This window comes from Saccopteryx bilineata, chromosome 8 (assembly GCF_036850765.1).
Source record: "Saccopteryx bilineata isolate mSacBil1 chromosome 8, mSacBil1_pri_phased_curated, whole genome shotgun sequence".
NCBI lineage: Eukaryota > Metazoa > Chordata > Mammalia > Chiroptera > Emballonuridae > Saccopteryx > Saccopteryx bilineata.
The window spans coordinates 57,787,543-57,858,790 of NC_089497.1; the positions used below are offsets into that span (position 1 = coordinate 57,787,543).

Consider the following 71,248-nt stretch of genomic DNA (forward strand, 5'->3'; position numbering starts at 1 on the left):
CTAGTAGGTGCCTCCTGCGCATTCTCTCCTAGACAGCGGCACCCAGAGCCCACGAGGGAGGGAAGCAGGAGCTGCTCATGCGGCAGCACCCTGTGGTTGTTACTGTGCACCTGCTCACAGGCTTTTCCACTGTTACACAACTGAGGTGATTTCCCCCTTCTTATTTAGATCTTGGTGCCATCTGCCCTGATTTTCACGCATCACCAGCTTGGGCTGGAGGTCAGATCTGGCTTGGCTGTCCAGCTCTGTCCCTCATTTGGTGAGAGACTTGGAGTAGTGTTTCCTTAGGTATAAAATGAGACATTGACACTACCTTGCCTGCTTCCCAGGGCTGCTGTGAGAATCAGGGGAGAGGAAGGCGTGAACTGGCTGTGTAATGTGCCTGAACTATACAGATGTCCCTGGTGGCTACCCAGCAGCTGAGCCTGGTGCTACCTGAGCCGGCAGCCTCTGCTTGCTCACAGCTGCACCTGCACTGGGTCTGCACGGCTCCACAGAGCCAGGCCCTGTTTGAAGACAGGAATTGAACAGGCCTCACACTGGGGAGTCTTAGGCAGGCCCCCTGCTGTGGGCAGCAGAGGCATAGCCCAAGCAGCTTGTGGCAGCCGCACGTCTTGGCCCTGGGGTGGAATGTTAAGCGCAGCGTGTGCTCTGTATCAAGGCCTTGTCAGGAGCCTCAGAGGTACGACTGGACAAGTCGTGCAAGCTGAGCTTCACCTGATACCCCTCCCACAGTTCTAGGCTTGTCTACGTGTTTCCCTCCTCTTGCCTGAGGCTCCTACTGAGGCCCTGCACTGAGAGCCACTTGCTGAAGTTCACACAAGGGCTGCAGAGCAGGACCAGCAGGGGCTGCTGGACTCTCTCCCCACCTCACAGGCCCTGGGGAAATTCAAATGAGTTTATGAATGCTTGGTTCCCAGCCCAGGGACCTGCTGACTGGGAGATGGGAGTCTATGTCAAGGGGCCCAGGCCAGTGCTGCAGGCCTGCGACAGCGGGAGAAGCCTTCTCAAGCCTCCCTGACCCAGAGAATCCATACAAGGGGTGGGTGCTGGGCGCAATGCTCTACCCAAGGCAGTGCCTATGGATGCCATCTGCTCCCAGCCGGACCGGACCGTGAGAGCTGGGTGGCAGCCTGTGGAAGGCCTTCTCCCTCCCCTCAATCCCACAAGGAGGGGCTGCTCTCTGCTGACGATCAGTGGAGATGTAGGTGCCTGCCAACCCTGACCCGCCTAGTTCCCAGGGCTGTGGGGGCCACAGGGTAAGTGATGGTGAACAGTAGCACTCAGGGACTTTCATGCTGGCACTGGGTCCACTGTGGTGCTAGTTGAGTCACCTCCCCTCTTGAGAACAAGCGCCTCTGCTCTGCCCACCTCACCCGGCTCTTGTGAGGATCAACACTCGACTCTGCACCTCAGTAGCACTACACTAAACTGCCAGAAAGAAAACGGGAAACGTGCGGTTTCAATTAGCATTGAGGCTATCTGGAGGGGAGGCTCTCTGGGCTTTCCAACCTCGGGAAGAAATGAAGATCCGGCAGCCCGCAGGCCAGGGAGGCGGTTCTCTTCTCCGGGAGAGCCAGCGGCGGTGCAGCCTCTCCAGGGGTGTTTACTGCGGGTCCAGCTCAGAGCACGTGACCGTCTCCACTTCCTGTTAGTTCCCAGCTGTCCTATAACAAGTGTTGCATTCATTTTCCTTTCATGAAATTAAACATAAAACAAAAGATGTAAAAATGTCGTTCTGAAAGGCCAGCTCTGTTAGACAAAAGGATCCTATTGTTATGTGAAGACATTGTCCATCAAATGTCCCTCTCTGGATCCTGGAGAACTCCAGACCTGCCTGACCTCTGTCGTCCTTGCAGGCCCTCCAGGTCTCACTTTGTAGAGGGAGCTGGGACAGGGCATCTCTGATTGAAGACAGTGGACAAGGGCCCAAAAAGCAGGGAGAGTTTGCTTCTCAGGGGATCTGCTTCTCCTCAGCCCTGCCTGAGCCCCGCGCTCAGTCCCAGCTGCCCGGGTTCTTTTGCCTTCTCCTGGCACTAGGCTCCAGTTTAAGCCAAGCAGCTACTAGAGCAGTGGGAACACTGCTTCTGAAGGGCCTGCGTCCTCGTGTCGGTGGGGATCACGAACCCTTGGAGACCTCAGGCTTCAGTGGAAGCTCCCAGCCCAGAGCAGAGGGGGCTCCGGCTGCGGAGGCAGCGAGCCCTCTAGCGGCAGGCCTGGCCCTTCCCGGGGAGGCGGAAGTGCTAATTAGATTTGCGGGGCTGGCACTCAGGACCCTGTCCTAGGCCTGCAGCCACCTGGAGGAAGGTAGTGCTGAGTACTGGTCCAAACATCCCGGCCCTGGGAAATTTTAACGATGGCAGTCCTCAAACCCAACTTTAAGAAGTGATGACACAGACTGCCTATCAGTGACCTGGCTTCTTTATTAAAAATAAGTACACAGCAAGAAGGTAAGCCATCAGTGAAACCCACCCTGAGCTCTACAGAACAGATGTGTGTGAGGGAGAGACGGGAGGGGGGGAAGGGGAGGGGAGAGCACCACGTGACAGGCAGAAACTCCGGATCTGCCCCTGGGGAGGGTGCCACAGTGCTTGGCCTTTACACATAGTTCCTGCCAAGGTACACCATTTAACAGGGATTCCATTGCAGGCAAAACTAAGCAGACCTAAGCCAGACACCACCCTCTTAGCCAAAGAGCACCTCCACAGTCTGTGTTAAGTCTTAAGAGAGGTGGAGAAATCAAAAGGGAATCTCTAGTGTCCCCACCCCCTCCACACAGTCAGTTCTGAGCTGCTGGCTGTGAGCACACACACCAGCTCTGGTGCGCATGTGGAGAGGGGCACAGTCTGTAAGGCTCAGGAAGGTCACAGGGCTCTCTGAGGAGACAGCTGGAGCCAGAGTGCCCTGGAACACAAAATGTGAGGCACTTCTACAGCAGTGACAGGAACACATGACTTGGACCATTTATAAGCGATAAAAGGATTGTTCACGTATCCACTTATGGGCTGCAGATTCTTTGTGTACAAAAGAATATCTGTTCCAATACTCATGAGGCTGGCTTAAGGATGAATTGAGATAAAAGTTTTAAATGGGGGTTTTGGCTTAAAAATGTAAAGGATTTGGATTCTATTTTATAGTAAATCTGTTTTTAATAAAAAGATGTTTTCTGCAAAACCTTTGAATGAAATTAACTCCAGAAAGACAGATGATCCGTGCTTGCCCTGGAGTTTAGGGGCCCTGCCCACCACTCTGTACCTCGATTGCGGAGGCCTGAGCCACTCACTGTGCACACAATGCGAGCTGGGCTACCTGCTCCAGTTGACGCTAAGACTGGTAGTTGTCCTCCTGGGACAGTGGATAATCCACAAGTGGGTAATAGAGAGGTGACTATACAAGCTCCTCCCTTCTTCCCTCCCTCCTTCCCTCCCTCCTTCCCTCCCATTCCTTTCCACCAGGGTTCCAGGCAGAGGCCAACTCAAAACTCTTCAGTGTATATAGATCCTGTCGGAGATCGCTCCAGGGAAGTGGGTCATGATCTGCATTCGCAGCCACCAGTAATAGTCCATGGGATGGTAGCGGGTGTAGGGGTTGGCGGCGGTCAAGGCGTGGGTGACTGCGTCGATGACCGGGGTCGTGTCGGTGGAGCCACTGTTGCAGTAGCTCTCCATGGTGGCGATCTTCTCGTCAAAGTACTTCCTGCCATAATCCTTGCGCACCACGTCAGGCAGCTCGTCCCACATCTTATTGGCAATGGCCTGGATGCGCTCGGGGCTGTAGAGGCTCGTGGCCGCGATGAAGTTGCCGGGTTCCACCACACAGACCTTCACACCCAGGGAGTGCATCTCGTAGCGCAGGCAGTCGGAGAAAGCCTCCACCCCGAACTTGGTGATGCAGTACGGGGAACGAGCCGGGTTGGCCATGCGGCCCAGCATGCTGCTGATGTTGACGACGCGGCCTAGAGGAAGACAGCAAGCAGTTGCTCAGGAGTCGTGGCCTGGTGGGGCAGAGGGCCTGGGGCCTAGCACGTTTGCAGAGACCTGGCTGGAACCTGGACTCCTGGCTCCTGATACTTATTTTGCTGCCACAGGCTGGGGCCCGGTTGTGTGGCCCCCCCAAGGTCTGAGGGCCCTCATTCACAGTCAGGGCCAGCCCAGGTCCACATATCAGCATCAACATCCCTGCTATTTGCAGGGTAGCCAGCTGTGCCAGGCAGCACAGGAGAGGAGAACTGAGTGAGAAGCAGGCCTGCATCCCAGGAGGGCACACAGCACTCGAGTAAGCTGTGTCTCACCTCCCACATTCTCCCATTGACTTTCCCCACATTCACCTGGGAGGGCTCTGTTGCCCAGCAGGGAGGGGCAAGGGCAAGGGTAGGGTTTTAGCCTGACGTCAGGGCCAGGACAAGGGGACAGAGTCTTGAATATTGAGAGAATAATGATGACCTCAAAAGTGATGACCCGCCTGACCAGGCGGTGGCGCAGTAGATAGAGCGTCGGACTGGGATGCGGAAGGACCCAGGTTCGAGACCCCGAGGTTGCCAGCTTGAGCACGGGCTCATCTGGCTTGAACAACAACAACAAAAAAAGCTCACCAGCTTGGACCCAAGGTCACTGGCTCGAGCAAGGGGTTACTCAGTCTGTTGAAGGCCCGTGGTCAAGGCACATGTGAGAAGGCAGTCAATGAACAACTAAGGTGTTACAATGAAAGGCTGATGATTGATGCTTCTCATTTCTCTGTTCCTGTCTGTCCCTATCTATCCCTCTCTCCGACTCTCTCTCTCTGTCCTTGTAAAAATAAATAAATAAAATAAAAATTTTAAAAAAAAGTGATGACCCAAAGGCCCAGCGTGGGGGGTGCTAGGAACCAACCATAGCTTCTCCCAGCCCTGGGGGTGGAGACGGAGGTTGAGACCATCCAGACAGACAGCCCAGGCAGACCTGGGTCCTGCTCACCCTGGCTGTGCACCCAGGAAATAAAGGCACAGCCCTATTCTGGGCACTGTGGGAGGCTCCTTTCAGAAACCTCCAAGTTAGAAGTCACTGAAGGGTTGCAGTTTTCTTCTAAAATCCTACAGCACCATCTGGGTTCATTATGTCATTGCTGGGACCTTGAGATAGATCAGATGGCTTTTCCCTTTATACCAAAATTATTTGCTGTTCTAGGGAGCACATCTGAGTCAGTGACTCCTTAGATTGTTTGTTTACATTGGGCTCATTAACACAGTGCTGACATTTTGTCTCTTTATCAAATTTCTAATCTTATTATTACTTTTTTATGTACTAGCACAATTGTCTCATTTCTTAGGTACAGCACAATAAAACATGGAATGGATATACCAATATTTACTTAATCACACCCCTACGGATACCATGATATACAGAATGCTCTGTACAGAAGGGTAGTTATTTCTCTAGACTACGTTCCCAGAGTGGGATTACCACTGTAATCTTTTAGCCTTTGCTGTATAGACCCGGACCTCACACCTGCTCTACTTTCTGAAAACTGCTCATCCTTTTCCACTTCCCTGGCCACAGCACCACCACTCACCACCACCCACAGGCCCCCTTGCTCCTGGGAGCCATGTGCTCAGCCTTGCTGGGCCGTGGATGTTGGATCTGCTGAAACCTATTGCCATGCTGAGCCAAGATGAAAAGGTGGGGCAGGTCCAGGGGACAGGAGAATAATCTCTCTCCAACTCACCTTTGGCCCTGCGGATGAGGGGGAGAAAGGATTTTGTCATCCGCACTGTGCCCCAGAGGTTCACCTCCGCCACCTCCTTGTAGGTCTCCATGCTGGTGAACTCCACCTCCCCGAACGTTGAGATACCTGCATTGTTAACCAGGCCCCACAGGCCTGGAGGGGAAGGAACAGAACCGAGGTCACCACATGGGCTAGGTCACTCATCAGCCTACAGCCCACTCCCCTCCCCACTTTGATCCTCTTTCCCCTTTCCTCACCATCTTTGTGCCCAAGGCTCTCGGGACACCATTTAGAGTCACAAAAGAAAACAGGAGATAGTGCTGGCTATAACCCTCCCTTAAGTCTAGACCATTCAAACCTTATATTTCTTCTTCCTCAATTGACTCTCTGGACCATCATGACCCAGACTCGCCAGTGCCCCCAGCCTGGGGTCCCAGCTCACCCACACACCTCCACTCTATTCCAGCCAGTCTTCCCCCAGCCTGGGGTCCCAGCTCACCCCACACACTTCCACTCTATTCCAGCCAGTCTGCCCCCAGCCTGGGGTCCCAGCTCACCCCACACACCTCCACTCTATTCCAGCCAGTCTGCTCCCAGCCTGGGGTCCCAGCTCACCCCACACACCTCCACTCTATTCCAGCCAGTCTGCTCCCAGCCTGGGGTCCCAGCTCACCCACACACCTCCACTCTATTCCAGCCAGTCTGCCCCCAGCCTGGAGTACCAGCTCACCCACACACTTCCACTCTATTCCAGCCAGTCTGCCCCCAGCCTGGGGTCCCAGCTCACCCACACACCTCCACTCTATTCCAGCCAGTCTGCTCCCAGCCTGGGGTCCCAGCTCACCCACACACCTCCACTCTATTCCAGCCAGTCTGCTCACAGCCTGGGGTCCCAGCTCACCCACACACTTCCACTCTATTCCAGCCAGTCTGCTCCCAGCCTGGGGTCCCAGCTCACCCCACACACCTCCACTCTATTCCAGCCAGTCTGCCCCCAGCCTGGGGTCCCAGCTCACCCACACACCTCCACTCTATTCCAGCCAGTCTGCCCCCAGCCTGGGGTCCCAGCTCACCCATACACTTCCACTCTATTCCAGCCAGTCTGCTCCCAGCCTGGGGTCCCAGCTCACCCACACACTTCCACTCTATTCCAGCCAGTCTGCTCCCAGCCTGGGGTCCCAGCTCACCCACACACTTCCACTCTATTCCAGCCAGTCTGCCCCCAGCCTGGGGTCCCAGCTCACCCACACACCTCCACTCTATTCCAGCCAGTCTGCTCCCAGCCTGGGGTCCCAGCTCACCCACACACTTCCACTCTATTCCAGCCAGTCTGCCCCCAGCCTGGGGTCCCAGCTCACCCACACACCTCCACTCTATTCCAGCCAGTCTGCTCCCAGCCTGGAGTCCCAGCTCACCACACACACCTCCACTCTATTCCAGCCAGTCTGCTCCCAGCCTGGGGTCCCAGCTCACCCACACACCTCCATTCTATTCCAGCCAGTCTGCTCCCAGCCTGGGGTCCCAGCTCACCCCACACACTTCCACTCTATTCCAGCCAGTCTGCTCCCAGCCTGGGGTCCCAGCTCACCCCACACACTTCCACTCTATTCCAGCCAGTCTGCCCCCAGCCTGGGGTCCCAGCTCACCCACACACTTCCACTCTATTCCAGCCAGTCTGCTCCCAGCCTGGGGTCCCAGCTCACCCACACACCTCCACTCTATTCCAGCCAGTCTGCCCCCAGCCTGGGGTCCCAGCTCACCCACACACCTCCACTCTATTCCAGCCAGTCTGCTCCCAGCCTGGGGTCCCAGCTCACCCACACACCTCCACTCTATTCCAGCCAGTCTGCTCCCAGCCTGGGGTCCCAGCTCACCCACACACCTCCACTCTATTCCAGCCAGTCTGCTCCCAGCCTGGGGTCCCAGCTCACCCCACACACTTCCACTCTATTCCAGCCAGTCTGCCCCCAGCCTGGGGTCCCAGCTCACCCACACACCTCCACTCTATTCCAGCCAGTCTGCCCCCAGCCTGGGGTCCCAGCTCACCCACACACCTCCACTCTATTCCAGCCAGTCTGCTCCCAGCCTGGGGTCCCAGCTCACCCACACACCTCCACTCTATTCCAGCCAGTCTGCCCCCAGCCTGGGGTCCCAGCTCACCCACACACCTCCACTCTATTCCAGCCAGTCTGCCCCCAGCCTGGGGTCCCAGCTCACCCACACACCTCCACTCTATTCCAGCCAGTCTGCTCCCAGCCTGGGGTCCCAGCTCACCCACACACCTCCACTCTATTCCAGCCAGTCTGCTCCCAGCCTGGGGTCCCAGCTCACCCACACACCTCCACTCTATTCCAGCCAGTCTGCTCCCATGCGCTGCACCCGGACACCTGTGCAGTCACCTGTCTCTGAACTTCACTTGCATTCTCCCTCTTGCCAGAAGCCTGGGGAACCTCAGGAGTCTTCCAGGTCAAGCCTCTCTGTAAGACCAGAGAGGGAAGACCAAGGGTCCAAAGTCACACAGCAAGTTGGAGGTCTGCTAAACCTTGATCTCAGATCAGGCTCTCCATCCGGCTTAACAATGACTCCATGCTCTGACCTCCTGTCCTTGAACCACGCACTGCTGCCACTTATCATGTAGTAAACCACATGATCTGGTAACCTGTTCATCAATACCGCACGTGTATACACCTGGTCTTTGCAGGTAGCGAACATCCCTCAGCCTTGTGTGGTGCCGCGGGGTTTAGTACAGGGTCGGAGCAATGTACACTCTGAGTATATTTGGGTTGACTGTCTCCAGTAAGACCAGCAAACAGACACCTGACTATTTTTATTTTTAAAATTATTTTTTTCATTATTTTTGAGAGAGAGAGAGAGAGAGAGACCAAAAGGGAGAGAGATGAGAAGCATCAACTAGTAATTCTGTCACTTAGCTGTTCACTGGTTGCTTCTCATATGTGCCTTGATGGGGGGGTGTGATCCAGCTGAGGCAGTGAGCCATTGCTCAAGCCATGACCTTGGGATCGTATTGATGATCACATGTTCAAGCTAGTGAGACTACATTTAAGCTGAATGAGCTGATGGGCCTCCCATCAACCGGGCAACCTCGGGGTTTTGAACATAGGACCTCAGCGTCCTAGGTCAATGCTCAGTGCCTCCACCAGTCAGGCAGACAGCTGGCTTTTATAGACACCGAACACTGGGCCAGGAGACTCCTTGTAGGTCACTTAGTCTGATAACTAACCTCACAGCCAGGGGTACAGAGGCCCTGAGGGGAAAGGCCTGGCATCAGTGTGCCCAGTAAATTAGAGGCGGAGCCTAACTGGGGGAAGTGCTGGGAGGAGGCAGCAGGGAACTCTTGGAGCTCATTTTTTGGGTGCAAGGAGTGAATGGGCTAGAGCCTCAGGACAGAAAAGGGCCTGCCTCTCTGCTGGGGACCCCCAAAGTTCTGTCTCCTGTGGCCATGAAGATGTCTTTCGCATGCAGCCTCGGGGCAGGCCGCCCTGGGGACTGTCCCCTGCCTGTGGGAACTCTGACGCTGCTCTCTGAGTTAATGTGGAGTTTGTGTAAATGACAGAGTAATTGGTCTCTAGCTGCTTCCCTTCCGTGTTACTCACATTAAAGCTTCATCAACTGACCTCTGGTGCCTTCCCCTTCAATTGTGGAAAATTAAGGACATTAATTAGGGAAAGGAAATTGCTGGTTAACAAAGTGCTTGTGAAGTTCTCATTCCAATCCCCAGCCAGAGCTAAAGCGTCCTCTCCCTCAAGTCTCACTGGTGACCCTGCACTGACTCAGCCACTGCCACCCCCAGAGCGCCGGCCTCCCTTCCCCAGTCCTGCAGAGCCCCTCCTCTTCCCAGGAGGCCTTGCCCCTTGCCAAGGCTGACACTCACCTTCCACCTTCCTAACGGTAAGCCATCAATCCTCTCTCATTATAGCAACTTCACCTCACCTGCTGACCCTGTCTCCTTCCCTTCCATGTTGTACACAGTAGGTGCTTAATAAACGTCTGTCAGATGAATATAAACACTACGTCTCCTTATCCTAAAGAGCCTTCTCTCACCCATGCTATCCCCCATGCTACTGTGCGCTCCCCCGCCCTCCACAGCCGGGCTCTGAGAACACAAGCCAGACTCTCCAGTTTCCCATTCCCCTGCCATTATGGGTCCCAGCCCTGCGCCTGCTCCAGGGTATCCAGGGTGCCACATGCTAATGACGCCACCCCATCTTCATTCTCAACATCTCCACAGTGTGCTCACTGCTCATGGTTCCTGACACTCGCTCTTCCCCGAGAGTAATAATAGCCAAGTGCCTCCTCCGTCCTCCCTGCCACCTCTCTTCCGCCTACCCCACTCAGATACAGGTGTTCCCCAATGGCCTTCCTGGCCTGGCCACCTTCTCCCAAACTGCACTCAGTGCCAAGGCAGCTTCTTTTTCTTTGAGCTCATGGACTCTTACAGCTGCTTTGTCTTCTATTCATATGGGAAGTAGCACACAGCCTAAAATAAATAACCTTTTTTCCATTTAACATGAATTACATCTGACACTAATATCCAGAAAAGTTCAACTGAACTTGACCTGTGAAAGCAGCGTCCTGGAAGACAGCTCTGCTGACCTGCTAAGCAGTAACAGTGTGCAGACCTGGGGCTCTCTGGAGTCCTCAGCCAACCTTCTGAGTCAACTCCTAGCATCCCTGCTGCTCTTGGTGACGGCTGTGTTCCCGCAGCAGCCCGGTGCCACCTCCACGCGGCGGGTCCCATGGACCCTCAGCAGCCATGGCTCTCTTCCAACCCCAGTCTCCTCCTCCTGACAGTCACCTTCACCCGATGTCCCACAGGTCCCCAGCCCATCCGAACCACATGGGCACAGCAAGTTCCCTGCTGCCCCTCCTCCTTGTTAATAGTTTCACTTCAGTTTTTACTCCCCCAGCTCCTCATTTCTCCACCCTACTAATGAGGTCTGTTAGCATGCCTGATAAGATCAAAAGGACAGCTGCCACACTCTGAACTAAACATTCTGTCTCTATTAATTCACCTGCTCCTAATAAGCAACCTATAAAGTAGATATTAAATTGTCCCATATCTGAATGAGACATCTGCGGTCAGAGAGTGAAGCGCCTTGCTCAGTGTCATCCAGATACCTAGTGGGCAGGATGGAGTTTGGACCCAGCACTGTGTGAGGACACAGCCCTCATGCTTAACCCTGTGTGGCTGCTGACTCCTTCCCAGTGTCACAAGAATCAGTGTCTTCCTTCCTGTTTCCATGGCATGGAGGGTCCTGTTACCCCCTCCTGTATTACTGAAGAAGCCCCTCCCTGTTTTAGTCTCTCCCTCCACCTCCTTCCCGATGCAACCCCTTCTAACCGAGTCTCCGCTGTCAGTCACTTCCTGCTCTGGGGCCTCCCTTCCACAGTGGGTTCGTGAAGTCTCTCCCAGGCTTCGTCTCCCACGCCCTTTCAAGTACTCTGCCTTCTGCAAGTCCTCTGACATCACGGCCCCTCCTGCCTCTGCTGCTTCCTGGCTCTGCTCAGCCCCTCCAACCTAAGAGCAGCTTTTGTTGAAATTCTACCCACGCCCTGCAGCAGTCAGACCTGGGTATGAGCACCGGACTTTCGCAAAGCACTTTTCCCACTTCACAGATGGGCAAGCTGAGGCCCACATAGGTGACCACAAGGTCACATTTCTAGTAAGAGGTGAAGCTCAGAGTAAAACCATTCTTCTCGCTCCTAGACCAAGGGTGTCCAGACTGTAGGGTCTTCCCTGCCTATGACATGATGTCCCCAGTGCTACACCCATTCCTCACAGGTCCTACATGAAATCACCAGCTTCCACGCGGCTGGTGACCCACCACAAAGTCCTCCTGCCAGGTGGGACCTCTTCTGGTGCTCAGTACATGGCAACTCTACAGCAAGTACTCAATGAGTGTTTACTGACTGTGAGGAAAGTGGTCCTCAGACCGTGCCCGCAGCCTGCCCGCTGGCCCGCTCACCCAGTCTTTCCCTAGTGTGAGTGTCACAGGCTCCAGATGTCCAGTCCCTCAGAGTCTTGCTGGGGAGCAAAGAGGCCAGTGGCAGGTGGCTCGCAGCTCTCATCAGACAGTCCCCATCATCTCATCCCCCAAGGCTGGCTCCCCAGTCTTTGGTAGCAATTGTTCCATAGAGCAGGGTGAAGGGCACCAAAGTCGCAGTAAAAATGTGCCCTCCACTTGTCTCCTGGGAGCTTCCTGCCTGGGCAGAGGGTAAGTCAGAAGCCATCACTCTTTAGGAACCTCTAGCTGGTCTTTCTCTCTGGGGAGGGCGCCACCTGGAGTTCAGAGACAGCATTGCCGGAGAAGGGGAGAATTGGAGCCGCTTTGTCTACCAGGATACAGCCCCCTGAGCAGCAGGGGACCACATGGTGGGGGTGGGAGGGAGGCGGGCCAGTGGAGAGGAAGGGGGAGGAGGAGACCTGCCCAACTGTATATCTAACAGATTTCTTTCCTTCTCAGACCTAACCATCTTCAAATATTTTTCTAATAAATGCAGTTTCAGTTAAGTAAGGTCTGTTTTATGCTCTGGTCTACAATGATGATTCCTTTACACAGGCATTTTATTTTATTTATTTTTAAGATTTTACGGAGAAAGGAGGAGTGAGAGAATGAGAAGCAGCCACTCATTTTACTTGCTCATTGGTTGCTTGTCTTACGTGCCTTAACTGGGGAAGCCCAAGGTTTTGAACCTGCAACCTCAGCATTCCAGCCGCTGCTCATCCACCGTGCCACCACAGGCCAGGCTACACAGGCATTTAAAATCCCTACAAACCCACAGGCCATAATGAAGGCTTTATGTGCTGACTGCAGATGTTTTCCTGCCTAGTAGCTCATGAACGCAGCCTCCCAGCTGCCAGGGAAGGCGGGAGGAGGGGGTGAAGCAGGCTGCACCTTCTGAACTGTAATCATCTCAAGGGGACCCATCGGCCTTTGCTTAATGAAACGTAAGTCCTGGTCTGCCTGTTGATTACTAAACAGATGTTCTAGAACTCACAGGCCTCTCCTCAGAGAGCAGAGGGGTCTGGGAATGGCCTGCTGTGTGAGTGGGGCTGGCACTGGGCTGACAAGGTGACACATCAGTGACAGACTGGCAGCCGGAGCAATAGCTTCTCTGATAGCTACACAGCACAGGAGTTTCTGAGGTGCCGCTGGGGGTGACCGCATGTCTGCCTGACTGAGAACACTCAGCAAGGCCCCACAAAGGCCTTGGTCACCCCAACCCCTTCCCTTATCCCTACAGGCAACTGAAGTTCCTGCTCAGGAGAGCGGTCCCCACCCGATTCTGAGGAAGCCAGAGAGCTGAATGAGGCACAGCCTTTCTGCCCGGGCTGTCGGGAAGCTCAAAGGTAAGAGTCGTAGGCGAAGTCAGGACACCAAATTGGCTTCACCATCACCACTGTGTTCTACATGCACGGTGTCGCCTCCCCTCTGGTGTACAAGAGCCCCCCCACACCAAGGTCCTCCTTGGGCTGACACAGGAGGAGAGGACACCTGAGTCCTTATGTTACAAAAATGTTCTGTAGCATCCCTGTGGCTACTGATCCCAAAACTTCTGTCCCTTTAGCTACTGGGGCTAAACCTCGCTGACAGCTGTCTCTTCCCCTCCTCTGGTGCCTAACTGCTCACGACAGCCCCCCCAGACCCTCCTTGCATCTCCTCTGCTCCCAGTCTCACCTGCAACCCTCGACACCTGATCTCCAGCCCAGACACTCTCCCAGGGTGTCCCTTAGGCACTTCAGCACATGCCCAACCTGCTCCTTCATGAGGGAACCAGGTGTCCAGGATAGAGACCTCTTGTCTCTCCCCATCCCCACGTGCCTGAGTCACCAAGTCCAGCCAGCTATGTCCTCTCAATACTTGAACCTGATTCTTCACTTCCCTGATAGGTCCTGGAGGACTGTGCCTGGCCATCTATGTGTTCCCAACACTGAGGCCCACCACCTGGCTCTGAGCGGGCCTTCAGGGGGCGTTGGCTGAACTGACCTGAGCCAGAGCACATTCTTCACCATTCCTGTAGGTTCTGAAATCACCTCTGGCTTTATTTCGCATTGCCTGATTGCATGGCTGGGTTTAATTCAGCTCACTTCCTCCCACTGTATCGGAGGAAGAGCTGACCAACAAAGGACTCTGGGCAAGTGGAGGGTGGTGTTTAGGAAGGGCACCCTGTGCCCCATGGTACCCCCTACCTTTCTCGGGGTCCTCCAGGCTTGAGCGGACGACCTCCACAACTTTCTCAACCTCCTCGCTTTTGCAGACGTTGAGCTGAACAGTTCTCAGTCGATCACTCTTCAAGCTGTCCAGTTCCTTGACTCCAACATCCCCTTTGTCCTGGGGAGGAGACAAGAGCTGCTTCACTCCCTGCCTCTAGGATGAGGACCAGGGCCAAGGAGAGGAGCTGGCCCCAAGTCCCTGCCTAAGCCTGAGGCTAGTACCAACTGCAGACAGTGGTCTCTGCAGGCCCCCCCGGGCCTGCTCCACCACAGAGGCTGCACTGAATCCCTGAGCACTAATGACATACCAAACACCAAACTAAGTGCCACAGACACAGCCATGAGCCCCTAAGTCCTCACTGGCAGAATCATCTCTCTACGTAGAGGTTGCAAACTCAATACCTACTTGGGCCAGGCATGTGCGTGGCGCAGGATGAAAAGGGGAACACGCAAGGGTGGAGCACAGCCTCGCCTCTCCGCCCCTGGCCGCTGTTGTCCACGTGTGCATGGAAGCCCGGGGCTGTCATATGCTTAGATTTTTAAGCTGGTAATTGGGATTTCTGAATGAAATCTCCTAATTCTTTGTGTTGGCGACTAATATGGGTTTTATAAACAATGTGTGGTCCAAAGCACATCCAGAAGTCGCCTGCGACCAGCAGGCTGTCAGTTTGCCCACCCTGTTCTAAGCCAGTGGCCTGCCGCCGCACAGCGGTGAGCGACCAGGCCCGGCTCTGCTGCCGCGCCGGCCACCAGCCAGGCAGGCTCTGTGCGCTCCAGCGCACCCCTTCATGGGCGCCCAGTTCTCCTGCTACAGATAGTCACAAGCACATCCCCGCCTGCCCTGGCCTGCTCAGATTAATGGAGTGAGGAAATCGTTTTTTTAAAGAGTCTGTTAATCAATAAAGCACTATGCCAACTCAGGTATTATTACACATAAGAAAAGTATCACGCGGCAAACATGTCAGGGCCTCTGTCCCATTCCAGCACTAGGTACCATCATCTGCTCAGTACTGGAGACACAAATATAAATAACCCGGCCCCTGTCCTCAAAGAGCCACATTTCAGGAAAGGAGGCAGACGAGCAAGCAAACAGTGCGGCGAGTTCGCTGCAGGAACCCTTGTGGGAGGTGAGGGCTGCAGGGCGGGTGGGCAGGGAAGGCTTTCCAAAGGGCGTGACAGCTGAGGACATGGACCGGGGTGTCCGTGCGGTGGGGCACCTCAGGCAGACGGAAGAGGGAGCTGCCAGCAGCCACTGCAGGCAGGCTGTGGCCCCCGAGGCAGCGAGGCAGCTGAGGTGGGCAGGGCCCTGTGTGGGGGCAGTGCTGAGCTGCTGGAGGATTTGAATAAAGTAGACGTCATTTATTGTTTACTGTGCTTCCCATTGTGCTAAGCACTTGACACGCATTATTATCTCATGAGTCCTCACATCATGAGGCAGGTTGTATTATCATATTGCATCTATTCTGTGACACATATTTTCGCAACAGGAAAGAGCTACACACAATGTGAAAATTAAACAGTGTCCGTCATGATTTAATCGGCAGTGACTTTCTCAGTGGTGCACCTTACAGGAGGACAGCAGCAGCTACCAGAGGTGAAGGGACAGAGGGGTGCCTACTGTCAGCCCACGGCTTGCCCGGGGCACATACAACTGGGGCCGAAGCCAGGGCTGGAGTAGAAAGCACAAGGCTGGTCAGCACCGGGGAGAAAGCTCTCTGCGGGCTAGGCTGAGCCTGGAGGACCTGCATCCCAGGATGGGGCTCAGGGCTAGAAGGATGCAGTGTCAGAGGCTGTCAGGAGAGAACAGTGCAGGGATCGTGTCAAATGGGCCCGGAGGTGATGGAGATAATCACTCTGAGAGAAGAAGGGACTCAGGGAGAACATGATGGCAAGCAGTCGACTTGTCCTTGCAGCCCAGAGAACTGGACGAGAGCCAGGAAGTCAAATTCGGCTCAGAATGAAAACTGATTTTCACAATCCAGAGATGGCATGGACTGCCTACGAGGAGTTTAAACTACTGGGTGGAGATGGTGGTTGGGGCTAGGTGGGGAACATGGTGCAGAAAAAACCCAGGCATCATGCAAGAGGTCAGCCTGATTGCCCTCCTCTAAGATCCCTTCTTCCTCCAAATTACATCCTCTCCCAGGAGCCCCCCACCCAGTGTTCCCACTGGAGAAGCACCATGTGTGGCCCCTTGAGTCTCTGCCCAGCCTGGCACAGGACTCACCTCTGCCAGAATCACCTCTGCACAGAGCAGCCGGTGGGGGGCGCGCGTCCTGCACGGCTCGCTCCGAAAACCCCTGGATGTGCCAACCCTCCCGAACGACGGTGCCGGTGTTCCCTCTACAGTGGAGCAGAAGGCCTGGAGTGTCTGCGCTGTCCACTGTCCCCTGTCCCCGTAGACGCTGCACCAGAAAGGAATTCCCCAGATGCCACCTTCACATCAGGCTGGAGGGGCTGGAGCCACAGACACCTCTCCTCCCCCACACACAGCACACAGGCACCAGGAAAACACATCTCACTTTAGTGCAGCCTTATTATCTCCTCCTCAGACGCCCCTAGGAGCCAAGCCCCAGTAATGTGAGTCTCCGCGGGGGAGCTGGTGTTGACTTCTGATAGCACAGATTCCAGCTGAGGTGCACGGGAGGGACCTGGGTGTCCTTTCCTGGCCCTGCCTTTGTTAATCCTGCTGCCGTCATTCAGCAACCCTGGACCTCACCCAGACCTCTCCTTGTGCTTCTAGCCACCACCGAGCCAATGCTCCTGCCGTCCCCAGGGTGAAACGTCACCTCGGTTCAGGGTGTCCACAGGGACTGTCTGGCAGCTTAGAAGCTAAGAGCTTCCTCTCAGAGGAAACTGGGCTTCCTCTCACTGCCACAGCTTCAGGCTCAGCATTCCGGCCCCAGGAGAGAAACCCCCACGCTCCCACCCTCGCTGGACAGACCTCCCGGGGCCCTTGTCCACCTCTGAGCAGCCTCCACACCCTGCTCCTGGGAGCCACCTCCACAGGGAAAGGGACTGTCGTTTTGCCTCAGCTGTTCTGAGGAAACCTTCCCAGCTGCTCTCAGCCTGCGGGCTCCAGACTGAGAGGGCCGCTGCCTGCCAGACCCACCAGTCCTCGGCCGAGGTCACAGTGCCTGGGCTACGCCTCCCTGGCCCCAGGGTTTCTGTGTCTGCCCACACCTGTCTTGCTGCTCAGAGATGAGCTTTCAGTCCTGCTGCATTGGTGCCTGTGTAACTAGTTTATTAGTAAACCCACTTCTCTCACTGTCCTCTTTAACTTCATCTGTGAGCTACTTTTTCCACCCCTGCATGAAGTTGCAGGCAAGTCCTATAGATTTTCCACTCACTCTCAAATACTAGAGAGCCTTTTTGTTTTGGCATAAAGGATCCAAGTTCAGTCTACCAATCAAAGAACTCCAGCCAAGCCTGGTTTGAAAACTCAAACTCTCAACATCTACCCGGTTTAGAGCCTACCCTGACCCAGGCCAGACAGAATGTGGGAAGCCAGTGTGGGACGCCAGGTCGTAGGTGGGGGGTTGCCTTTCTCACTATTTTCTAGCTCCTTCTCCTCTCTTACTCCTTAAGCTCAGACCCTTCCAGGGCTGGATCCAGGGGCTGACACACGAGAGGGTAGGACTGTAGCTTTCCGAGGGTGGTGCTGTTCCTGCTGTCAGTGCCCTGGGGCAGCTGCTGCACGAGGGCTGACCCTGCCTCTCCGGGGCCCCAGCCCTGGAGACTCCTGTGCCCTTCCCTCCGGGGTCCCAGCCCTGGAGACTCCTGTGCCCTTCCCTCCTGCAGCTGGAGTCCTCTCCCTCGGCCCGGGTTCTGTGACACAGCCCTCTGGCTGGGCCACATAGGCCCTCCCAGGGGTCTCACTGGGCAGGCGCCCTGAACATGGCTCCGGGAGCTCTCCCCAGGATCCAGTCAGGGCAGGCAGGGGCGTCCTGCCCAGGCAGGAGGAGAGCCTTTCGCCTGTGTGGCTCTCTCTGCTCCTCTCCGCAAGGGCCAGAACTTTCCACTGAATTGTTATATGTTCCACTTTCATAGAACTTTGTCAGCTCATAATAGGTACTAAATAAATATTTGTTGAATAAATGAATAAACAGAGTGGTAGGGGCAAAACTCCAACCCAGGTGGATTGGAAAAGAAATTGAAAGTAAAAAAAATGGACCCTGGCTGGTTGGCTCAGTGGACAGAGTGTCAGCCTGGCATATGACGTCCCATGTTCAATCCCTGGTCAGGGCACATAAGATAAGCTGCCATCTGCCTCTCTCCTCCTCCCTCTCCCCTTCTCTCCCTCTTCCCGTCCCGCAGCCAGTGGCTCGGTTGGTCTGAGCATTGGCCTCAGGACCTGAGGATAGCTTGGTTGATTCTAGCATTGGCCCCAAATGGGTATTGCCGGGTGGATCCCGGTCTGGGCACATGCAGAAGTCTGTCTCACTATCTCCCCTCCTCTCACTTAAAAAAAAGAAAGTGAAAAAATGAAAACTTGTACTACAAACAGGCTTCCAGGGGAGCTTTTGTACAAAGAGAAGCAGAAAAATGCGATAGTAGTGCACACAGGTGTGTGTGGGGGGGGAGTGCAGTGTGCACACGCAGAGAGAATGATCCAGTAAAGGTTGAGGAGGAGGTAGTGATGTTAGAGGGGAGACATCTGCTGGAGCCAAGTCACTGAGTTGGCCCGAGGCCTTGAGGTCTGAAGCCCGGGGAGGGGTAACTCCACATAAGGGCTGGCAGAGAGTCTGGGTACAGATGTAGCTGGAATCCCCACGTAGCTTAACATTTCAGAACCACGCTGTAGATACTCCCCCCTTTCCAATTACCATGGCACCTCACACAGTCTCTGGTGGCGCTTACTACTTTGTGGTTTGTGTAACTAATACGAGATCCCAGGCAGAAACAGAGACATTTTTTACATCCCTAGTGACTTCTGCACCTTTCAGCTTTGCCCAGAAAGACAGACCATGACAGGAAAATAGTCAAGGAGCCACCAAAGACATAACGTGACAACGATCTTATCTGGTATTTTCTTCAAAACCCCAGTCCCTATATCACAGAATCACTGTTGGAGGAGTGGAAGAACCCAAGTTCACCTACTCCAACCCTCTTATCACAAGAGAGAGCAGACTGGGGCTCAGGGAAGCAACGGTGGCTGATCTGGGACTAGGACTCAAGGCCCTCACCCTGTCTTGAAGGCTCTGCAGCCCTGAGCAGCCTCGGCCCTGCGCTGGGGAATCCCAGGTGCAGCCCCCTGTATCACTGCACAAGCCTGCACGATGGTACAGCTGCTGAATATGGGGACAAGGGACTTAAAAAGCACAAAACATTTTGTGGCATCACAGCTCCTGCAAGGCCTGCTGGCAGGTCCACTTTACTCAGAGAACACAGCCCCAAGCATGCCACACCCACTGCCCCCCAAATCCCTGCCGAAACAAGTTTCCTCATGCACTGTCAGGCGGAGCAGGCATGGCCCAGCCTGCTGAGGAGCACCTGGGTCACTGCATTCCGAAGCTGGGCCAACCTAATCCTCTCTCCTCCCGGTCTGTGTTCAGAGCCCTGCTCTGCAATCTCAAGGATTTCCTGCCTTCACCTGCCCCCTTCCCCTCTAGCCCTTACCCGCATTTTCCAAATCAGCCTCTTGCACATCTAATCCTATTTTGGCATCTACTTCTTTGAAGATCGGATCTGAGACAACTACGTAGCAGGTTTGTTGTTTGTGATGGTATGAATGTAGCAATTCTGAAGCTATTGCACATATATCCTAGGGCTGTCCAAGTGAGCAAATATATTGATATACAGTGTGTCCATAAAGTCATGGTGCACTTTTGACCAGTCACGGGAAAGCAACAAAAGACGATAGAAATGTGAAATCTGCACCAAATAAAAGGAAAACCCTCCCAGTTTCTGTAGGATGATGTGGCAGCATGTGCGCATGCGCAGATGACACAACACCATGTACACAGCGGAGCAGCCCACGGCCATGCCAGTCGAGATGTAGACGGTACAGAAGAAAGTTCAGTGTGTTCTGTGGCTCACTAAATTCGAATTCGTGACCAAAGTGCAACGTGAATATTGGCATGTTTATAACAAAGCGCCACCACATAGGAATAACATTACTCGGTGGGATAAGCAGTTGAAGGAAACCGGCAGTTTGGTGGAGAAACCCTGTTCTGGTAGGCCATCAGTCAGTGATGAGTCTGTAGAGGCTATACGGGATAGCTACCTAAGGAGCCCTAAAAAATCTGTGCATGAGCCCACGTCGAACTGCACTGAATAGGTATGAAACTGGGAGAGTTTTCCTTTTATTTGGTGCAGATTTCACATTTCTATCGTCTTTTGTTGCTTTCTTGTGACGGGTCAAAAGTGCACCATGACTTTACACACTGTAGTTGAGAATCTCTGCAGTTGGGGTCCAAACTGCAGAAGAAGAAAGAAAACAAATATGGAATGAGGGAAGCAAGAAAGACTGCTGTTGCATTGAACTGGAGTAGGAGGTCAGTATTACCTCAGAAATTATGTGTGTGTGATATTTATAGGCAATGTACATAGGAGATAGATAAATAAATATAATTAGATACAGGGTGTGCATATGTATATATGTGTATGCGATTATTCATATACCTTTAAGCTCTGTCCACTGAGACAAAGAGCAGCAGTGCCCCATTAGCAATGAGCATACTTAATGTCCAGATGTTGGTTTCTAAAAGAACCAGCTGGAACCATGTTTACACAGAAAAATGTATGTGAATCTTCATAGCATATCATTTATAATGGCCAAAAATCCAAGCATTTTCATCCAAATATTGATTAGAAAATAAATGAATTTTTTAAATGTAGTATATCTATACAACAAAATACTGTCAGCCAGCAATAAAATGAATCAACTATCAATACGTTGTACCACATGGGTGAATGGGTAAAAGAAGCCAGGCACAAAATCTTGTGCCTTGTATGACTCCATTCATGTGAGCAGTCCAGAACAGACAAATCTAAAGAAACAGAAAGAAGTGGCTCTCTGGGACAAGAGGTAGGTGTGGCAGATATGCAAATAGTCAAGAGGGTAACTTTTGAGAAATGGAAATGTTCTAAAAGTGAACTGGTTGTACAACCCTCCACATTGGGGAAACTGTCCCCTAATTACATTTGCAGCCTCATGGCCCAATGCTTCCCTTCATGCACCCTAAATTTCAATGGATGAGTCCCAAAGGAGCCCAGAAATGAATCTTTGCATATGAGCCAAATGATTTCTGACAAGTGTGTGAGGACCACTTAAAGAGGGAAAGGACAGTCGTTTCAGAAAATGATACTGAGAAAACTAGATTTCCTCATGCAAAGAATGAAGCTGGACCCTTACCTAACACCACATACGAAAACTCAAATTGGATCAAGGACCTAAATGTAAGACCAAAAACATAAAACACTTAGGAGAAAACACAGGACAAAAGCTTCAAAACATTGTATTTGGCAATGATTTCTTGGATATAACACGAAAAGTATAAGTAACAACCACAACAAAACCCAACCCGACTTAAAAATGGGCAAATGGCTTAAATAGACATTTCTCCAAAGGAGAAATTCAGATATGAATGACCAGTGAGCACATGAAAAGATGCTAAACATAACTAATCATTAGGGAAGTGAAAATCAAAACCACAGTGAGATACCACCTCATACCCAGTAGGATGGCGACTTCTATAAACCAGAAAACAACAAGCATTGGCATGGATGTGGGTAAATTGGAACCTTGTGCACTGTTGGTGGAAAGGTAAAATGGTGTAGACACTCTGGAAATCAGTTGGATGATGCCTCAAAAAATTAAAAATAGAATTAACATATAAGTCCAGCAATTTTATTTCTGGGTATATACCCAAAGAATGGAAAGCAGGGTCTTGAAGAGATACGTGTACATCCGTGTTCACAGTAGCATTATTCATAATAGCTAAAACATGGAAGCAACCCGTGTCCATCAACAGATGAACAGATAAGCAAAATGTAATATATATAAGGCCTACCGAAAAGTTCTGTCCGTTTTTGGAATAAAACAAAAGACAAATTTTTCTTACTGTCAATAAACTTTATTAAATAATATAATTGCCATTATTATTAATGATTTCTTGCCAGTGTGAGGGCAATTTGTATGTCCCATTTTTGAAAAATGTTTTATCTTTTGATGCGAAAAATTGAACCAGTGCTTGATATCTTCTTCATTTTTGAATGAAAAAATTTTGTAAGGACAAAAACAAGTGATAGTCCGAGGGTGCTAAGTCCGGGGAATATGGTGGATGCGACAGACATGCTTCTGTAGCATTTCTTCTTTGTTGAAATTCGTAAAAATTACAGTGGCGTAAATGAACTTTATCAGTAGCCATAGGTACACTATCGCTTCACACATAAAACTAATGTGAATCAACTTTGTTTTAGTTAATTTGCTACGTCAGTATGTATACATTAAGTGATAAAAATAGAGAGGCACACATGCGACAAATAAACATGTGCTTACGTGTTGAAACTTGTTGTGATAGAAACGGACAGAACTTTCCGGTAGACCTTATACATCCGATGAAATATTATTCAGCCTTAAAAAAGAAATTCTGTAGTATGCTACAACATGGACAAACCGTGAAGACATTATGCTAAGGGAAATAAGCAAGTTACAAGAAGACAAATAGTGTACGATTCTACTCCTATGAGGTACTTAGACAATGTGACTATGTGTGACAATGACTATGTGTGTAGGACAATGGTGACAAAGATGACCCATCTCTTACCTTCATCAAGCAGCCAGCAAACACAAGGAAGCCTTTTGAATGCAGATGCTTGGCCAAGGAGAACCCAAATCCAGAGTCACAGCCTGTGACCAGGACAGCTTTGCTGCCCACCTGTTTTAGAAGGTTAGACACCACGTTAGGAACCAGGATCCTGAGGGCAGAGTGACCAGTCCTCCCCTGGGCAGTACCAATGAGTGCTTCCTGATGGGCCAGGCTCGGCCCTCCCTGCCTGGCTCTTTCTGCCCGGAGAAGCACCACAGTCTAGTGGGAAAAGCTTGGACTTCGATCAAGAGACCAGGTTCTCACCCAGACTCTGCAACAGCTAATGTTGCTTGGGAAGTTACTTCCACTTTCTGGACCTGTCTTCTCATCGGCAAACACATTATCAACATCACCATCATCACTGTCATCTTCCTCATTACCTACCATGGGCAAGGCACTGTGCATACATTATTCTTATTTAACTCTCACAATAACTCCATACAGTAACTATGATAATTATACCATGCTACAAATGAGAAACAGATATTTTTAAAATGCCCAATATACTAAGTGATAGAACTAGGAATTGACACCAGGCCTGAGAGTTTCTAGAGTCTAAATTCTTAACCCCCAAAATTCATATGATGGGAGGTTTGGGGGGGGGTGACAGGGGTTAAGAATGTGAGAGAGCGGCTCTGAGTGTCCTGGAAGCTCTAAAGTCCTGCTCTGAAGGTGGGTCCGGGTCTGGGGGCCAGAGGGAAGGGCTCTGACCACCCGGCTTGTTTCCAGTAGCTGGACTGCCTACTCACTGGGTTCACTGCATCCGAGTAAGTGCGACGACCCACAGGGACGAAGGAGGCGGAGAGGAACAGCAGTGTGCGCCTGCGAGAGAAAAGGAAGCCATGAACACAGGGTCTGGTCACCTTACTCACTGGGTTCACTGCATCCGCGTAAGTGTGACGACCCACAGGGACGAAGGAGGCGGAGAGGAACAGCAGTGTGCGCCTGCGAGAGAAAAGGAAGCCATGAACACAGGGTCTGGTCACACCTAGACCAGGTCCTGGGGCAGAGGCGACTCGGAGTGCCTCAGCCCCCAGGGAGCAGCACTGACAGTCTCCCCACCACGAGCCCCCAGGGACATCCTGAGGAAGAGGTCCTCTTTTGTCCAGTGTCACTAGGCTAGTAAAAAGGGGACATCACTTGCAGTGAACATTTTTACCACTGTGCAGGAAGAACTTTCTGGTGATAATAGTTTTGTTAACAAAGGCTTCTGCAAATTCCATGCTTTATCCTTTGGGTTTTATTCTGCTTCCTGATAGTTTTTTTAATACAACTTTTTATTTTGAAATAATTGTAGATTCACATGCAGTTAAGAAATAGTACAGAGGCCTGACTGTGGTGGCGCAGTGGATAAAGCATTGACCTGGAAATGCTGAGGTCGCCGGTTCGAAACCCTGGGCTTGCCTGGTCAAGGCACATATGGGAGTTGATGCTTCCAGCTCCTCCCCCTTCTCTTTCTCTGTCTCTCTCTCCTCTCTCTCCCTCTCTGTCTCTCTCTCTTTCCCTCTTTCCTCTCTAAAAATTAATAAATAAAATAAATTAATATAATATTTAAAAAAATAGTACAGAGATCCCCCTGTCCTTTTTACTCAAGTTCCCCTAATGTTAACATCTTGCAAAACTACAGCACAATATGACAATGAGGATATTGACATGGATGCAGTGAAAGTACAGAACATTCCCATCTCCACAAGGATCCCTCAAGTTACCCTTTATAGCCACACCCACTCCCCTCCCACTCCACATCCTCTTTAACCACTAACCTCTTCTCCATCTCTATAATTTTGTCATTTCAAGAATGTTATATAAATGGAATTTATAATATGTAACTTTTTGGGATTGCTTTTTTCACTCAACATTAATCCTGGAGATTCACTGAGATTGTCCCATTTATCAGTGATTTGTTTCTTCTTATTGCTAAGTTGTATCCAAAGGCTGAGGGCTGTGCAGAGCAAGTAAGAAGAGCAGGTTGTCAGGTGTCAGGGCAGGGAGCACATCCAGGCACTCCTGGGGAAGTTTTCACCTGGACAGATGGTGTGTACGGGACTGCTGCTCTGAAGCAGGCACACATGGAGGGGGTCTATTCAGGGCATCACAGCTCAATAATGAGCTCAGGCCAAACGGACACCATTCAGGTGGGAGACCTTAATGCTGGGTGGGGAAACCATGGGAGATGAGCAATGCAAAACCAAGTAGATGGAATGAGGTGATGGGGAGGGGCGGTATTGGGGTGGCAGTGGTGTCTCTGGGGATAAAATATCTATGAACTTGTTCTGTATGACTAGAGAGGGCAGACCCAGGAGCAAGGGGTGGCATTTCTGCTTGATAGGACAAAAGATTTTTTTTTCTTTTTTTTTTTTTTTTGCATTTTTCTGAAGCTGGAAACAGGGAGAGACAGTCAGACAGACTCCCGCATGCGCCCGACCGGGATCCACCTGGCACGCCCACGATGGGGCAACGCTCTGCCCACCAGGGGGCGATGCTCTGCCCATCCTGGGCGTCGCCATGTTGCGACCAGAGCCACTCTAGCACCTGAGGCAGAGGCCACAGAGCCATCCCCAGCGCCCGGGCCATCTTTGCTCCAATGGAGCCTTGGCTGCGGGAGGGGAAGAGAGGGACAGAGAGGAAGGCGCGGCGGAGGAGTGGAGAAGCAAATGGGCGCTTCCCTCATGTGCCCTGGCCGGGAATCGAACCCCGGTCCTCCGCACGCTAAGCCGACGCTCTACCGCTGAGCCAACCGGCCAGGGCCGGACTAAAGATTTTAGGAGGGAGAGTACTGGCCAAAGATTGGAGGCCTGCTGAGACAGGTACTGACCACTCCATGGCTGGACACACAAGGCTGTAAGGCCAATTGGTAAGGATGCTATCATATTCCACCCACACATGGGGACAGCATTATGAGGCCCTTGCCAACTGAGATTGAAGCAAAATGATCAGGCCAAAGGTTTCCCACCCAAAGACCTCCGGTCTGATCCAGGCACAGTGACTCCTTCCATCCTCCTCACACCCCTGGGTCTCCCCCATAGACGTCGGCTGGCGCTGTTGCGCTGAGGACAGCTAATGCCCTCGGACTGAGCGCTGGCCCTGACGGCCCTGCCCTCAGCCCCCTCAGCCTAACTGGTTATTTTTACGGTCCTTCCAGAAGATTCAGAATCTCCCCATGACAGCCTTCGTCTCCCTCAAATGAGCCAGAAGCCTGACTTCCCTTTAATTTGAGGATAAAACCTTTGTAAAAGTATTTAACTTCCTTTGGCATTTTTTTCTCCTCTATAAAAAATAATCTCCAGAAATCTCAGACTGAAATGGCAGACTGATTTTTGCCATTTTAGTGAACTGGCTTCTCGTGTAAGGTTTGAAAAAAGCAGTCCTGGGTGATCAAAGGAATAAGACCTCTCGCCACCCTGTGCCTCCAGACACGATACACTGAGAAGATACCACTGCCTTCTACTCGGTTGGCACCCTTCAGACATGAATACTTGATTCCAAACACAAGGATTCACATAAACCCAAACCGAGAGAGAAATTCTCCCTAAGTGTCTGCATCAAGAATGACAGAGACGCGTCGGCCTGGCCTGCGGGAGACCCGGGTTCGATTCCCGGCCAGGGCACATAGGAGAAGCGCCCATTTGCTTCTCTCCCCCCCCCTTCCTCTCTGTCTCTCTCTTCCCCTCCCGCAGCCAAGGTTCCATTGGAGCAAAGATGGCCCAGGTGCTAGGGATGGCTCCTTGGCCTCTGCCCCAGGCGCTAGAGTGGCTCTGGTCGCAGCAGAGCGACGCCCCGGAGGGGGCAGAGCATCGCCCCCTGGTGGGCAGAGCATCGCCCCTGGTGGGCATGCCGGGTGGATCCCGGTCGGGTGCATGCGGGAGTCTGTCTGACTGTCTCTCCCTGTTTCCAGCTTCAGAAAAAAAAAAAAAAAAGAATGACAGAGACTCAGGAACTGCCCCTGACAGGAAGAGCAGAAGAGGCCTGACACTAAATGCACTGTGGGACTCTGGTTTGTATCTGGACCGGGAAAGGTCCATTAGGGGCCATCTGACAAAATCTGAACCAAGTGTATAGGTTTGTTACTCGTGGATTGGTGGTAAGTTTCTGGTTTTCATGATTACACTACGGTTTTGTAAAACGGTAGCATTGGGGAAGTTAGGTAAAGAGGATATGGAAACCCTTTGTACTATTTTGGCAACTTTTACGTTAGTGTTGTTATTTCAAAATGAAAAGTTGAAGGATCCCTGCCCACACAGTTCAGATAGTTAGAGCATCATCCTAAAATGCCAGGTTGCAGGTTCGATCCCCAGTCAGGACACATACAAGAAGCAACCAATGATTGCATAAATAAGCAGAACAACAAATCAATATTTCTCTCTCTCAAATCATTAAATAAAACTATATATATATATATATATATAGTTGTTGTTGTTGTTTTTGTGGTAGAGACAGAAAGAATCAGAGAGAGGGACAGATAGGGACAGACAGACAGGAACAGAGAGATGAGAAGCATCAATTCTTCATTGTGGCTCCTTAGTTGTTCATTGATTGCTTTCTCATATGTGCCTTGACCAGGGGGCTACAGCAGACCGAGTGACCCCTTGCTCAAGCTAACGACCTTGGGCTCAAGCTGGTGAGCCTTGCTCAAACCAGATGAGCCCTCGATCAAGCTGGCGACCTCGAGGTCTCGAACTTGGGTCCTCCGCATCCCAGTTTGACGCTCTATCCACTGTGCCACCGCCTGCAGGTGGTGGCACAGTGGATAGAGCATCAGACTGGAATGTGGAAGATCCAGGTTCAAAACCCCGAGGTCGCCAGCTTAAGTATGGGCTCATTTGATTTGAGCACAGCTCACCAGATTGAGCCCAAGGTCGCTGGCTTGAGCAAGGGGTCACTCGGTCTGCTTTAGCTCCCCATCAAAGCACATCATATGAGAAAGCAATCAAGAACAACTAAGATGTCACAATGAAGAACTGGTGTTTCTCATCTCTCTTTCTTCCTGTCTGTCTGTCTCTATCTGTCCCTCTCTCTGTCTCTCTCTCTCTCTCTCTGTCACACACACACACACACACACACACACACTCAAAAACAAATCTGATGAAAGATGTTCTTCTGTGGCCTGTGTGCCCTGGGAAGGGTTCTGTCTTCAGCGGTCACCTTTGTATTTCCTTTGCTGGATGACAGCAGGTACCCAGGGACACCACTGAGAGTCAGGCCTCATGGCTGCCTCCATCATCCATGTGTAAAGAGCTCTGTCTGGCCCAGTGTGACCCACAAGGCCACCTCCACCCTGGTTTCTTACCTTGTTACATTTTCTCTATTAGAGAAACTCAGGGGTTTCCCCAGGGTCTTTGACAGGGGTCTGGAGAGGCGGGCTGTCAGCATTGTGGTCACAAGAGGTAGAATAATTGGTCTCCTCCTAGCAGGTTCTGAAACACAAAATACATTGCCGTGTTGCCTTCAGAGGTTTGTGCAGAAGGTGTCCATTGTTCTTCCAGGTTGTGGAAGTCAAACTGATCCCAGTCTGTAAGACCCACGTAGGATTAGGCAGACCACTGCTGCACCTTCATCTTAAGCTGCAGCCTCATGTGATGCAAAGAGTCAGGAGAATGGAACGTCTAGAACCTGGGTTCTGGTTCTGGCTGTGCCACCAACTCATTTGGCAACCCTGGTCATCACCCACTTGTAGCATGAGGAGGGTGGACCAGACCAGTGATCCTCAAACCAGGCTGTGCAGCAAGCACTGGGGGACTCAAGGACCTACCACCGTCTCAGGACCTACCCTCCACTCCATGAGCCTCATTCTCTGTGTTCCCCATTCCAGCAAAGCATCAATCTGTGTGACCCGGGACATCAACACTCACTCTCGATTTGCCCACATGGCTCCTCAGGCAGATTTTCCAGCCCTGCACCATGTATCATCTGACTCAGCTGCTCACCTCTCTCTCCAACCCCCCGAAAACAGAGCCTGGCTCTGAGGCTGACTTCACCAGTACTCATTATAGCACGGGACTCGAGTTACTTAATGAGACAGGCTTTAATCAACCAACATGAAGATACACACATAGTCTCTCCCCCCACCCTACTACCCCCTCTCAAGCTTAAATCAATCTTATTGCAACAAGGCCCGATAGACTTACTATCTCCTTAGGGCTACTCAGCACAGCGACTACTTGTGTATTATTAACTGTTGATTGAGGTGTGGATTGGTTGCCTTCCAGTTCCGGTCAGTTGTTAAGATGATTTCTTGTGGACTCGGGGAAGAAAGGGGAGGCTGGGAGGGAGTTGGGCAAGCCAATCACAGCTGGGAGAGATGTTATTCTTTTCCTGGTGAACCTTCCCAGACTCTCCTTTGCATGTCTGCCTGTGGTTAGTTATATACTGTTCTTATTGCACAAGGTTCTGCCTGGGAGGCAGCTCCTGCCTGCCCTTTTGCTGTCACCCAAACCTAACTGGGCCAGCAGGTCTGTAATAAGTGCATTAGCGAGCCAACCACTGCGAGTTCTCTGCAGGAGGCAAGAACAAACAGGGGTCTCCAGGCTTATCTGATCTTTCCTGGACCACTGGACCACCAGTAGGCTCCTGGTCCCCTCCTGCTCCTGCTCCTGCTCCTGCTCACTACACTCCATTGCCAGCACTGCATCAACTTAGGTGACTGCCATGCCTAACAGCCTCCTCCCTGTGCCTGCTGGACCAGCCTCTGCCTCCCTTCCGAACCTTGTCTGGTCCCGCCCTCCCCTGTGCTCATTGCCCTGGAGTCACCCTGACCTTCTGGAAGTTTCTCACATATGCCAAATCCTTCCCGCCTCAGGGCCCCGGCCCTTGCTCTTCTTCATTCCAGATGGCAGAGTCCTTGTGACCCTTCAGACTTCACAGAGGCTGTCCCCAACCCCCCATGCAATACACAGAGGTTGCTCTCTATACGATCACTCTTTAATCCAAACTTATCTTGTTTCATTTCATTATCTTTCCCTACTAGATCATTAGCTTGGTTATTTCAGGTGCTTTGTCCATCTTGTTCCCCATTGAATCTGCCATGCTTTGAAGACAGACACCTGACACGGAGGAGCCACTCAGTGAGTCTCTGCTGAGTGGGGATGAGTGGTGTGACAGAGACCACTCTCCCACACACACACGCAGATGCGCTCTTCATGGAAGTCCCGTGCCCATGATGCCCGTGCCAGATTCAGATTCTTTAACTGGGTTAAAGAATCATCCCACCCCTCATCCCACCCAAGCACTGACCAGCTGCTGAGCACACACATCTCCACCTCCCCCATCAGGACTGGAGTCTGAGGTCACCACCACTGGGTGATTTCAAACCCAGTTGTCTATAATTAAAGCCCTTTCCCTTCTTTATTGCAATACATGTCAATATTCTCTCCAAATAGAGGGCTGCTTTCAAGTTTATTTTCCTTAAGAGTCAACATGACCTAAAAGTACTAGAGTCAAAATAGTTTAAAGTGCACAAAAGCTCAGCCCCTTGAATAATGCACTATTCATAATGTTGTCTCATTTGCAGAATGGTAGTCTTGTAAATCTCTTCTTCTTTTTTTAAGATTCTTAAATATGTTTACTGTTTTCTCTCCAAACACAACATTATAGGCAGTGGGATTCCCACTACTCTTCAGGGTTCTTTGCCCTCTTAATGCCTTGTGCTGGCCTTCATTCTCTGTAAACATTAAGTTGTCAAACTTGAAATGCCATTCACTTGCCTTTTGGTTTGGAATCAGAAATGGTTGTAGGAGGGAGATGCTGAAGAATGGTAGAGCAACGGTGGGGGATGGGAGACATTCTCCTCAGCCTTGAACTCAATCAGCTGCCCCAGGGAGACTTGGGGGGGGGGCTTCACTCTCAGCAACTGCACTTACAAGATACAGTTGCAAAAATGCTCATATATCATTCTGTAATCTAAACTTTTCTAACACTAAGAACACTTGCTCTCAGGGCACCCTCTTTCCATTTGCAGTGCATAAACCATGGGTAACCTGTGGAAAGCACCCCCTCTCCAAAAGAACAGTGTGCATTCTTGCCCTGATGCTGGGCTCCCTTGTTGCATCCGGACAGGACTATCTTACTGAGGAACTTGAGACCAGCAAGTTGCATGAAACTCCCAGGTCTGGCAACTGGCAGCTTCTGCTCTATTTGGCTGTTTCGTTTGGCCAGTCTTGTGTTTTAAAAGGCAATGTAACTAAGTTATCCTTGAATTCAATATAAACAGTTTTCACTTACCATCTTAAGCCTATCCAGATCACTTTTGTTAACTGCCTGGACTATGGGCCTTTGAGTTTGAGATCCCTCAACAAAGAGATATTTCTTATCCTTAGGCTAGTTCCCTTCTGATTGCTTATTATATAGTCCAGCCTCAAAGTCCCAGCTCAATTCAGCTATGCATGCTAACGGCTCAAAGGGGGCTTCCTTGAAGCCACGCAAAAAGGCAACCTGACATGTTTTAAAACCCCCAAACAAGATGCCTGTTATTCCTTAGAAAAATAGCTATTCTGAATCAAAAATCTAAAAGCATTGTGTAGGAACATCAAATGATATAGTAGATAATGTCCTCACAACCATGCTGTCATAAACACCACAGTAACTCCTGCGTATCTGTGTTTAATCGAGATCCTAATTAGGCAAACCTAATGCAGACACTTGTATTGGTCTGAGAGACACTCTAGTCACCAGATGAGACCTAGGTGATGGCCAACTCTCCCCAGAGAACACTTCACAAACACTCTCTGCAGTGGTTATCTTTTGGGTGTCTGTCCTGTTCACCTGACCCGTTTTCTCAGACCTGCCCTTGACCCACACGATTTGGCCTCTGCAACCGTAGCAGGACAGTGAGACCTCTCCCTGGCCTTGAAGTACTGGGTTGAGACACCCAATCCAAGATGAACCTATCACTCTGTCCTCTGACACTGAGGAAGAATGCAAATCATCTTCTGTGAGGCCAGGACATGTGATCTAGCTGCTGGAGTAGAGAATGAGGGCCTGACACCACAGAGCGATGGAGAAAGCCAATCTGCAGAGAAAGAGAAAGAGAAAGAGCCAGGCACACGTGCAGAAAGGAGTGGAGATGGAAGTGGAGCAAGAAGAAAACAAAGCTTCCTTCGGCATGTAGACCCTGAGAAAAAAAAATACTAAGAAGGGCTCCCGGTGGTTTACTGGCTTCAAATTTAAAAAACAGAGCCTAGCAGCCCTGGCTGGGTAGCTCAGCTGGCTAGAGCATTGTTCTGACCTGCTGAGGTTGCAGGTTTGATTCCCCAGTCAGGGCACATACAAGAATCAACCAGTAATGACATAAATGAGCGGAAAAACAAAGTTAATGTATCTCTCTCTCCCGCACGTGCGTGTGTGCTCTCTCTCAAAAATAAAAAGAAAGAAAAGAAGAAAGAAAGAAAATGTAAAGCCAGTGGCCGGGGCCACCATCACAGCAGCCCGGCCCATGCAGGTTCGCATTGGATTCGGACAGTCGGTAAAGAAACAATGGAGCCAAAACCTGATGAGCCGTCATCTTTAATCCTAGCTTGCACCCAGCAGGCAAGCAGAAACATACACTGGGCTCCAAAACCCACTCACATTCAGTGCTCACAAAGCTACTGACTTATCCGAGTTTTCTAGAATCAAAGGTTTCTAGCTCACCAGACTTATTCACTTCTGTTCCCCATCTCCTTCCTTCTCCCTGCACAAACTCTGTACTAACTGGCTTCTCACTCAACACTCTGCCATCTTGGCTGCTTCTCCTGGCCTCCTTCACGTGGCCTTTCTCTGCTCTCTGCTCTGCTCTCTCCTCTAATGCTAATAATCCCAGGAACTGAGAGCAAGCTCCCATTCTGCCCCTATTTTATAGTGTAGAAATCAAAACCCTTCATCCAATATACAAAATAGGGAAGTCTCTAATACAAAGTCACTTATCAGAGACATGATGGGATTGTATCACCCCACATCAAAAAGTGTGGGAAAGGCTTAATCCCAAAACCAAGCCCCAGGCTACAACGATCCTGCCTGCCCACAGCCCACCCCCAACACACATTAATATCACCTGGGCAAGGGCCTCCACGTGGGCAGCGCCATCTTTAACAAAGTGAGCATAATACATTTTATCTGCCCAACAGAAAGAGAGAGAGAGAGAGAGAGAGAGAGAGAGAGAGAGAGAGAGAGAAACTGGAAAGAAAGAGAAAACACCAAGGGAGCTAGAGCATGGGGGGGGGGGGGGAGTGAGCCTAGCAGCCATTCCTACAGAGTGGGATTACAAACAAACTGTACTTCACTGTACTTCAGGGGAAGCCTGCACTGAACTACCTGCCTCTGTACTGAACTGCCTGCTGCACTATGCTCTTGCCATCTGAGCCAGCCCTTATAAAGGAGTTCCTGGAATCCTATTTCAACCAATCAGACTAATGCTCTCTCCATACAATTACAGCTGTAGCTATTTTCCCATTAGCATCTTAATCAACCATTCAGAGTGACCCCATTCTGACCAATCAGGACAGTGCTTTTTGGACCAAACTGTGAGGATTTGGAGTTCTCATTTGCTTGAGAACAGACCTATCAGGGACTAGAGGTGAGGACCTCTGTCTATGTAAGTCAACTCCCTTCAGGCTCTGGAAGCATAATTTCTTTTTCCACTGAAGAGACTGTGTCTCCTTAACTGGAGCTGAAACACTGAAGATGTCTAGCCAGAGCAGACCAGACCAGATTGACACAGACCAGAGCAGAGCTGTCTAGTCAAAGAAGAGCTGGCTGGCCACAGGGCTACCTGCCCTAGGGCCTCTTAACAATTGCACTGCTTCCCAATGAGCTGTTCCACAGCCATGCTGTCTCACAGTTGAGCTGCTTGCACTGAACAGTTTCTTCACCCCACCCCAAACTGGGGGTTCCTGTTGGTGTTGAATTGATGCTAACCATCGGCTGACAGGCGGATCTGCTTATGAGGCCCTGCTGCCCTCCTGTCCTGCTGCTCTGTACAGCATGCATTGGCTATTCTCTAGGCTGATTTGAGCAGCTTCAAGGTTCTGTTACTTGCAGCATAAACAATATTGGCTGAGACACACTGAAAGCAGTTTCCTTCTCAGATCATTAATTCTTAAATTTGCTCCATATTCTGAGAATGCCACACTGTAGATCTTGTAATGACAACAGCAACACAGGCCTCCCCCTCTCTTCTTGATTTGTTACCAAACTGAAGCAGGTCCAATTACTCAACAGCTGTCAGCCAAAAGACAACTCCGAATGATTCTGATTTTATGAGAAGGAACAAATTTGATTGCAAACTGGCAAGCAAAAACACACCAGGGGTTCACTTCCCAGAGCAGCATGTTCCTGAACAAGGGATCAGATTCCTCTTTATTCAGGGAAATCATGTGTACACATCCAGGTGAACATCATGACCCCAAGTATAGGGGGAACATCCCTGTGCAAACACAGTTGGAAACATGCCTATACATATATAGCATACTCAACACTGGTGGGAAATCTCACCCCTGGGAGGAGACTGTAGTGTTATAATAAAAGTATAATGAATAGAATTCAGAAGAGGTCAGGGAAGAGTCCCCCAGGCCCCTCTGGCAGGCCTCAGACAGTTTGAGCCAGATCAGCCCCTGGTCCTGCAAATCATCCTGGGTCTGTTCTGGAAAAACAGCGCTGGCGATCTTCAAGGTCAGGGTTGGTGTAGGTATCGAAGAAAGTTTAAGTAAGTCTTGGCTTTTCTGTGAAACTCATAGCAAATTACAGGATATGATTATACAAACCTTACAACATCTAAGGTAGGATGATCTAAGTGGGTTTGCAGGTTCATCTAAGCAAAGTTATACTTTCCAACTAAGAGTTAGTCTGTGCTAGGCTACCTGAAAGGCTGTATATACATATATAGTTTAGGTCACAAATTGTCCTTCCCTGAGAGAAAGTGTTACCAGAGCTCCCAAACTTACCATAATTACATATGCCAGATGAAGCAGGCACTCCACCCCCAGGAGAGCGGGGCTTGTCTACCACACCCATGTCCGAACACTAAATGATGAACTCTCAAGGCTCCATTCCTGGCCTCTCTCACCACCATGCCAAGCTCTCATAGCACGAAATAGAATTAACATGCTGCCAACTCCCAAAGGTTTATCTCCAACCAGCCTTATCCTCTGAGCTCGACTTACATATCCAAATGCCCATCCAACATCTCCACTTAAATGTTGAATAGGTGTCTCAAATGTAACCTGTCCAAGCTGAGCTTGTGCTATGGCCCTGAGTACCTGCTCCTCTAGCCCTCTTCATCCTTGACTCCTGTCTTTCTCGCACACTCCACAGCTAAGCTGTCAGCAAATCCTGACTCGATGTTCAATATATACCTAGGATCCTCTGCTATTCTTTTATTTTCTTAAATAATTAGTGCTTTACCATTTACAAATCTTTCAACACACTCTATTCGACCCTCACAACAACCCTTGGAGATAGGTAGTGCAGATATTATTCTTCTCATTTAACAGATGAGAAAAATGAATTCCAGAGCAGTTAACTGATATGCCAAACGTTCTACAGTTAGTAAATAATTTGTGTTAGTATCAGTCTTCGGCTTAGATATTCAGCATCCAGCCTCCCATCACATGTTCCCTACCTAGTTCACAGGGATAATGAAGATAAAATGAATTCAAGCCTAAAAAAATACTTTGGGGGCAGAGGGAGCACTATATAATCATACCCACAAACTATAATTTCCCACAATAATTATGGCACATTCTCCCTTCTTATTCCAGCTTGCGCATGAACCCAGAATTTTATATTGCCTCTGCTCTGTGCCCAACCAAGAAACTAAATAAGCCAGAGTAAAGTGTGATCCTGTTTAGTTATATAAATGACAATCAGGGTAACTGCTACTGCTGCAAATAGAAAATCAACACAGAAATACCAATGTGCAAGTAGGGCCCATTGAAGCACAGAGCAAGCAAGGCAAGGTTATCAAAGAGGGCATGATTGCACAGAAGGAAAACGTGGTGTTAGAGTTCAGACTGTCACACAACAGTTATTTAATACAAAGAAGAGTTATTTGTTCCACGTTACATAAACAAGCAATGAGAACCCATGCAAAATATCTCATGACACACAAATCTCTCCAGCTGCCAATGTACTGAATTCAAGGGGTTCAGCACTTGGGCTGTTCTATTTAAGATCGAGACATTGTTGTTATTAGGTAGTTTTATTTATTTACAGCAAGTAGAGGAGACATGGAATTCATATCCAAAACTGTCTCCCAAAGGAATGATTAGCCATTGCTAATATACACATTTTGGTCGTTACACCTTGATTTCTTCTTTGTAGTTGGCTACATTTAGCCTGCTGGGTTCTTGTCAAGCTCATCCTTCTTACAGTTGGTCTGCAAAACACTGTGCTACATTTTAACATTTAGCAAGAATAGCATTTAGTAAGAATGGCCCACACCTTAAGACCCTAATACAAACAACAGTATCTTCATATTAAAGAAGTGCAAACTATTCAAGTCATATAAAACCATTTTTCAGGATCTTTCCAACTGAGAGTACTACTCAGCATGCTTCTCCTCCTGAAGTGACTCATAAAGAGCAAGCCTTTTCAGTTTTTTATTTTCTTCTACAATAGCTTATTTCTTTTGCATTTCTGCCTATTATAAGTGATGCACCTTTATTTCTATACTTTCTGGAGTAGCATCTAAGTGATGTTTTAAAGAATCCAAAGCACTCTTTGTTTACTCTGGTTCTCATATAAGGCTACCAATACCTTGGTCAGAGTGCCCAGCACCCTTGACTTCTCAAGTACCTCTGGATCTGCTCACCTTCGAGTCAGTGGCTTTATAATGAGCACTACTGACAGCACAGCTGTATCTGGTGTCGGAGACAGTGGCAGGCTCTGAGCAGCATGACCTTCTGCTATCATCTCTGTCTAAGCCTTCATCCTTTCTTGCCCAGATAATTGTAGCAGCCTCCCAACTAGGCTCCCTGCTTCCATCCTGTCCCACTTCAGACACTGCTCAACACTGCCTACATGATCCTGTGAAACACAAATCAGACCAAGTCAGGGCGGATGGGGGAATGGATGAAAAAGGTGCACAGGTTAAGAAAAATAAATTGGTAGTTACAAAATAGTCACGGGGGTGTAAAGCACAGTAAGGGAATATATTCAATAATATTGGGAAAAGTATGTATGATGCCAGGAGGGTATGAAGACAATGGAGAGCACTTTGTAAAGTATATGACTGTCTAACCACTATGCTGCATACCCGAAGCCAATATAAAAATAATATTGAAAGTAAACTGTAATTGAGAAATAAAAAATTTTAATGCCAAAAAAGGGTAAAATGTCAAAAAAAATAAATGTAAGGAGGGTGGAGGGAGGGAGGGGAGGGGAGGGGAGGGGAGGGGAGGGAGGGAAGGGAAGGGAAGGGAAGGGAAGGGAAGGGAAGAGAATAAATCAGACCATGTCACTCCTGCACCACATTCTTGCTTATAATAAAAGCCAAAATCAGCCCTGGCCGGTTGGCTCAGTGGTAGAGCGTCAGCCTGGCGTGCAGAAGTCCCGGGTTCGATTCCCGGCCAGGGCACACAGGAGAGGCGCCTATCTGCTTCTCCACCCCACCCCCTCTCCTTCCTCTCTGTCTCTCTCTTCCCCTCCCACAGCCGAGGCTCCGTTGGAGCAAGGATGGCCCAGGCGCTGGGGATGGCTCCTCAGCCTCTGCCCCAGGCGCTGGAGTGGCTCTAGTCGCAACAGAGCGATGCCCCGGAGGGGCAGAGCATCGCCCCCTGGTGGGAAGAGCGTCGCCCCTGGTGGGCGTGCCGGGTGGATCCCGGTCGGGCGCATGCGGGAGTCTGTTTGACTCTTTCCCCGTTTCCAGCTTCAGAAAAATACAGAAATAAATAAATAAATAAATAAATAAATAAATAAATAAATAAATAAGCCAAAATCACTATGACTATCTACAAGGCCCTCCTTGATCTAGGTCTCCATGACCTTTTCTGACCTCATCACTTCTGTTCACAGCACCTTGGTTACAGTGGCCTTCTTGCTATCCTTGAAACATGACAGGCAAGCTCCTGCTTCAGGCATTTTTCCCTCTACCTGGGACATTCTTCCCCTCCCGGTTCACAGGGCTCATCCTCTCATTTAGTCTTTTACTCAAATGTTTAACGATTCCTCCAAGATGCCTTTCCTGATCCCCTAAATTAGAAACTCAATCTCTCCCCAAATTTGCAATTCACTCCTTCTTTCTATGCCTCTGTAACAGCATGTCCCAGGGAGGGTAGCATTAGAGGAATTTCTGTTTACAGCCATTCACAGCCCCCATCTAACCACCAATCCCCACCTGGGCTGAGTGCTCCATAGATAGGACCCACGTGCTGTGTCATTGATTTCTGGCTCTAGCAAATATCTCCTCTGATGCCTGACAGGAAGAAGACGCTCTATAAAAGTGTATCCAGAGAGATTCTGAAAGCTACACACATTTCAAAGGTTAGCTACCTCTCCCGCCAGGGGTATATGCCCTGTGCCGGGAGGAGAATCTAACGCTGGGGTAGAAACTAAATTTGCTGCGTCATGAAGGATCACGGTAACAGGACGCTTGCAAGAGGCTCTCCACGATGAAACATGTGCCTCTGCACACCCCCCCCCCACCCCCCGCAGGGTTAGACGGTGACTCTGCATCACCTGACCATGTTCATTCAATTTTTGGCTGAAACGCTGGAAAATATCGCGCAGAGCTCCAGCACGCGCGCAGCGATAACCACGCCCCTGCAGCAACGCCAGCCAAGACGCGCACATCGCGTACCCCCAGCAATCTCAGGGCTCTCCATCCTGCACTGGGCAGAGCTGGCGACACCAGATATGCGCAAGCGCGGTCCCCGCACGCCGTGCAGCAGCCAATCTCCGGGCCGCCTTCCCTTCCCGCGGGCCGGAGGCGGGGCCGCGGGGGCTCGGCTAGTGCCGCGCTCCCATTGGCTGAAGCGGCACCGCCCCGACAAAGCTCCACTGTACTCGCGCACTTACGCCCCCTTGGCCTGCCACTAGGACCACCCTATCACCTCCATCTTTCCCCTGCAGTGCCTCCACCGTGCTCGGTCCTCCCGCCGGTCCTGCGGCCCTTCCCGCACTTCATTCAGCAACTGCTGGCTTGGCTGGTGCCCAAGGCAGCTGGACCGGCGGCCAGACCTCTGGCTAGCATCCTTCCGAGGGCGCAGCAGGAGGACTCCCTATGTCGGCGGGAACAGAGACTCCCGGAGGACACGGGAGGATGAGGAGGGATGCCGGGCAGAACAAAAGAAACACGGTGGAGAAGGGAGCCGTGCCCAGAGCTCAGAGTTGGGAGGCAGTGCTACAATGTGACCTTCCCAAGGCCGGTTCTTGCCCTTCTCGGGGCCTGAATCCCCTTCTGTATAATGCGGCAGGAAGGAAGACTGAGCCCCGAGGGTTTTACCTGGGAGTCTCGGGGCCTCTCGTTCAACCCGGGCCTCCCGCAGAGCACCTTATCCCGAATAATGCCAGGCGAGGCCTCCACAAGGCGGACAGAAGGCCTGGGCAGGGGGGAGCGGCTACGGAGGACCCTGTGAGGCTGCAAAGGGTCGGGTCGGGACTGGTCCGTCTTCCTACCTCACTCTGCCGCGGCCCTAGGGCCCGCCCTACAGGTATCGGTGCCCCTTTCCTGACCCGCAAACCCGCGACCCGGCTAAGGAGCCGCGCCAGGCCAAACCAAACCAAGCAGAGGGCGCCGGCGCAGCTCCCGCCGCCCCACGGCAGAGAGACAGACCCTTCCTCTTACCCCAAACAAAATGGGCAGGGAGCTCAGCTGGGCTTAATCCAGCGCTTCACAGGTACCGGTGCTCCGGATCGGCCGACCGTCCGGGGGCGCTGCGCCTTGACCCTCTCCGAGGCCCTCTACCGGCTCGCACTCGTGCACCCTCAGCCACCCGGATGCCGCGTTCCGGCTGCGCGGGCGGGTCCCGACTTCGGGCGTAGCCAGGCCAAGGAGTGCTCTCGCGCCACCTCCCTGGCGCTGGTCTGGCCTGGCCCTGCTCCAGCAGAGGGTTCCCCCCGTCGTTAAGCGCCCAGCTGCCGGTCCTCGTTAGGCGTCCCCTGCTGCCAGTCCATCTCGGCCCTAAGCCAGATCTCACCGCCGTCCCCCTCCTGGAACCCGCCGGGAAGGAGAAGGTGCTGCTTCAGGAAGTGAGGAAACCCTGGTGAGGAAGAGGCTCCTTCCCTGTCCTGTTTGCTGTCTTTGGGGCTCACAAGGGCTGGTTGGTTGATTGGTTGGTTGGTTTCTAAATTTGTCTTTTGATCAGATGAAATGTATTTAAAGATTCGCTCCAAAAGTTCTTTAAAAATAGTTAAATAGTACAGCTTCCTAGAGTTTTAACAGTACAACAAGTGTCAGAGGACAAGTCAGCACTAATCAGACTGCCCCACCCCGCCAAGTCTCCAGAATAAGAAACAGACTGAGGAGAATAGGAAATTATTGGGCAAATTATTGACAGAGCTATGTTTAGGTGAGGTTACAGAGAAGGACTAACTGGAAAGAGACCAGGCAAATGAAAATGGCGAGGGTGGGGTTGGAGTAACTGGCCTGGAGGGGCTTTAAAGAAACCTGTCAGTTCCATACCATGAGCTTCTTCAGGGCTGAGGCTCTGCCTTCCTTATCCCCAGCACCTGGCACACAGAACCGAGAGAACTGGGACCATCTTGGATGGAGGATGCACTTGGTTCTCTGTACCCATTTCACAGGCTCAGGCCAGAATACTGGCTTCAGTGCTGTGTTTTAAAAGTTACTCTATGTCACAGTCATAACAATGAATGGCTATTCTGAATCACCAGATTACTTTAGGGTTATGCATTGCTGGAAAAGCAGTTGATTAAAGAATTAATATTCCACCTAGGAAAACCATAGGTCCTGACTTTGGACTGAGAATTAAATGGAAAGACAGGAAAAGAACATTTGACCTACCTGTGATTATATCACACTCCTCCTGTGACTGATCTCATCTTCCCAGCCTTTTACTCCATACACTTGTAACCCAAGAGCACGCTGCCTCTGCCTCCGCTGCCCTGTTACCTTCTTGCCTCAGGGCCTCTCTGTCACTGCAGCCTGAGACTTCTACAAGAACTCACTGACATTCTGACATATGCAGTAACCTGTAAGTATACAGAACTAACACTTCATGGGACAACCTTAGACCAAGGCAGACAGGAGCTGGTGGAGAAATACTCTGTTCTTCTAGTCTTCCAGTGGGCAATTCCTATAGCTCCTAAAATGACAGAGCCCCAGTTGCCCATGGCAGTACCCAATTTGATCAACTTAATGCATGTTTGGATTGCCTTTCTCCTTTCCTCCTTGCCTGTTTGACTTCCCAGTCCTCCACTCCTGTTCCTTGGGATGCATTTTCGGAATAAACTACGTATTTCTACACGAGTCCTTGCTCAGGCTCTGTTTATGGGGACCCAGATTAAGCCATTAGGTACCCAGAAGGGGCATCTCAGTCCACCTTCCAGGTTTCATTCTCACCAGAGCTTTCCCAAGCCTCTAACAAGGACTTGATTTGTTCTGGTTGAGTATTTGCTCTTCTTTACCAGTCACCCTGCCCTCCAGAGTATCACTAATGAGTTCTCAGAGACGGGCAAGTTCCTTCAGAAGATCTCCCTGCCCAGAGAACTCCTTCTCTGTGTCAGCTCCTAACTGCATCCCAGCTCATGCCCTTCCTGAGTCCCAGCTCAAGCTAGTCATCGCCTCATCTCCCTAGGCCCCTGTCCTCCCTTGCTAGCTCTGGCCTTTCCCATCTCCGATTGCCCCTGGTCTTCTCTGCCCTCAGTGTTAAGCATTGAATGCCAGATGGTGCACTGAAATCCTGCGGAGAGCCAGCCACCTCAAAGCCCTTCAGGAGCCCACCCACGTGTGCAGCACTCTTCTGAGTTCTGCTTACGGATAGAGAATAATGACACAATCTGCTACCATCCCAAACACATAGGTCTTCTGTTTGTCTTGATGCAATTAAAATTTCTTTTAAGAAAAAAAAAATTTTTTTTTTTTTAGCAAGAAATCTCACCCTTAACCAGAATTCTAGAAGTATCAAATACCTTTTTAAATAACTGATGGTGAAGGGAACCAAAAGTCCAATGTATTACTCTAAAACAAAGCTGTGGCCCTGGCCGGTTGGCTCAGTGGTAGAGCGTCGACCTGGCATGCGGAAGTCCCGGGTTCGATTCCCGGCCAGGGCACACAGGAGAGGCGCCCATCTGCTTCTCCACCCCTCCCCCTCTCCTTCCTCTCTGTCTCTCTCTTCCCCTCCCGCAGCCGAGGCTCCATCGGAGCAAAAGATGGCCCGGGCACTGGGGATGGCTCCTTGGCCTCTGCCCCAGGCGCTAGAGTGGCTCTAGTCACGACAGAGCGACGCCCCGGATGGGCAGAGCATCGCCCCCTGGTGGGCGTGCCGGGTGGATCCCGGTTGGGTGCATGTGAGAGTCTGTCTGACTGCCTCCCTGTTTCCAGCTTCAGAAAAATACAAAAAAAAACAACAACAAAAAATAAGTAAATAAAAATAAAACAAAGCTGTGGTGCTCAGAATCTAGTGTGCCGAAAACAGTATGATCTTCACATGACTGTAATACTGAATTCTACCTGTGACTGAGAACTGGAGGCTCCATGTTTTCCCTGCAGGGAATGTGCAAGAAAGACAAGTGCTTGGACCTTAAGGGAAAGGAGGGGTGGTATGTGCCTCCCCATCCCCACCCCCATTCTGTCTCCTTTTTTTATTTTTATTTTTTACAGAGACAGAGAGTGAGTCAGAGAGAGGGATAGACAGGGACAGAGAGAGATGAGAAGCGTCAATCATTAGTTTTTCATTGCGCATTGCAACACCTTAGTTGTTCATTGATTGCTTTCTCATATGTGCCTTGACCACGGGCCTTCAGCAGACTGAGTAATCCCTTGCTGGAGCCAGCAACCTTGGGTTCAAGCTGGTGGGCTTTTTGCTCAAACCAGATGAGCCCACGCTCAAGCTGGCGACCTCGGGGGTCTCGAACCTGGGTCCTCTGCATCACAGTCTGACGCTCTATCCACTGCGCCACTGCCTGGTCAGGCCCCATTCTGTCTCTTGACTCTAATAGATTTAATTAAAACTTTTAAGCCACAGAGTTGGGGGTCATAAACTGGAAATTGAAGTAAAGTTCTTTTAAGGTAATCAGAATCTCTTAAGGGGGAGATTATATGGAGAAAAAAACAACTGTGTCCCCACAACTGTTCATCCCACCCCAAGCTACAGCAACCTAGAAAACTTCCTTCATTTGACATGGATTGCTCCCTATGTAGACCCCAGACATTGGGCTTTACTCTTGGAAGGCCATGGTAACCTAGTGCAGGTTTCTGTCTGCAGTGAGCCAACTTGGCAGTTAGTGACTGACTGCTGTGTACCAGACCCGAGGCCAGGTGCTTTGTTTGCCTTATTTCACTTCATCTCTGCAACAGTCCTGGAAGCAGCCCAAGATTATACCCATTTTTCAGCTGAGCAAGTTGAGGCTTAGAGAGGTTAAATAACGCCCACAGCAACACAGCTAGGAAGTGGCAGAGACAGATCCCACCAAAGTCTGTCTACTACAAAGACTTTTAAGCACACCACCAATTGTCCTGAAGTTCTTGCTTTGAATGACAAGGATAAAAATCCACATTTAGAAGGCTATTGGGAGTAAAGTTTTTTTTAACCAGTTAGGCTTTTTTTCTGTGAGTTATCTAACAGGAGCTGGAATTACTTGAAAATCACATGGAAACTTCTTTCAATGATGACAATACAGATGCCATGATCTAGTGCCCTCAATTAAGAAAAGTATAGATTCTAATTAATCATATAAACTTTGAGAGACAAAATATGGGACAAGATTCCTAACCCTTAAATATGATTTAATTTTCTGAACTTCAAATTCTATTTTTTCAAAGAATATGTAATGTTACCAAGATTCAAAACCATATGCTTGCCTGACCAGGTAGTGGAGCAGTGGATAGTGCATTGGACTGGGACGCAGAGGACCCAGGTTCGAGACCCCAAGGTTGCCAGCTTGAGCGCAGGCTCATCTGGTTTGAGCAAAAGCTCACCAGTTTGGACCCAAGGTCACTGGCTCGAGCAAGGGGTTACTTGGTCTGCTGAAGGCCTGCGGTCAAGGCACATATGAGAAAGCAATCAATGAACAACTAAGGTGTCGCAACGAAAAACTGATGATTGATGCTTCTCATTTCTTTCCATTCCTGTCTATTGGTCCCTGTCTATCCCTCTCTCTGACTCTTTCTCTGTCCTTGTAAAAACAAAACAAAACAAAAAAACCAGTCTCATAAAACCATATGCTTATTTACTATATTTTCAACATTTTTTCTAATCAATGTGTATTCTTTATACTTTATACTTATTCTACCACAAACAGAACCTACTTTTTCAAAAGGGAAATTGAATAGCAAAGCTGCAGTCTCTTCTTTCGGGTTGCTAACGTCTCTTTCCAAAGCCCTATTCTCTCCTCACCAACCCTATCTCCTCACACCAGGCTCTTCCCAAGACCTAAAGGTTTTCCACCTGCTGATAGTTCTCACCTTCCCTATCCTCTCACCTGTGGGCAGTAGCAAGGCTCCCTCAGCACAATGGGCAGGCAGAATCCTCTCCAGGCAAGTTACAAGCCAGATGCACCTAGAATCCTGTTAATTCTCCATTAATAGGGTGTAAAAAACACCCCAGGAGAACTCTTCCAGGCTTTATGTGTATTATTTCAATGCTTGTCTTTAAGTGAAAAAGAAAATTCTCGCACTCATAATAACCAAAGCCAACTGATGATACAATACAGCATTCAGAGCTCTGGATATTTGTGTGTTTGTCATTGAGACAAAGTTCAGCTTTGTAACTGTTTGTTTTAAGCTTAAAATGTCTGTGAGTTGGACCTTTCAACAAGCAGAGGGTCAAAGGTAGGTGCCATTACCTAGTGATACATAAGAAAAAAAATGATGCTAAAAAACAGCTCCTGCCAATTCCATCTTGAGCTCACTCTGCTCATTTATGTGTGGGCATAAATGAGCATAGGAAGTGGCCAGGACAGAATGAGTGTCCTGAACATGACCCAGAATCAGGACCTAAGGAAAATTTCAAGATGGCCACGTGACTTTGGATAGGCTCACTGCAAGACAGTGGGGCCAAAACATACCCCTTGAACATCACATTGGAGGTAAGGAGTATATCTGTAATACAGCTCCCTTAGGGTGTCTTTTAGTATGACCATGTGCTGACATTAAAGTCAGTGGAGCCTTGGCTGAGTAGCTCAGTTGGTGAGAGCATTGTCATGATATGCCAAGGTTGTGAGTTTTATCCCTGGTCAGGCCATATACAAGAATAAATCAATGAATGCGTAAATAAGTAGAACAAATTGATGTTTCTCTGTGTGTGTGTCCCTTCCTCTTTCTATTTCTCTCTCTGTTCCTTCTCTCTCTCTCTAGAATCAATAAATAAAAAATAAGTGAATACATAAATAAAGTCAATGGAAAACTATAACAATCAAATTCAGACAAGACTAATAATAACCTAGACTCTTCGTAAATGAAGGTTAAAGTCACCCCACCAGGTGAAAAGCCACAACCAACTGAAGGCAAAGGGAATATGGAATGTCCAGTGGAAAAAAGTAATTATAAATACCAGCTACAACCATGTGACCAGTTATAGGAAAAAGGACTATAATTGTCATGAGTATTTCTTCCTTAATTTGGGGTAGGATGGGGAGTGATGTCTTCGTTTTCTTTCTTATCCCCTAATCGTATCACATAAGCTGTTTTGACTTTACATCTCATAGTATTGTTAACTTTACATTATAGTGTAAGGTTTGGGTTCAGGGTGCCTTTAAATCCAGAGCCTCCTTTAAAACTCAAATTCCCCTCACCCAAATTCTCACCTGTCAGAACACTCTCATCCCCCACTTTGAGGTTGTAGTTAATTGGCTTGCTATTCTCTCACTTAATGGCTTCCTGGCCTTCACTTTGAAATGTAGCAAAAAGTTTATATTTGCAGAAATTTTAGGGAAAGCTTACATTGGGAAGGGACCTGAACACTAGGGGCGTTTAAATCACAATACAGTGGTTGTTTGTAAAAGCCTAGCCACAGGCCCAGAGACGCTATCTTCTGATAGATCAGCTGCCAGTACAAACCCGTGGGAGGAGGGGGGACTGGCTCGCTTGAAGTCCTGGCCTGGGACCTTTTGATCCAGTCTAGGACACTTTAGAGCAGGGGTAGTCAACCTTTTTATACCTACCGCCCACTGTGTTAGTAGTAAAATTTTCTAACCACCCACCGGTTCCACAGTAATGGTGATTTATAAAGTAGGGAAGTAACTTTATAAAATTTATAAAGCAGAGTTACAGCAAGTTAAAGCATATAATAATAATTACTTACCAAGTACTTTATGTCAGATTTTCGCTAAGTTTGGCAGAATAAATCTTTATAAAACAACTTACTATAGTTAAATCTATCTTCTTATTTATACTTTGGTTGCTCCCCTACCGCCCACCACGAAAGCTGGAACGCCCACTAGTGGGCGGTAGGGACCAGGTTGACTACCACTGCTTTAGACAGTTGAGCTGGGAGATAAACAATTTGGAGAAGCTGTGGCACCACTCCAATCCACATACGAAAAGATATTACCTTGTACCTATAGAGACAGCGACGTCAACTGCTTTTCCCAAGACCCCTGACTAACCTATAAAAACCCTACCCCAACCCTCCCCGGGGCCGACACAGCTTTGGTCTGTTTCAGCATGCTTGCACCCGGGTGCATTAAATAAAATTTCCTTTTGGACCATATCAGCCTTGTGTTTTCAGTTCGGCTCTCCCCAGTGCCCACCCATAGACCCGGGAAGGGGTTTAGCCTGTCAGCTATCTCATACAGGATAAGGCAGTACAGTTGGAGTCCCTCCAGCTCTGACCTAGTCAGGGGTTTATACCAACCTGCTAGTTGCCTAGAGAGGCTAAAAGGAGCTTTCCCTCTTCCCCACGGCCACCTTCCATTTGGGTACAAGGGGCTTAGCCTGTTAGCTCTCCCATACAGGATAAGGCAGTCCAGCTGGAGTCCCTCCAGATCTGACCTAGCCAGGTTTTTTTTGTTTTCTTTTTTTTACAGAGACAGAGAGTGAGTCAGAGAGAGGGATAGACAGACAGGAACAGAGAGAGATGAGAAGCATCAATCATTAGTTTTTCATTGCGTGTTGCAACACCTTAGTTGTTCATTGATTGCTTTCTCATATGTGCCTTGACCGTGGGCCTTCAGCAGACCGAGTTAACCCCTTGCTGGAACCAGTGACCTTGGGCTCAAGCTGGTGGGATTTTGCTCAAACCAGATGAGTCCACGCTCAAGCTGGCAACGTCGGGGTCTCGAACCTGGGTCCTCTGCATCCCAGTCCAACGCTCTATCCACTGCGCCACCGCCTGGTCAGAGGTTTATACTGACCTGCCAGTTGCCAAGGGAGACTGACAATAAATAGGCTTTCCCCCTCCCTAGTGGACACCCCTCCCCCCAGTTTCAACCTTTTACATAGTATTTAAATTATGGGATATCAAGGAAAAGAGAAAACATCACAAGGGCCTCCCTCCTCTTCTGTAGAAAGGCTTAGTGCATTTTCAGTTGTATACAGGATAGTTGTATCATGTTAGCTGGAATTATGACCTTATTATTGTCTAGATTTGTAGATTAAGTATGGTTAAGCTGATGTGTATGTTTTGACAAGGAGTGAACTGTGATGGTTAAGTTTATAAGTCAGCTTGGTTAGGCCACAGTGCTTAAATCAGAGGTCGGGAACCTATGGCTCGCGAGCCAGATGCGGCTCTTTTGATGGCTGCATCTGGCTCGCAGACAAATCTTTAATAAAAAATAATAATAACGTCAAAAATATAAAACATTCTCATGTATTACAATCCATTCATTTCCTACTGCTCATGTTCATGGTTGCAGGTGGCTGGAGCAAATCACAGCTGTCCTCTGGGACAACACTGTTGGGAGCCGAAATATAAACAGGGTGTTTTTATATCCAGGGGACAGGTGCTGGGCCTAACCACCCATCTCACCTGCCCAATTAATAAAGAGCTATACCTGATTATTGCTTATCCCACCCATGTTCTCCGGAAGAGGCTAGAAGCTAGTTTCTTATTGGTGTAAAGTTAGATCTAAATGGTATGATGAGGGTTGTCTTTGAATTGTCTTGGAAACAATTGAATTGCTAATTGACCATGTTTTTTCCCTGAATAAAGACGAATGAGCTTCCGGGGGCCGCCATTGCACCGGCTTAGGAGCAGTAGAGACTGTTTGCCTTGCGGTCCTCCCAAACCCATCTTTATGTATATATCTTTAATTCTCTATCATTTATTTAATTCCATACCTTTTCCCATTCGAGGATCCCGTAATAGACTTGTCGTGACTGGACCGTGACACAACACCAAATTTTTATTGGATAATGCATAACGTACACAGGTCGTTGTATGGCTCTCAAGGAATTACATTTTAAAATATGTGGCGTTCATGGCTCTCTCAGCCAAAAAAGGTTCCCGACCCCTGGCTGAAATATTCAGTCAAACCTTATTCTGAATACTTCTGTGAAAGTGTTTTTGAATGTGATTAACATTTAAATTGGTGGACTTTGAGTAAAGCAAATTACCTCCATAATGTGGATGGGCCTCATTTAACCAATTGAAGGCCTTAATAGAAAAAGACTGACCTCCTGAGAAGGAAAGGGGATTCTGCCTGCAGACCACTTTTGGACTTGAACTGCAACTCTCCTCTAGGTCTCTACCCTACCAGCCTGCAGATTTTGGGGGGTGTCTTTGTTTTTAAACTTCTTATTGATTTTATTTTATTTTTAGCGAGAGAGACAGAGAGAGGGACAGATAGGGACAGACAGACAAGAAGGGAGAGAGATGAGAAGCATCAATTCTTTGTTGCGGCACCTTAGTTGGTCATTGATTGCTTTCTCATATGTGCCTTGACTGGAGAGCTCCGGCCAAGCCAGTGACCTTTGGGCTCAGTCCAGCAACCGTGGGGTCATGTCTGAGGTCATGTCTGTGATCCGATGCTCAAGCCAGCGACCCTGTGCTTAAGCTGGTGAGCCTGTGCTGAAGCCAGTGACCTTGGGGTTTCGAACCTGGGTCCTGTGCATCCCAGGCCGATGCTCTATCCACTGCTCCACCGCCTGGTCAGGCTGTATTTATTGATGTTAGAGAAAGAAAGTGAGAGACAGAAACAATGATATGTTTCTGTATATGCCTTTAACAGGAATCAAACCTGCAGCATTCCTGCTTCAGGATGATACTAATTAACCAAGCTATCTGGCCAGTGCTCGACTGCAGATTTTGTGTTTGCAAAGCCTCTACAATCATGTCAGCTAATTCCTTAAAATCTCTTCCTCTCTTTCTCTCCCTTTTCCTTTTCCTCTCTCCCTCTCTTACTCTTCTTTCCTTCACATTCTGCTCCTAGCACAACCTTGACAACACACCCACCCAGTGTGGTCTGCTACCCTGATTAGACCCTGAAACAACATTGAAATAGATTCTTCTGCTCTGAAATTAGTTTATCTTTCTGTCTAGGAGGGCAGGACCCAACAGCAGGAGGAAGGGCCCTTACTCAGGGACCTAGACCACAGGTTGGAGGCAGGAGCATTAAACCCAGGCCAGGCTGGGACATGGCAAGGCTTGCTTTTCACTCTCTGCATCCCTAAGGTAATGTGGCCACTGCCCTCCAGGTGCTCACAGCTCAGGGACAGGGATAGACTCCAGTGCAGCTTATTCCACTCCAGGGTAGGGGGGCCAGACGATGTAACAAGCAAAGCCATGGGGCTCTGGGAGGGTTGAAGAGGGAGATATTCCTTCAGGTTGGGGCTAAAGAGCTTCACGGAGGAGGTGACTAAATTGGATCTCAGATTTAATGATAGACAGGTTATTTTCCTCCAAAGTTTTACTTTGAAAAAGTTTAAACTTACAGAAAAGATGAAAAAAGAGTATAATTGATACTCACTCATCCATAATCTAGATGCATGTATTGTTAGCAGTTTGTCACGTTTGTTTTTTCTCTATATTCATACACATACATATATATACACTTGCTGAGTATTTGAAAGTATATTGCAGACATCATGACACATCACTCCCAAATATTTCAGCAAGTATCTCAAAAGAAAAAGGTAATTCTTCTACATAACTATAATATTGTTACATTCAAGAAATTTAACTGCCTGACTGGTGGTGGCACAGTGGATAGAGCATCAACATGGAATGCTTAGGTCCCAGGTTCAAGACCCCAAAGTCACTGGCTTGAATGTGGGATCATCAACATGATTCTATGGTTGCTGGCTTAAACCCAAAGATGGTTGGTTTGAAGCCCAAGGTCTCTGGCTTGATCAAGGGGTAACTAGTTCAGCTTGAGCCCTCTGGTCAAGGAGCATATGAGAAGCAATTGTTAAACAACTAAGGTGCCACAACTGTGAGCTGATACTTCTTATCTTTCTCCCTTCCTGTCTGTGTGTATATGTGTGTGTCTCTCATGTGCATGCTTAAAAAAAAAGAAATTGAATGCTGATAACAATAATATGATGTAATTGATCTACATTCAAATTTCTTCAATTGTCCAAAGAGCTTTATAGTTGTCTAGTTTTTTCCTCTAAATCAATATTCCATTCAAGGGGCCCTGGATGGTTGGTTCAGTAGTTCATTAGCCAGGCATGTGGAAGTCCTGGGTTCAATTCCTGGTCAGGCCACACAGGAGAAGTAACCATCTGCTTCTCCATCCCTCTCTCTCCCCTTCTCTCTCTCTTGCTCACTCTCTCTTCCCATCCCACAGAAATGGCTTGATTGGTTCAAGGAAGTTGGCCCAGGTGCTGAGGATGGCTGCATGGCCTTGCCTCAGGCACTAAAATAGCTCAGTTGCTGAGTAACAGAGCAGTAGCCCCAGATGGACAGAGCATTGCCTGGTAGGGGGCTTGCCAAGTGGATCCTAGTTGGGGAGCATGCAGGAATCTGTCTCTCTGCCCCCCCCCACCTCTCACTTAATAATAATAATTAAAAGAAAGATTCCAGTTAAGGATCATGACCTGCATTTACAGTGGTACCTTGAGATATGAATTTAATTCGTTCTGTAACCAAGCTCATAAGTCAGTCAACTTGTATATCAAACTGCCGATACTGGACCTGTGCTCCAACACACCAACTAGTGGCAGCTTCCTGAATCACGACTTGCATCTAGGAATTTCACTTGGATCTCAAACAAAAATATGAACCGAGTCGCAGCTTGTATCTTAAAAAAATTCGTATGTTGATTTGTTCGTATCTCAAGGTACCACTGTATTTATTATGTCTCTTTAATTCCTTTTAATCTAGAACAGTGGCCTATCCTTGGGGTGGAGGGATTGATTTTCATTACAATGAAAATTTGATGAGTTCAGGCTAGTTGTTTTGTACAATGTTTGAAACTGGATATGTCTGATTGTTTCTTCATGATTAGATCCAGGTTATACATTTTTGGCGGGAATACTATATAGGTAATGTTTAGGTAGAATTTGGATAGGCTGAGATGAGGAAGGTACATCAGTGTAACACAAGAGATCCAGACCTGGAAAATTGATCTGGTATTGTTGCAAAAATCAAAGAAACCACCAGGAGGCCCAAACTGAGCAGACATAGCCTTTGTTACTTATATATTAATATATACACGGGCACACCAGTGGCAGCAGGTAGGTGAAATCTCTTCATCCCGCTGAGGAGAGTTACGGTTTAAATAGCTAAGCCCTGAGCAATTACTCAAGCAAAACTCTTTGGGCCCTGGCCAGTTAGCTCAGCGGTAGAGCGTCGGCCTGGTGTGCGGGGGACCCGGATTCGATTCCCGGCCAGGGCACACAGGAGAAGCGCCCATTTGCTTCTCCACTCCCCCCTCCTTCCTCTCTGTCTCTCTCTTCCCCTCCCGCCGCAGCCAAGGCTCCATTGGAGCAAAGATGGCCCGGGCGCTGGGGATGGCTCCTTGGCCTCTGCCCCAGGCGCTACAGTGGCTCTGGTCGAGGCAGAGCGACGCCCCGGAGGGGCAGAGCATCGCCCCCTGGTGGGCAGAGCATCGCCCCCTGGTGGGCAGAGCGTCGCCCCTGGGGGGCGTGCTGGGTGGATCCCGGTCGGGCGCATGCGGGAGTCTGTCTGACTGTCTCTCCCTGTTTCCAGCTTCAGAAAAAAAAAAAAAGACAAAAGAAGAAAAAAAAACAACTCTTTGTCTGTGGGCAAACAAGTAGGTGAGCAGGGGATGGGTGGATGAGTACGCATCCGCATCATTTTGTGTCCCTCCTTGATACATATTTGGTAAATCAGTTCTGTTGTTCTTAGTAAAACCTTAGTTACTGTTTCACAGTCCTCTGTCTCACGGCCCACAGTCAGGATCCATGACCATGGTGCCATGTGGCTGGGGAGGGTGAAGGGCCAGGTCCATCATCGACCCTCCAACCAGACATAGAGAACAGCAAAGGTCCTAGCCCTTAGGAGTGAAAAAGCCCAGCGTGTTTGGAAATAGCTGTGGCCCCAGGGAGCTTTACTGTGGCCTGCAGTCTGTGGGCAGGGGGCTGGCAAAAGAGTAAGTGTAGGGAGAAAGCTAAATAGCAGGAGACAGGTATAGGACCCGTGGCTGCTGCTGTCGTCACCATGCAGGTTCTCATTGAATTAGTACAGATGGTAAAGAAACAGTGGAGCCAAAACATGGTGAGCCATTCCTTTATTAAAGTCTCGAACCAGCCAACAAGCAAACAGGCAGGGAAAACACTTCCCTTTTATTCAGAGCTCCCAAAACCCTGAAGCATTCTCCAGTTCCACAACCAGGAGAATCTTCTCTGGTTCCTCCTAGAATGAAAGGCACACCAGTCTCAGAGGAGCTCACAAAGCCCTCAGCTCTGGTTCCCCATCTGCACTCTTTCTCTCTCTCTGCAAAACTGGCTTCTTCTTCAGCACTCTGTATTCTCTCCACTCTCCCTGCAAAACTGGCTGTACCCACAAAGACCCCTCCTCCAGCAAACATTAGCAAAACAACGGCCCTTCCCAAGAAGGAATGCAATCTGCAATTTTCAATCAACTGTCCTGCTCTGAGGGCAAGCACACACATGTGGCTGCCCAGCACCATTTTTTAACAATAAAAGTGAGCAAACTCAAAAAATACAAATTTTATAAACTCATTTGCCCAATAACAGGAATGACCAGAAAGTTTGGTCCATATTTATTGACCTTTGTTCAGAGGTCCCTGGGGAATCACAACATCTGGAGGCATACTAGCTTTTCATAAAATCATAAATCTCAGGTTTCATTTCTTTTTTTTTTTTTTTTTTTTTTTTTTTGCATTTTTCTGAAGCTGGAAACAGGGAGAGACAGTCAGACAGACTCCCGCATGCGCCCGACCGGGATCCACCCGGCACGCCCACCAGGGGCGACGCTCTGTCCACCAGGGGGCGATGCTCTGCCCATCCTGGGCGTCGCCATGTTGCGACCCTCCTGGGTGTCGCCATGTTGCGACCAGAGCCACTCTAGCGCCTGGGGCAGAGGCCACAGAGCCATCCCCAGTGCCCGGGCCATCTTTGCTCCAATGGAGCCTCGGCTGCGGGAGGGGAAGAGAGAGACAGAGAGGAAAGCGCGGCGGAGGGGTGGAGAAGCAAATGGGCGCTTCTCCTATGTGCCCTGGCCGGGAATCGAACCCGGGTCCTCCGCACGCTAGGCCGACGCTCTACCGCTGAGCCAACCGGCCAGGGCAGGTTTCATTTCTTTAGCCCTGCCAGTAAGTCTCGTTTCAGGACTCGCGGCAGATGACCAACCGCAAAGGAATGTCTGACGTCACAAGCCGAGAAGTCCTGGATGATTGAAAACTGCTAGAAGTTAAACATACTCAAACTCCCATAAAAGACCATCTTTTGTCCAGCAGCCAATTGGAGGATGCCCCACAGCCCTTCCTACTCCCCCTCCCCCAAATCCCCCAAACCCTTAAAGCCCGGTCCCAGGCTGTGCCTGGCACCACTCTCCCTTACGAATGAGCCCAGCAGGGTTCCTTTCTTCCTTTCAATAAAGCCTGTTACACTGGTCTTTTTGGACTCAAATGAATTCTAATAAAAGAGCCTCAAAGGCCAAAAAGAACCTCTGTGGATGAAGAAAAAAAGAAAGACAGGACCACAGACTAAACCTGACAAGCTCAGGTGAACCCTGCATGGTGGCATCATAAACTCAGAGACCTAAAGTAATCACACAGGATGGCCTGAAATTAAAACTTTTTAATTAAAAGCAGTTCATGATAGGTAGTAAGGTGACTGTAAAGCCAGTAGCCACGGCCACCATCACAACTGCCTGGCCCATGCAGGTTCACATTTGATTCAGACAGACAGTAATGAAACAACGGAGCCAAGAACTGGTGGGCCATTACCTTTAATCCTAGCTCACACCCAGCAGGCGAGAAATATACACACTGGGAAAACACTTCTCTTTCCATTCAGGGCTCCCAAAGCCACTGACTCATCCAAGAGTTTCCTAGAATCAAAGGCTTCTACCTCACCAGCCTTATTCACCTCTGTTCCCCATCTCCTTCTCTCTGTACAAACGCTGCACAAACTGGCTTCTTTCTTCTTCAGCACTCCTCCATCTTGGCTACCTCTCTTTGCAATGCTAGTTTCAGGAACCAAGAGCGAGCAAGCCCCCATTCTGCCCCCATTTTATAGTGTAGAAATTAAAGCCTTTAAGCCAATATACAAATAAGGAAGTCTCTAATACAAAGTCACTTATCTGAGGCATAAACGGGATTCCTCATAAGAGTGCACCACCCCACATCATGCAACAGTCAAGGGTGTGGGGAAAAGCTTACTTTTGAAAAGATCTTAGTATTAAAAGGGCAGGAAAGGCTTAGTCTTAAAACTAAGCCTTAGGCTATAATGACTTTGCTGGCTTACAGCCTGTCTCCCACACTCAATGCAAACTGTAAGCGAGCAAACATATATATCATATTTACAAACTTATTTGACTGACACCTCACTTCCAGCCTGCTTGCCCCAACCTCTGTGGTGGCTCTTGCAGAGGGGGAGGGATGGGGGCAGGAAGAAGCGGGCCACCAGATACTGGCTGTCAGAAATGCCCTCCAGGGACCTCCAGCTGGAGACCTTGGGACATGCCCAAAGGCAGATCACTTCAGAAGGCCCTGATTCAGTGTAATGCCAGTAGCCACGGCCACCATCACAGCCGTCTGGCCCATACAGGTTCGCATTTGATTTGGACAGATGGTAATGAAACAATAGAGCCAAGAACTGGTGGGCCATTACCTTTAATCCTAGCTCACACCCAGCAGGCGAGAAATATACACAGTGGGAAAACACTTCCCTTTCCATTCAGGGCTCCCAAAGTCACTGACTCATCCGAGTATTCCTAGAATCAAAGGCCCCACCAGCCTTATTCACCTCTGTTCCCCATCTCCTTTTCTCTGCACAAACTGGCTTCTCCTTCAGCACTACGCCATCTTGGCTGCCTCTCCTCTGCAATGCTGGTGGCAGGATCTGAGATAGAGAGAGCCCCCGGTCTGCCTTATTTTATAGTGTAGAAATTAAAGCCTTTAAGCCAATATATAAATAAGGAAGTCTCTGATACAAAGCCATTTATCTGAGGTATAAATGGAATTCTTTATAAGAGTGTACCATCTGACATCATGCAACAGTCAAGGGTGTGGGGAAACACTTAGTTTTGAGAAGATCTTAGTATTAGAAGGATATTGAAAAGATCTTAGTATTAAAAGGGTGGGAAAGGCTTAGTCTTAAAACTAAGCCTTAGGCTATGAGGACCTTGCCAGCTTACAGCCTGTCTCCCACACCCAATGTAAACTGTAAGCGAGCAAACATATATCATATTTACAAACTTATTTGGCCAACACTCAGGATGGGGATGTATTACCGGAACAAACTGGATTCATGATGTCTGTCACCTTTTTTTGTTTTTGCCAATCCCACGAGACAGCAACTGAATAGGTATAAGAGCATCTTTTTTTTTTTTTTTTTCCTGAAGCTGGAAACGGGGAGAGACAGTCAGACAGACTCCCACATGCGCCCGACTAGGATCCACCCGGCATGCCCACCAGGGGCGATGCTCTGCCCCTCCGGGGCATCGCTCTGCCGCGACCAGAGCCACTCTAGCGCCTGGGGCAGAGGCCAAGGAGCCATCCCCAGTGCCCGGTCATCTTTGCTCCAATGGAGCCTTGGCTGTGGGAGGGGAAGAGAGAGACAGAGAGGAAGGAGGGGTGGGGGGTGGAGAAACAAATGGGCACTTCTCCTGTGTGCCCTGGCCGGGAATCGAACCCGGGTCCCCCGCACGCCAGGCCGACGCTCTACCGCTGAGCCAACCGGCCAGGGCCTATAAGAGCATCTTTAATTCAAATTGCAGCATCTTGAGAAGGCAGGGGACTCCTGTCCAAAAGAACTGCCTTAACACTCTTCTGGTGCTGGTAGTTTTTACACCATTCAGGGACTGTTAGTAATGGTGTAAGGAGCAAAAAAAAAGGTCTGTGCTGTCATGTAATAATGTGCCGGAGGTGGTGGTTCAGTTGCAGGAATGTTTCCTTTGCAAGTTCTTCTATCTAACACCAATTATCACGGCCCTCTCTGGTGTCCTTGGTAAATCTTCAGGACAGCTGGGATCAGGGGTCCCCAGAACAGTTGGAACCTGGTGCTTCTGGAGCCATCTGCTTCTGGGACTTGTCTGAGAAAAGACTCTGTTTTTTTAGGATACAAAGTAAAGATTTAAGATTGATGAACTAGCCTGACCTGTGGTGGTGCAGTGGATAAAGCGTCAACCTGGAAACGCTGAGGTTGCCAGTTCAAAACCCTGGGCTTGCCTGGTCAAGGCACATATGGGAGTTGATGCTTCCTGCTCCTCCCCCCCCCCTCCCTTCTCTATAATAAATAAATAAAATCTTTAAAAAAAATGAAAAAAAAAAAGATTGGTGAACTAAGTTTCTAATTTATAGGCGGTAACTTTTCACAGTAAATCCTGTGGCTAGGCTTTTACAAACAACTATTGTGATTTAAACTTGCTTAATTGCCCTGGCCGGTTGGCTCAGTGGTAGAGCGTCGACCTGGCGTGCGGAAGTCCTGAGTTCGATTCCCAGCCAGGGCACACAGGAGAAGCGCCCATCTGCTTCTCCACCCCTCCCCCTCTCCTTCCTCTCTGTCTCTTCCCCTCCCGCAGCGGAGGCTCAGCCAAGGCTCCACTGGAGCAAAGATGGCCCAGGCGCTGGGGATGGCTCCTTGACCTCTGCCCCAGGCGCTAGAGTGGCTCTGGTGGGGGGGGGGGCAGAGCGACGCCCCGGATGGGCGGAGCATCGCCCCGTGGTGGGTGTGCCGGGTGGATTCCAGTGGGGCGCATGCAGGAGTCTATCTCTCCCCGTTTCTAGCTTCGGAAAAATACAAAAAAAAACTAAAATAAAGAAAAAATAATAATAAACTTGCTTAATTGTCAGGTCTCTCCCCACTGTAAGCTTTCCTCCAACATTTCTACAAAGGTAAACTTTTCTCTACATTTCAAAGTAAAAGCCAGGGAGCCATAAATTAATTAAAATAAGGCTTTGGAAAATACTTCTAAAATCTAGGGATGAGCCCTGGCTGGATAGCTCGGTTGGTTAGAGCATCATCCTGAAGTGCAGAGGTTGCTGGTTCCATCCGCGGTCAGGGCACATACAGGAACAGCTTGATGTTCCTGTGTCTCCCCACCCCCACTTCCTCTCTCGCTGAAATCAATAAATAAAAATTAAAAAGAAAAAAAAACTAAAATCTAGGGATGAGCAAATTTGTGTACTACAAAGGTGTAGATATTTATTAACTTAATAAAATAACCATATAAACATGCATCATTTTGTTCTCAGTGCTCAATGGCATTTAAAGCAGTTGCAATCTCAGTCCTTAGAGGGCGTTTAGAACCTTGCTTTCCTGACTATTGCTTTACCTCTCAGGTCCATTGGATACCTCAAGCTAAGTTTTAAGGGTCTTTGAGACCCATGCCAAATGACTGTTCTGAGAAAGCAATGACCTTAATGATTCAATCAGCTCATGATGGGTTCATGGTAGCAGAGACAGCTGGTAGGCAATTTAAACGTTGGCAGCTCCTTCTGTAAGACATACCTGTGTTCCCTACCACCACCTAGCCACCTGGCCTCTGAACCACAGAGCCTATAGCACTTACTGCTTAGAGTTCATTGAGCTTCTTGGGTCTGTGAGTTTACAGTTTTTATCAAATTTGGAGAAATTTTGGCCATTATTTCTTTAATTATTTTCTTCTGCTTTTTCTCTGAAGCTGAATTCAGACTGGCTCAGGAGGCAAGATATGTCCAAGATTTGCTGGGAATAAAAGCATAAATAGTTTTTTTAAGGGATCTAAGAGTAATATAGGTTTTAGAAAAACATATAAATAGCATGTAAACAGCAGCCATTAAAAATGAGAGAGAGCCTGACCAGTGGTGGTGCAGTGGATAGAGCATCAACCTGGGATACAGGAGACCCAGATTTGAAATCCTGAAGCCACTGGCTTGAGTGCAGGCTCATTAACATGATCCCATGGTCACTGGCTTGAGCCCAAAGGTCACTGGCTTGAAGCCCAGGGTCACTGGCTTGGCTTGAGCTGTCTGGTAAAGGCACATATGAGAAACAATCAATAAACAACTAAAGTGACACAACTACGAGCAGATGCTCCTCATCTCTCTTCCTCCTATCTCTTCTATCTTTTTCTCTCGCTAAAGGAAAAAGAGAGAGAGAGAAAGAACAAAATAGAGAGAGAAAGAAGAATGATGGATAAATTTGAAAACAGAAAATATTGAAACACTTACATGGCAAAAAAAAATTACCCTCAATAAAATAAAAACCCAAATGACATAAAAGAGAAGAAAACATATGTCACACATGTGATAGAGCTAATTATAATAGACACAAAATTCATAAATAAATCAGATAAAGATTTAAAAAATGAACAAAGGCTATAAAAAGGTAATACACAAGAAAAGTAAATGGTTAAGAAACATAAGTAAATTTGCCCAACATTACCAATTTTAATGACATGCCCATCACAGTTACATATCCCATTTTTTTTAATAATTTTATTTTTTTAATGGGGTGACATCAATAAATCAGGATACATATATTCAAAGATAACAAGTCCAGGTTATCTTGTCGTTCAATTATGTTGCATACCCATCACCCAAAGTCAGATTGTCCTCTGTCACCTTCTATCTTGTTTTCTTTGTGCCCCTCCCCCTCCCCCTTTCCCTCTCCCATTCCCCCCTCCCCCCCCCCCCACCCGTAACCACCACACTCTTGTCAATGTCTCTTAGTTTCACTTTTATGTCCCACCTACATATGGAATAATGCAGTTCCTGGTTTTTTCTGATTTACTTATTTCGCTTTGTATCATGTTATCAAGATTCCACCATTTTGCTGTAAATGTTCCGATGTCATCATTTCTTATGGCTGAGTAGTATTCCATAGTGTATATGTGCCACATCTTCTTTATCCAGTCATCTATTGATGGGCTTTTTGGTTGTTTCCATGTCCTGGCCACTGTGAACAATGCTGCAATAAACATGGGGCTGCATGTGTCTTTACGTATCAATGTTTCTGAGTTTTTGGGGTATATACCCAGTAGAGGGATTGCGGGGTCATAAGGTAGTTCTATTTTCAGTTTTTTGAGGAACCACCATACTTTCTTCCATAATGGTTGTACTACTTTACATTCCCACCAACAGTGTATGAGGGTTCCTTTTTCTCCACAGCCTCTCCAAAATTTGCTATTATCTGTCTTGCTAATAATAGCTAATCTAACAGGTGTGAGGTGGTATCTCATTGCAGTTTTGATTTGCATTTCTCTAATAGCTAAAGAAGATGAGCATCTTTTCATATATCTGTTGGCCATTTGTATTTCTTCCTGGGAGAAGTGTCTGTTCATATCCTCTTCCCATTTTTTTTATTGGATTGTTTGTTTGTTTGTTGTTGAGTTTTATGAGTTCTTTGTATAATTTGGATATTAGGCCCTTATCTGAGCTGTTGTTTGAAAATATCATTTCCCATTTAGTTGGCTTTCTATTTATTTTGTTATAAGTTTCTCTTGCTGAGCAAAAACTTCTTAGTCTGATGTAGTCCCATTCATTAATTTTTGCCTTCACTTCTCTTGCCTGTGGAGTCAAATTCATAAAATGCTCTTTAAAACCCAGGTCCATGAGTTGAGTACCTATGTCTTCTTCTATGTACTTAATTGTTTCAGGTCTTATGTTTAGATCTTTGATCCATTTTGAGTTAATTTTTGTACAGGGGGAGAGACTGTAGTCCAGTTTCATTCTTTTGCATGTGGCTTTCCAGTTTTCCCAGCACCATTTATTGAAGAGGCTTTCTTTTCTCCATTGTGTGTTGTTGGCCCCTTTATCAAAAATTATTTGACTATATATATGTGGTTTTATTTCTGGACTTTCTATTCTGTTCCATTGGTCTGAGTGTCTATTTTTCTGCCAATACCATGCTGTTTTGATTGTCGTGGCCCTATAATAGAGTTTGAAGTCAGGTATTGTAATGCCCCCAGCTTCATTCTTTTTCTTTAGGATTGCTTTGGCTATTCGGGGTTTTTTATAGTTCCATATAAATCTGATGATTTTTTGCTCTATTTCTTTAAAAAATGTCATTGGAAGTTTGATGGGAATTGCATTAAATTTGTATATTGCTTTGGGTAATATAGCCATCTTGATTATATTTATTCTTCCTAGCCAAGAACAAGGTATATTCTTCCATCTCATTATATCTTTTTCGATTTCCCTTAACAATGGTTTATAGTTTTCATTATATAAGTCCTTTACATTCTTTGTTATGTTTATTCCTAAGTATTTTATTTTTTTTGTTGCAATCGTGAAGGGGATTATTCTTTTGAGTTCCTTCTCAGTTGTTTCATTGTTGGCATATAGAAAGGCTATTGACTTCTGTATGTTAATTTTGTATCCTGCGACCTTACTGTATTGGCTTATTGTTTCGAGTAGTCTTTTTGTGGATTCTTTGGGGTTTTCGATGTATAGGATCATATCATCTGCAAAAAGTGATACCTTTACTTCTTCTTTTCCGATATGGATGCCTTTTATTTCTTTGTCTTGTCTGATTGCTCTGGCTAGAACCTCTAGTACCACATTAAATAAGAGTGGAGAGAGTGGACAACCCTGTCTTGTTCCTGATTTAAGGGGGAAAGACTTCAGTTTAGTGCCATTTAATATGAAGTTAGCTGATGGTTTATCATATATGGCCTTTATCATGTTGAGATATTTTCCTTCTATACCCATTTTGTTGAGAGTCTTAAACATAAAATTGTGTTGTATTTTATCAAAAGCCTTTTCTGCGTCTATTGATAAGATCATGTGGTTTTTGTTCTTTTTTTTGTTGATATGGTGTATTACGTTAACCGTTTTACGTATGTTCAACCATCCTTGAGATTCTGGGATGAATCCCACTTGATCATGATGTATTATTTTTTTAATATGTTGTTGTATTCGATTTGCTAGTATTTTGTTTAGTATTTTAGCATCTGTATTCATTAGAGATATTGGTCTGTAGTTTTCTTTTTTTGTGCCATCCTTGCCTGGTTTTGGGATGAGGGTTATGTTGGCCTCATAAAATGTGTTTGGAAGTATTGCTTCTTCTTCAATTTTTTGGAAGACTTTGAGTAGAATAGGAACCAAGTCTTCTTTGAATGTTTGATAAAATTCGCTGGTATAGCCGTCAGGGCCTGGACTTTTATTTTTGGGGAGGTTTTTAATGTTTTTTTCTATTTCTTCTCTACTAATAGGTCTGTTTAGGCTTTCTGCTTCTTCTTGACTCAGTCTAGGAAGGTTGTATTGTTCTAGGAATTTATCCATTTCTTCTAGGTTGTTGAATTTAGTGGCATAAAGTTTTTCATAGTATTCTACAATAATTCTTTGATATCTACGGTGTCCGTGGTGATTTCTCCTCTTTCATTTTGGATTTTGTTTATATGAGTTCTTTCTCTTTTTTCCTTGGTAAGTCTTGCCAAGGGTTTGTCAATTTTGTTGATCTTTTCAAAGAACCAGCTCCTTGTTCTATTAATCTTTTCTATAGTTTTTCTGTTCTCTAATTCATTTATTTCTGCTCTGATTTTTATTATCTCTTTTCTTCGGCTGGTTTTGGGTTGTCTTTGTTCTTCTTTTTCTAGTTCCTTAAGGTGGGAAGTTAAGTGGTTCACTTGGGCTCTCTCTTGTTTGTTCATATATGCCTGAAGTGATATGAACTTCCCTCTTATCACTGCTTTTGCTGCATCCCATAGATTCTGATATGTTGTATTGTCATTTTCGTTAGTCTGTATATATCTTTTGATCTCTGCACTTATTTCTTCTTTTACCTGTTCATTTTTTTAAAGTATGTTGTTTAGTTTCCACATTTTTGTGGGATTTTTTTCCTCTTTTTTGCAGTTGAATTCTAGTTTCAAGGCTTTATGATCAGAAAATATGCTTGGTAGAACTTCGATTTTTCTGAATTTGCTGATGTTGTTTTTGTGGCCCAACATATGGTCAATTCTTGAGAATGATCCATGTACACTGGAGAAAAATGTATACTCAGTCACTTTGGGATGAAATGTCCTGTAGATGTCTATCATATCCAGGTGCTCTAGTGTTTTGTTTAAGGCCACTATGTCTTTGTTGATTCTCTGTTTGGATGACCGATCTAGAGCCGTCAGCGGTGTATTGAGGTCTCCAAGTATGATTGTATTTTTGTCAGTTTTTGTTTTAAGATCAATAAGTAGCTGTCTTATATATTTTGGTGCTCCTTGGTTTGGTGCATATATATTAAGAATTGTTATGTCTTCTTGATTCAGTGTCCCCTTAGCCAGTATGAAATGGCCATTTTTGTCTCTGAGTACTTTTCCTGTCTTGTAGTCAGCAGTATCCGATATGAGTATTGCTACACCTGCTTTTTTTTTGGATGTTATTTGCTTGGAGTATTGTTTTCCAGCCTTTCACTTTGAATTTGTTTTTATCCTTGTTACTTAGATGAGTTTCCTGTAGGCAGCATACAGTTGGATTTTCTTTTTTAATCCATTCTGCTACTCTGTGCCTTTTTATTGGTGAGTTTAATCCGTTTACATTTAGTGTAATTATTGACACTTGTGAGTTCCCTATTGCCATTTTATAGATTGCTTTCTGTTAGTTTTGTATCTTGTTTGATCCTTCTCTTTCGTTTTTCTATCTTTTGTTTTTATTTGGTTGTATTCCATACATCTTTCCTCTGTTGCTATCTCTTTTATCTCATGTGCTTCTGTGGTGGTTCTTTCAATGGTGGTTACCTTTGAGTAATGAAAAGGGTCCCTACCCTGTTCATTGTAGTGAACTATTTTGTGAGTACTTTTGCACTCCATCATCCTTTGCTACTGTTAATCTCCATCTTCTCCCCCTCTTTTTGTTGTTGTCACAGTTTAAATTTGGTTGTATTGTGTTCTTCTTGGAGCTTTTACTTGTGGCTCTGTTTTTTTTTTTGTTCTTTGTATCTGATTGGAGAACCCCCTTTAGTAATTCCTGGAGTGGGGGTTTTCTGATGATAAATTCCCTCATCTTTTCTGTATCTGTGAATGTTTTTATTTCTCCTTCATATTTGAAGGATAGCTTTGATGGGTATAGTATTCGTGGCTGAAAGTTCCTCTCTTTCAGGACTTTAAATATTGGGGTCCACTCTCTTCTAGCTTGTAGAGTTTCTGCTGAGAAATCTGATGATAATCTAATGGGCCTTCCTTTATATGTTGTATTCTTCTTTTCCCTGGCTGCCTTGAGAATTTTTTCTTTGCTGTTGGTTTGTGCCAATTTCATTATGATATGCCTTGGAGTAGGTTTGTTGGGGTTAAGAAAACTCGGAGTTCTGTTTGCTTCTTGAACTTGAGGCTTTAGTTCTTTCCATAGGCTTGGGAAGTTCTCATCTATTATTTGTTTGAGTATATTCTCCATTCCATTTTCTTTCTCTTCTCCCTCTGATATACCTATTATTCTTATGTTATTCTTTTTGATGGAGTCAGATAATTCTTGTAGGGCTATCTCATTTTTTTTAATTTTTGAGTCTCTTTCTTCTTCTCTCTGTTGTGCCTCAAGTTGCTTGTCTTCTATTTCACTAATCCTCTCTTCTATCTGACCTGTTCTATTAGCTAAGCTTGTTACTTCATTTTTCAGCTCGTGAATTGAGTTTTTCATCTCTGTTTGATTTGTTTTTATAGTTTCAATTTCCTTGGACATATATTCTTTGTGTTCATTGAGTTGTTTTCTGAGCTCCCTAAATTGCCTTTCTGTGTTTTCTTGTATATCTTGGAGGATTTTTAGGATTTCTATCTTGAATTCTCTGTCATTTAGCTTCAAGGTTTCCAATATATTAAATTTTTTCTCCATAGATTTTTCCTCATCTAGCTGTGTTACCTCTCTTTCTTTTGTATCCATGATATTCGATTTTCTCTTCTGTAATGGCATCTGAGGGTGGTTTTGTTGATAGTATTAATGAGATTTAATAAAGAATAAAAAGTTAAAAAAATAAAAAATCGAAGAGTTGTTTTTTTTAAATAAAAATTAATAATGAAATAAAAAATAATAAAATAAAATAAAAATTTTTAAAAAAGGAAATTATTCCCCCCCTCCTTTTTTCCTCTCCTCTCCTCTCCCCTCTTTCTTGAGAAAATCTTGTGGTGAACTGTGAATTATAACAAACAATGCCTGTAATGGAGGGCCTGAATTGGGGAAAAGTAATAAAGGGGCAAGAAAAAGAAAAAAAAAGAAAAAGAAAAAAGAAGGGGTTATGAACCCACAAAAAGCAAATAAGGAAAAAATTTGGGTCAAGAATAAAATGATTTGCTTTTAGGTGTTGGTTGTCTAAGAGTTATGATGAGCGGAATAAGAGGAAAACAGAAAAATGGGGGGACAAATTAAAAAATTACTATTGTATTTAGTGGAACAAGAACTAAATAAAATGGAGAGCCAGAGATGGGAGCACTGCTAGTGAGTTAAAAAGGTGAAGTAAAAACCCCCCAAAATGCCACAAATATAAGTTCGAGTCCCAGATAAGATAATTTGTTTGTTATTGAGGTTTGAATGAGAGGAGATGTAAAGGAGAAAGGAAGAAACTAATATAGAGGGAGAAAAGAAAGAGAGAGAGAGAGAAAAAAAAAAGAGGGAACCACTAAAGGAAGAAAAAAGAAAAAAGAGGAGAGAGAGAGAGAGTTAAGGGTTTTGGAGTGCAACCCTCATAGAGAGAAAGGAAGAGGAGAGAAAAGATAATGGGAGATGTAACACTTATGTGTAGTGTAGTCCAAGGAGAGGAGAGAGTAAGACCGGCAGAGAGTTAATCAGCCAAATTGGAGGAGGAAAAAAAATATCAAGAATGAAGATAAGAGAAACAAACGAACAAATATAATAAAATGGGATAGGTTATAAAGTCTGAAGATTATTCTTGATTTTGAGAGGTTATCTTCTTGCTTTTTCTTTTCTCTCCCTCTTCCTGGTCTGTGACTCTGTACCCCAGGTTCTGCCCCTTTGGCACGCTCAGGTAGAGGTTTGCTGTTGATAAGTCTATGGCAATGTCATGTATTGTGCTTTAGTCTCGTTGGCAGTCGAGGCTCATTAGCATTTATAAGCTCCAACAGTGAGAGTCCGTGTTCTTGGAGCCTTTCTCCTAGTCTTTCCTTCCTCAATTAGTAGCCTGATAATCCAGCTATGGGGTTGCTGCTGCCTCTGCCTGGATAGTAAGAGGCTCAAAGAGCTGACAACTCCCCACTCTATTTCCACTCAGCACAGGGCTCTGGGTAAGGCTCAGTCAGTCAGAGCTGCTAGCATAATCAGGCGGGGTTTCCGCCCACTCAAAGACCTCTGGCTCTGACACTCTGTCTGGTAACACAGGCGGGTGCCCACTTCCGGGGCACTTGGAGGAAACTCTCGCTCAATATCTGCGCACACAGACCAGGATATCCGGCCAGCAGTCTCACGCTCTGAGTGAAACCCCCAACCGCATGGAAAAGTTCCAGTGTTGAAATTGGCTCTCACTCCGTCCCCGTGCGTGGCTTTTGCAAGGTGCTGGGGCGGCCCAAGATTCCGCTTTGGCCCACACAAAGGCCCCTGACCCTGCCCCACTGTGCAATAACACGGGCGCGCACTGCCGAGGCACTCGGAGGAATCTCTCACTCACTATCTGCGCACGCAGATCAGGATATGAGGCCGGCCGCGTTTCCCTCTGAGTGCAACGTCCACCAGCACAGAAAATTTCCACCATTGGAATTAGTTCTCGCTCCCTCCCATGCACAGCTTTCCCAGGGCGCTGGGGCTGCCCAGAGATTCTGCTTTTGGCCCACAGAAAGGCCTCTGACTCTGCCTCTCTGTGGGGTAACACGGGCACCCACTCCTGGGGCTTAGGAAGAAATCTCTCGCCCACTAACTGCGCATAAACCGACCAGGAGATCGGGTAAAATGGCTGCCCTGCTTGTCTTTCTTTGTTTGGGTTTGGCGCAAGTGTTAGCTTGTATTGCCCGGGTTGCCACAGGATCAGTTTTTCCTCGGCTTGGATCTCTATGCCACAGCCTGGTTCGGCCGTTTGTGCCGCGGCCTGGATCTATTCACCCCCTTTGCCTGCCTCAATTTCTATATTCACAGTTACCAGAGAAAGCCGCCCTGTTTAGGTTAGTGAGGAAGGCGGAGCATTTCTTACTCCCTTTTTCTTTCGGGGTTTGGTTATATATTTAGCCAATTTTTCACTCGACCATACCTTCGGGTGTATTGCGAAGCATCTGGAGGCTCCAAGTATAGGTTTTTCTGTTTCTGGTTGAAGATCTTGTTGAGTTTTGGGGGAGATTTATTGGTATCGCTTCCTACCCCGCCATTACTCTCAACCCTTGGTCCATATCCCATTTTTGACCAATAGATTGGCATAGATTAAAACTTGGAAATGGCCCTGTCTGGGTACTTCAGTTGGTTAGAGTGGTTGTCCCAATATGCCAAGATTGTGGGTTTGATCCTTAGTCGGGGTGAATAGAAGAAACAACCAATGAATATATGGATGGGTGAAGTGGTAGATCAATATTTCTCTCTCTCTCCCACTCTCCCTTCCTCTCTTTCTAAAATCAATCAATCATAATTTTTTTTTCTTTTTTGAGGGGACCTTAATCAGGAGGACTTGGGGCTCAGAAATTTATTTTTATTAAGTGAGAGGTGGGGAGGCAGAGACAGCTTCTTGCATGCGCCCTGACCAGGGCATCCATCTGGCAAGCCTATGGGGTGATACTCTGCCCTTAAGGGGCCATAGCTCCATTGCTTGGCAACCAAACTATTTTAGCACCTGAAGCGAGGCACCAGGAATTGAACCGAGAACTTCCACACATCAGGCTGATGCTTTACTACTGAGCCAACTGCCAGGGCCCAGAAATTATAAATAAATAAATAAATGAATAAATAAATAAATGGAAATTAAAAAAAATAAGTAAAAAAAATTTTTTTTAAATAAGTAAAAAAGGTCCTGGCTGGTTGACTCAGTGATAGAGCATCAGCCTATAGCAGGCAGCCACTCGAAGGAGGATAGACACTCAGATAACTTAATCAATGAAGGGAAGGAGGTTTTTGTTTTTGTTTTTTTACAGAGAGAGGGATAAACAGAGACAGACAGGAACAGAGAGATGAGAAGCATCGATCATTAGTTTTTCGTTGCGGGTTGCAACGCCTTAGTTGTTCATTGATTGCTTTCTCATATGTGCTTTGACCATGGGCCTTCAGCAGATTGAGTAACCCCTTGCTCGAGCTAGAAACCTTGGGCTCAAGCTGATGAGCTTTTGTTCAAACCAGATGAGCCTATGCTCAAGCTGGTGACCTCGGGTCTCGAACCTGGGTCTTCCACATCCCAGTTGGATGCTCTATCCACTGCGCCACCGCCTGGGTCAGGCAAGGAAGGAGAATTTATTGAAGCCGGTGGAGCACATGGAGTTTGTAGCTCCAAAACATGGGCTCCCAGAAGTTGATTTTCTTACAGGTTATATACCTTTACAGTATCTAAGCAATGGGCATGTGATTTCTTTGTTTAAGGTTCCCCAGGACTCAAGGAGAGTGGAGGGAAAGTTTTGGTGGGGTCAGCAGGGAGGAAGGAGTTTCCTGATCACTGGCCATCATTACATACAGATCCTGCTATTCTTACTTTGTATTGTAACTATGGGATATAGTTAATTTATCACTGGCTGACTCAGTTACCCCTGCTGGCTCCTTTCCCTTGTATTATTTTGTTTCTTCCTTCTCAGGGAAGAGGGGGCCTGCCCCTCCTTCCTCAGGCCAAGCATGCAGAAGTCCTGGGTTCAATTCCTGGTCAAAGCACACAGGAGAAGTGTCATCTGCTTCTCTACCCCTCTCCTTCTCCCATCTCTCTTTTTATCTCTCCCTTCCCCTCTCGTAGCTATGGTTCAGTTAGAGTGAGTTGGCTCCAGGCAGTGAGGATGGCTCCATGGCCTCGCCTCAGGAGCTAAAATAGCTTGGTTGCTGAGCAATGGAGTAACAGCCCCTTATGGGCAGAGCATCACCCCGTAGGGGGCTTGCCAGGTGGATCTGGATCAGGGTGCATAGAGGAATATGTCTCTGCCTCCACATCTCTCAAATAATAATAATAATAATAATAATAATAATAATAATAAAAACTTGGAAATGAGCTATTCTTAACATTTGTAAGGTTAAAGCAACAATACAAATGCATACTCATACATTATATAATTAAATACTGAAAGGTATTTTAATCAAGCACACTGTTAAATAAAATATGTTCTTTCTCTTACCTTAAGTAAATTTCTATCTGAAAGGCCAGGTTCAGGTTCAGAATTCTCACACTCCTCAGACTTTTGCACCAGATCCAGCTCCCAGCCCATAGCCCATAGCCTACCTCTTCTTTCCCAGCCCAGGTCTATCCTCTACTATGAGGAGCCTTATGCCTGTGTGTGTGTGTGTGTGTATTCCAGTCCACATATCCAAGCTCATATATGGTTACCCCTTGGCCACCTTAGGGCCTAAGGATGAGCGTACTAGCCATACATACTCTGAAAGATAGATCTGGGAAGTGTCCTATGCAGACTCTAGAGGTAGACTTAGGGTTATCTGGAAGAAAATTCTGGCATTCAAGATGCTCAGAGCGTGGTCAAGAAGGGGAAGGATGCAGGCTTTAGGTGGACTCATCCCCTTAACCTCATAGTGCCCATATCCTGTGGGAAGGGCATACCCAGACATACCCAGAGGAGAGTCAGGATGGAGGTTCTATAGCTTGGGCTACATGGCAGGGGACCCTCTGGCCCTGGTCCCAGGGAGGTACTAGACATAGAGAAGTAGGCAGGTTCATTCACTAATTGTTTCAAATAAATTTTGGGAGGAGAGCAATTTGGCAATCTTTCAAAATTCAATTTGGCACTTCCACTCCTAGTAACATCATCTAGACTTACTTGTAGAAGTTCCCAATGGTGCATATATAATTATGTTTACCATAACATTATAATATGAAAAAATTTCAAACAATTAATGAGTAACTAAACTATGGTATACTCATACAATGAAATATATTTTGCAATCAATAAATAGGATAGGTTGGGCCCTGGCCTGTTTGTTCAGGAAGTATGGAAGTCCAGGTTCAATTTGCAGTCAGGGAGCATAAAAGAAGCTACCATCTGCTTCTCTCCCCCCAACTCCTCTCCCTCTTCTCCTCCTGCAGGCAGTGGCTCAGTTGGTTCAGACGTCGGTCTTGGCCACTGAGGATAGCTCAGTTGATTCAAGCATCAGCCCCAGATGGGGATTGCCAGGTAGATCCCGGTTGGGTCATATGCAGGAGTCTGTCTCACTGTCTCCCCTTCTCTTACTTTAAAAAAAAAAAAAAGATAGGCTGGTGTGAAAGATCTTCAATATATATATTTCAGTGAGAAAAACAAATGAAGGATCTGATGTATAGAATAACTGACTATGTGTGTGTGTGTTATGCTTAATTTGCTAAGAAATATTTTAGAAGGAAGTACAAGACTTTATTAGAGTTATTACCTCTGGTTAGTAAGAACAAAGGTTGACGCAGGGCAGTTTTTCCTTTATACTTCTGTCTGTTTGAATTTGTTGTTGGCATATAGTATGTTCACAATTAAAACAACAACAAAATAGGCACTGAGTACAATTTCTTAGATGCAGCCAATAACAAGCTAGCTTCCATCAGCAACAGCAACTGAGAACCTGTCGTGTGCAGGCAGTGTGCTAGGCACTGGGGAAACACAGCCACCAGTCTGAGAATCTCCTTCTCAGTCCACTGGAATTGTATTCAGTCATTGGCCAGGTCTTTCTTTTTCATTTCCAAGCAGCAGGAACTGTACAGAGGCCCGGAGAAAATAACATCACACACTGTAGTGTGCTTTCTTCATGAACTTCCCATCCTGGGCAGTGGGTCAGAGCCCCTCTACCTGCTGGTTCACACACAGCTGGCAACACAGCTATGTGGGAGCCCTGTAGGCTCAGGGAGGGACTCTGACCTTCACCTTGCCTAGTTTCACAGATGTGGGCAGTGGATCAGAGAGTTTTTCTGTTATCAGGAAAACAACTCAAAGTCAGCCCTTCTCCAGCAGTGAGTAAATATCAATATCCTCAATTCTGAGAGAGACCCAAAGAGCTGCTCTCTACCCAAGCATGAAGTCCTACAGGGCTAGTTCCAATTACTGGTCCGGAAGCTCCTGGACCTCAGGGACAGGACTGGATTCATCTCTGTACCCCCGCCTCCTGGCATAGTGCATGATGACGCATAGTTGAGGCTGCACCAATGTTCGCTGAATTGCCATAGGGCCTGTCCCCTCCCCTGCCACATCACACCTCTGCAAGGAGCTGAGTGCTCCTGCTCTTCATTCCGAGGGCTTGGCACACTCAACCCCTGAAGGTGGTCCCCTCTTCCTGTAGAATCTGTACTCTGCGTGCAGGAAACTCGTGATGACTTGCTGGTTTTAATACGGAGAGCTTTTCCCATACATTTTAGAAAATAAAGATTGCTACTCAAATTAGATGAAAATTGTACATTCCCTCACCCTCTTGCTCTAACGGCACTCCCCGGAAAACATACTCCCTGATGGATCTTCTGGCCTCATGTTCTGAAACCGGAAATATCAGACTTCATTCTGCCTGTCGTCATTTCAGCCAGATAAGTAGAGACAAGGATTGAATCATTTATGGGTGTTTTATTCAGATGGTTGGTGATCTGAAGAGATGGGGGTTATGTTTTTGAAGTCATCTCTAACCAGGCTTCTAGGAGCCACCCTAGAGTTTGCCTCATGCCCTGGATCCTGGCCATGGAGTTAGATCTTGCTTAGCCAGTCCCATACCCCTGCCCCCTGGATCAATACCCATTCCCCGAGCAACCAGCTGTGTGAACATAAGAAGCAATAGTCTGCTTGGTAACTTTACTTCCTCACTCCCCGGCCCTCCCCCCCCTTTTTTTTTGCTTCCTCCTGTTGCTTTT

General features: G+C 47.7%; 1 protein-coding gene and 1 pseudogene across 5 annotated transcripts; both read right to left on the bottom strand.

Annotated features, from left to right (window-relative positions):
* Positions 1-2,405: 2,405 nt before the first annotated feature.
* Positions 2,406-46,713, bottom strand: BDH1 (3-hydroxybutyrate dehydrogenase 1). 5 transcript variants are annotated; one of them, XM_066240979.1, is made up of 7 exons: positions 46,692-46,713; positions 28,037-28,163; positions 23,499-23,571; positions 22,708-22,818; positions 13,913-14,054; positions 5,701-5,853; positions 2,406-3,955 (listed from the first exon to the last, which is right to left on the bottom strand). In XM_066240979.1, exons 2-7 carry the CDS (start codon positions 28,117-28,119, stop codon positions 3,486-3,488), a joined length of 1,032 nt encoding a protein of 343 aa, XP_066097076.1. In that variant the 5' UTR covers positions 28,120-28,163; positions 46,692-46,713; the 3' UTR covers positions 2,406-3,485. The 5 variants fall into 5 exon arrangements, with proteins under 5 accessions (XP_066097076.1, XP_066097073.1, XP_066097074.1 ...); XM_066240976.1 differs by lacking the exon at positions 46,692-46,713 and adding an exon at positions 44,320-44,549; XM_066240977.1 differs by lacking the exons at positions 23,499-23,571; positions 46,692-46,713 and adding exons at positions 23,622-23,694; positions 39,503-39,879.
* LOC136311691 (c-Myc-binding protein pseudogene) lies at positions 36,260-37,846 on the bottom strand (annotated as a pseudogene).
* Positions 46,714-71,248: the final 24,535 nt, after the last annotated feature.

What these genes read in the sequence shown, in the direction of transcription:
- BDH1 (XM_066240979.1), bottom strand. Translation starts at nt 28,119, where the DNA reads ATGCTGACAGCCCGCCTCTCCAGACCCCTGTCAAAGACCCTGGGGAAA. An exon ending in ACTCGGATGCAGTGAACCCA is followed by an intron (nt 22,819 to 23,498) that starts GTGAGTAGGCAG and finishes CTTCTAAAACAG; the next exon opens with GTGGGCAGCAAAGCTGTCCT. An exon ending in TTGCTGGCTGCTTGATGAAG is followed by an intron (nt 14,055 to 22,707) that starts GTAAGAGATGGG and finishes TCTCCTCCCCAG; the next exon opens with GACAAAGGGGATGTTGGAGT.